Below are 59,730 nucleotides of genomic sequence, written 5' to 3' on the forward strand. Positions count from 1 at the left end.
CTTTAGGTAATTCTGCTTGTTTGAACGTGGAAAACCCAGGTCTGGGAATTACTTCCCTGTTAACCTGAGCTGGGGAGCAAAGTGCTGCAAGTAGTTTTCACTTCACCTCCTGTCATTTACCAGCTGAAGGTTTAACAGAGGGAGTGTTTCCCAGGTGTTTTAAATCCCCTAAAACTCAGACAACTCCTGAAGAAGTTGGAATTATTTCCATATAAAAGGCCACAAGAAATTTGATGTGAGTTGGGCGAACCAGTTTGGCTGGATGGGCATGTTGGCAGTGTGGGGTTATTTTACATTCATTTATCCAGGTTTATGTCTCCTTATTTTCTCCAGGACTGTCCAGCTGCAATACAATAAACTATGTGTTGGCATCAGGTGGCTGGAATTATATTTATATATTTTATATATCTATAATTTCAAAGTTGAAATCTCGTTTTTAAGAGCAGGGAGGTTCACCTGTGACTGGAAATAATCTGTGTCCTGCAGGCTGAGGCAAGGGAAAAAAAAAAGAAAGGAAAAGCTCTTTGCAGTGAGAAGAAACTTGATTTTTCTTAATTAATTCAGGGCAACACAGAAGGATTTTGGGCTGGGGGTTTTCCCACTCTTTCTGTTCCTGTGTGGGGAAGGATTTGCAGTGTGTGCCTGGTGTCCCCTGCACTGGAGCATCTGTTAATAGCAAAGATGGATGGCAGCTAAATATGTCCCCACAAGTGAGGGATTTGCTTAATGGATTTGGAAGGCACTGGGATCCTCTGGGGCTGCTCAGGGCTCTGGATGAAATCAGTGTTTGTCATCTGGTGGGGAATTAAAAGAGGGTTTGAAATCCTCGGGTCCTGCAAAATGTTGGCAGAAATCTTGGTTTTTTTTCACGTGGGTTTGGTGGTATTAATGTCTTCCCACTGTGGGATGAGAAAGGTGTTTGTCCATTTTTGGTGTTTTCCACTAAACTTAATAAGATTTTCTCTTTTTAACCTCTGGTTTGGACCAAATGTGTTCTGGCTTGTCACAGTTTGCGGGTAGAGAGTCATTTGCTACCATGGCTTAATTAAGGTACTTACTTTCATTTGTATTTTCACAGAGTAAATGGTTCTCTTTTATAAATTGGGCAGTTCCTCAATAATGCTCCTGCTGGATTTAACAGGAGAACACATTTGTATTTTGCTGTGTGATATAAAATCCTTCCACAGTCTGTGTGTGCCTCAGTCATGGCAAAAGTGACCCCAAACTTAATTATTTTTATATTTCTTTGCCATATCAGTAGGTTTGGGAACAAGCCACAATTCCCAGATTCTTAGAAAATACAGGATGGTCCTTTTGTTCCCTAAACCTGTTCGAAATCCCGGATTTTATAGAAATAATCCTGTAATTCACAGAAAACCTGTGGCCTAAGAAGGGAATGTTGGAAGTTGGTGGCAGGTTGAGATGATTTCTGAGGTTTTCTCATCCTCCTTTACAGGTTTTGATGCCCATCCAGGGGAGTGGGGAGGATCCTGGTGGGTTTTTTTGGTTGCAGATAAGAAGTTTATATGAAGTTTCCCATATTTGTTCTCAGCTCTGTGTTGGCAGAACAAGCAGCACTTGGCCCTGTCAAGGTTTGGGAGCTGCAGCTTCCAGAGGGACCTGGATAAAACTGAGCTGGAGGGGAGGGATTAAATGGTCTCATTTTACCTTGAGGGCTTTGCTTTAATTTAAATTTTAAATGGTCCCTCCTTCCAGCTGCAGTTTGGGGTTAAAAGGTGTGAAATGGGTGTGAACTGGGGGGGTTCCCCCACATCTCCCTGTACAGAGGAGGAGCTGAAGTTATTCCAGGTGCACCTGAGGACAGCTGTTCCAGCTGAATTCTGGGAATTCTGGGGCTCCTTATCCCGTTCCTTGGTGCTGTTTTTCCCTTCCTGGCTCTTCCTCTTGCTCAGGAGATGATTTTCCAGCTCCTGAGCCTGGAATGTGGGTCAGTGTGTCACACCCACCCCGGGCAGCACCCGAAGCACCTGGTGCAAAAATACACCTGAGGTGTTGATTTGATGTTGACAAAATGCTCCAAAAAACCCTAAAACAGTCCAATTTCTTGGAATTCTGTGTTATAAAAACCTGAAGGGACCTAAAGAGGTTGAGCAAGTTGCTGAGAACAGCCCTTCAGGCTTGTAGTTCTGGGAGGTTTGTTGAAGGAAAACTGGGAATTAGTCCTTATTAAGGCATTAATCTGATACAGGAATTAACTTTCTGGACAAAGCAGGGCAGTAATTGAGGTTTCTGATTGCTTTGCAAGGTCTCTGATCTTCTTTCTCATAAGAATAATGGACTCTGGTTACTTTATTTTAAGGTTTTTATGTGAAGGTTTGCAGTGCTGCTGCTTTGGATCGAGGTGTCTGGGGTTAAAACTTGGGAATCTTGTTCACATTCAACAGGAATATGTAAAAAAGAGGTAATTTTTTAACCTCATTTGCTCCAGCTCTGGGTTTCTCCTTTCACTGTGGTCTCACATTTGGGAATGCTGAGCTCATATTCCTGATATTCCAAGTGAACCCAAAGGAGTTTTGTGTACCAGGGCACAGCAGAGCTGCTGGGAAGGCTCAGGCCACATTAAATGCCTTTTTTTTAACTAAGTTTTTAATTTATTTTTGAAATACTCCTAAAACCCTGCAGTAAATCCAGCAAAGACAATAAAATACAGAACTTGTGTCGTGCAGCAAACTGGAGTCTGCAGATCCCTGGTTATAGGTTGGGCCTCAGTGGTGGTTTGTGAACTGATTTCTGTGGTTTTAGTCGGAGTTTATCTCCCCTGCTCAGTAAAACGTGAGCTTTTTGAGGTTCTGCTCTGGATTTAGTCAGAAATAACCATTCCATGTTAACTGCCTCCCCTCAGGCAATAATAAACTGGTTTAATGCCTTACAGATTTATTGCACTTAAATCTAACCACTTTTTTTTTTTGCCTTTAAATACTGTTTGTGACTAAATAATTTGCTGAGGTTAAAAGAAACGTGTGGGGGACTGTGCACTTGTACAGCAAAGAGGGGGTGGTGAGGGAAAAGTTCATTTTCCTTTAATGAGCTGCATGTGCTGCTTGATTTCAAGCACAGGAGGATCTGGAATTCTGGAGTGTAAAATTTATTAGAAAATAACTCCAATTTGTCAAATCCCAAGCACTGTAGATGTTTATCTGGGTGCCTGGATGGGAATGTTGTGTCTGTTCCTCTTTCCCAAGTATTTCCTCTGTGATGTTTGCTTGGCCTTTATGAGGGATATACAAACCTCAAAGCAATTTTGGAGGTTAAAAATAATAAATTGGACATAATTTTTTTTTTGGGAGGGGGAAAAGGTGTTACTTTAAAATCTTGCTGTGATTGTACAGTTGCTTAAAACAGGCCTGAGCAACAGTGAACTGCAAACTTATAAATTGACACTTTTTTTTTGGTCTAAATGCTGGAATCTGATTCTTGGGAATAAAAGGGAAGAAAGGAAAGTTGTCTCAGATATCCTTACACCACATAACCCTTCTCTAAAACTGTGATATATACAATTACCTGTTTTATTTATAGACTTGATGTCTTGCAAAAGTTTTTCTTTGGTTCTGCTGAGCAGCTTCTGATCCGTGAGAATGGATGGAAATTGGGGTGTAATTCCTTGGCTTAGTGAGAAAGGAAGTTGATGGAAATAGAAGAATCTGCCCTCTGTGTTCCAGCCTAATTCATCCAAAAATGCCACTTCAAATAAACACACGAGGTTTCCATTAATATTTGTAAATTTAAAGAATTTTTTCAATGAGCAGAGTTTTTGCTTTGCTGTGGGGGAAACGCCTCAAGCACTGAGTGAGTCAGAAGTCAATTCAGCCACACTTAAAATCTGTGTTTTGGTGGTTTAATTTTGTACCTTTACAGCATTTTCTATTAGGAAATTTCTGTGGAGGGCAAGATTTTAAGATTCTGTTTTTATGATTTAAAAACCTTGTTTAGGATATGACATTTCTCAATCTTTCTACACTACTAAAACTATAAATTCTTTTCCTAGCAGTAGCTTTCTGCACTGAGGAGTGGAATGCACTCAGAATTTCTTCCCCAAAGAATGAACTGCTCTGCTTTCAGCACTGAAATGAATAATTTGCTGTATATTAATGATTTTGGTGCTTCTTGCTGAAAACGACATCTTCTTTATGTCTTCAATTATCGGAGCTGTTTAGATGAGCCTCATTTAGATCTTCTCATTATCTCTCCTCTTTTTTTTTGCCTCTTCGATATCTGGGCCTTATTGCACTTTCTGCCTTGGTTTGGTGGTGTCCTTCAGTGGTTTCCTGGATAATTCACTGTCCTCTTGTAGCATAATGAGCTGTGCAACTCAATTTTCTTACCCTGTAAGAGCAGTTTCAGTGGTGTTACCCACCCAGGGGTGTTTGTTGTCTGCATTGATTAGATTAAGAGTTTGTGGGTTCAGTGTTCTGTGAGGAAAGGGCAATTCCACTGAGAGCACCAGGAACCCTCAGTCCAGTTTGACAAACTCCAATTAACTCAGGGAGTGACAAACTTCTGGAAAGAGAGATGATGTTGCAGCAGGAGAATTTGTTGGAAGTGCCTCCTAATAAAGTTTAACCCTCCAAGGCTTTTCCTCCAGCTGGGGCAGATGTTTGACATCTGAGGGCTGTGGTTTGAGCTGGTGGCTTTGCCCCATTGTCCTAAAAGTCCTACCCCCTGTCAGCCCAGCCTTGTTCCAAAGCACAGCCCTGGAACCAGAGTCACTCCTGGATAATTTTGCACAGTGGCCCCACAAATCATCCCCTTTGGCACAGGAGAGGAACAAATGGCCACGGGCAGGAGCTCGGGCACTGTCCAACTGGGTCCTGCTGGGACATTTCCTCCTGCTTCAGACAGTGGCCAGAGCTTTGTTTATTCTGTGCCATTTTGGTGGCTGGGGTTCTGTTTCCTTCAGCAGGGTGGGAGACCCGTGCCAGCCCCTGTGCCCACCTCCAGTGCCACCCTCTGTGCCCGCCCCCCCTGCAGCCTCACGTCTGTGTGTCCTGCTCGGAGCTGGCAGCAGGTTGCAGGGTGCACTTGGGAGGAGATTTCCGTGTGTCTTTTTAGCCCTTTCCAACACAACCCAAGGGAAATCTCGTGGAATCTTCTTGGAATGTTGACAAAAACTCCCCGTGAGCCGTCAGCGTGCACTCCCAGCCCAGAGAGCCAATGGAATCCTGGGCTGCATCCAGAAGAGAGTGGCCAGCAGATCAAAGGAGGGGATTCTCCCCCTCTTCTCCTCTCATGAGACCCCACCTGGGTCACTGCATCCAGTGGGGAAACGGAGGTTTGATGTGTGGAAGAACTTCTTCCCTGGGAGGGTGGGAGGCCCTGGCACAGGTTGGGCAGAGAAGCTGTGGCTGCCCCATCCCTGGAAGTGTCCAAGGCCAGGTTGGAGCAAACTGGGCTAGTGGAAGGTGTCCCTGCCCATGGCAGGGGTGGGACTGGGTGATCTGAGGTCTGTTCCAACCCAAACCATTCTGGGATTCTCTGACAATCTCTGTCCATCCTCTTCTCACCAAGTTATTTTTGCCACCTGCAGCTTCCACGCCAGGGTTTTGTTTACCAGATTTTGAGCCCCTGCTTTCTCCTTTTTTCCTAGGGGTGTACGTTCCAGAGGGCATTTTCCTTCACCATTTTATGTTTTGGCTTCAAGGCCTTTAGGAAAAAGCTGAGAGGAGTTTTTGTGGGGTTGGTGGTGGCAAACTGCAGCTTTGGAGAGGCAGGAGGAAGTTTGGAAGTGGGTTTGTCCCTCGTACACAGGGTGTTCATCACCTGGGGAGGACTTTACCTTTAGACCTGGTACCTTCCTCAAAGGGCTCTGCAGGTACCTGTGTTCTAGTTAATACACTGTGAGTGTATTAACTGTGTTTAGCAAGATTAAAGATGGTTTTCTGGTGTTCCTGAGTAAACAAAGTGACTCCTGTGAGATCAATCCTGCTGTGTTTCACTGTTCCAGTCGGGATCGATGGCTGAACGTTGCCCTGGGGGTGGGCACAGGATTTGACTCCAGTGCTGGTGCCTGAAGGTTTGTTTCCACCAATAATCACAACTTCAGTCAAAGTCACCCCTGACTCAAAAGGCTTGGCATTGTCTGCTCCTCCCAGATCAATAGTGGGGAAGCAGTGGGGAACTACTTGAAAGTCCCAAGCCTTTTCCTGGAGGAAGGATTCCCAGTCCTGCAAGTCCTTTAGCAAGCACAAGTCATTGATCTTGGCTGGGTGTCTTGGGTTTTTTCTCTGCCATACAAAGGTTTCAGGCAACAGGTGCAGGATTTCAGTCACAGTAGTGTCTCAGTTCAGTTTTGGAGGGAAAAGTCTCCTGGAAAAGTCATTGCAATTAAAAACTCAGCTCTTTGTGTGCACCGAGATCGTCCCTCTGGAGACGAGTTTAGTGTTTCCTCACAATGGTTGAAAATTAGAAGGTTTTCATAATATTTCAGGTTGTTACTCTCTTACAAAGACCCAGAATGAGCCCAGCTGAGACAAATACCTTCACCCTTCTTTTCAAGAACTAATGGGGGTTCAGACTCTGCAGAATCCTCCTTTTCAGCATTGACAGTGCCGAGAGAAGAGCTGGTTCCCATCCTCACCCTCAGCACGGCAGAGCTGGCACTGAAAGAGGCTTTCAGTGTGCTCAGAATAGGCAGATTCTGCCGTGAAACGTCCCTCAGTGATGCTGAGGGAGGGAGGCTCGTTAGGGCACTGCTTAATTGAGGCCCTCTCCTGAGAATTCCGTAAGGAAGCAGCAGCTCGGCCGGGCTGTGCCAGCCCTGGGCTTGTCCCGCTGCCTCACAGCCTGTGGGACACCAGGAGCTGGGAAGGGGGTGACAGGAAATATTGCCAGTGTTCATCCAAAACCCATCGGTGTGAAGTAGCTGGGAAAGAAATTCCCTTCTCCCAAAGCTTTCCCTGGGTGTTCCCAGCCCCTTGGAGCTGCAGGGGGACGGTGGGACAGGCAGTGGGTTTGGATGTGTCTCCCTGAAATACCTGGACTGATTCTCCCTTCCCATGAGCTCCTTGGCCATTTTGTATTAATACCTTAATGAGTTTAATTAGATGAACATTCATTATCTAGGGTAGGTGTTAAAATGTCCTTTAGGTGGGATTAAACATGGAAAAATCTCGTGTTTTGCTGCCTCTGCTCTGCAAAATTCCAGAGTTCTGGGCGATGTTACTTGTATGGAGGCAAAAGACCCTTTAATTAATTGATTAAGCTTTGCCTGAAGTAGTTTTACCTTTTAATTAATTCAATAAGCTTTGCATGAAGTAGTTTTTGATGCAGCATGTATTTTGACTCTTTGCTCCCAGTTTATTGACTAAAAATTGGAATCGCTGGAGACAACCTTTGAGGAAAAGATGGGATAAAACCTGGAGACAGTCTTGAGGAAAAGATAGGATAAAGCCTGGCTTTGGTTATTTCCCCCCCCCCCCGGGTGTGAGTAAAGCTGCAAATCCTGGGAAGGCCTCTCTGGAGCAGATGGTGCTGGCACGGATCCTCCTCAGGACGGAATTCAAGTTCCTTTCCTGAGGCAGCTCCTCCCGGCGTGTCCTGCTGCTGCTGCCGGGCCTGCCTGAACTTTGGGGGCATTTCTAGGCCCAGCTTAAAAATAGCAGAAGTATTCCCAGGGAGATTGTGTTGGGGTAGAAATTTGGGGATGATTTCTCACTCCTCCACCGGCCTTCAGCCCGATTTTCCTGGTGAACGATGTTTTTCCTGGGTGATCCAGAGGAAACCTCTGGCACACGTGGCTGCCCAGCTCCTGTGCTTCATCTCCGGGGTGGGAGACGCTCTTTTCCTTTTTGTATTCCTGCAAAACGTTTGTGGAGCAAATCATTCTCGTGGCTTTGGATCAATCTGCTGCTTCCCTTCAAATCCCAGCCCTGAAAGAGCAGTTTTTGTTCTGGGTGACAAGGCCGGGGATCTCCCCGAGGGTGGAGGGGTTGCTTAAAGGGCCTTTTTGTTTTAAAACTGCAACAATTTCCGTTGGAAACGCAGCTCTTGTGGTGAAAACGGTGCCTTTTTCCCCTCTGTTGGTTTTGCTCTGGGATATTGTGCAATATTGGGATTTACAGTTGGATTTTATCCTGGACTGGGCCTTGGGAAGAGCTTTTCTGGCCGTGGGAGGCTGCGATTTTACGCATCAAATTCCTTTGAAGGCTCCCTGGGGAAGAGCTTCAGACTTGCAGCTCATTGTTTTGCAACAAATTTCCATAGGAGTTCCTCTGAAGAATCCTAAAAGTTTGGAGTTTCTAAAATTTCAAGGCAAAACTGTTCATTTGCCTCTGAAATGAAAAGTGGTTTTCCCAGTTAAAAATGGTAAAGGAAACCTTGGTGCCCTGGGTATGAAATCTGTCCAAATGAGTGGGTTTAATTCCAGAAGGTGAGGGCACTTGCTGTCTCTGAAGTGAGTTCATTGCCACACTCAGCCATTAAAACACAGATTTAGCAGCGTTTTGACGGATAATTTTAATTTTAATTTTATTCTTCCTGTTTTATTTTGTTTTCCCTGACACAGTGAGTACTTCTGGTAGCATCTGGAATACTGCTTGGCTAGTTTGAAATCAATTTAAATCCAAACACGTATTTTCCTTGGATTTAAAAGTCACTTTTGACAGTGTTGCTGCACTTTTTATTCCTTCACAGCCCAGCACTGCCATCTCCTGAGAGTTTGTGATATTGGCTGTGCTGCTTCTCTGACATGGAGAATATTTCCAGAGTTATGTTTGCAACTGAAATGCCACAAAAACATTTTTTTCTTCTCTTACAAACTTCCAGCATAACCTTAAAAAAAATTCCATTTTAAAAATTGTGATTTCATCCTGAATTGTTTGAGATTTTTTTCCTCCTTGAAATTGTGAAGTAAATTGAGCAATTTGGCTTTTCACACTGAAAGATGTTTTGAAATTGTGCATCAGTATTTCTTTAAAGAATTATCTGATGCTTTGTTTTATCTCTATACATTGCAAATACAAAGGATGATGAAGCTACCTTTAAAAAAAACCCTAATTTTTGAATTTTTAATGTCGTCTAGCACATGAAAAAAACCAAACATGGGGGAAAGCTGTTGGTTTTGAACCTAAACAGAACAGGATGGAGCATTTTGGTGGAAAACTTCTACACATTGAATAGATGCTGAAGGTATTAAAAAGGTGTTGTTTGTGACCACCATCCTGATGAGACACAACTTTGTACCATGAATGGGGGCAGATGTTAAGCCCATGGTCTGTATTTAGCCCGTATCCAATCTCTGGGATGATCCTGGTATCAGGAGTTCCTGATTTTTGGTCAGAACCTCTTCATATCCCCACGTTAAAGGGTAGCACTTACAAATATCCTCTTGGGGGAATAGAGGGGAAAAAACGTAAAATCTCCCCATCTTTTCAGTGAAATTCATTAAACCCGACATTTTTTAACCAATATTTTGTTTCCTGCCCCTCTTCTTTCCCTCTCCCTCTGTGTTTTCCCCTCCTCAGCTGCCACACTGGAAATATGGGGTCGGAAAACCCGAGCCCGCAGAACCCTGGCTGTAAGATCATGACCTTCCGGCCCAGCCTGGAGGAATTCCGGGATTTTGGGAAGTACATCGCCTACATGGAATCCCAAGGAGCTCACCGGGCAGGGCTGGCCAAGGTGAGTTGGGAGCTGCCTGAAGGTGCCTTCCCAAAGCTCTGGTTGATGGAGGGGGGGTGGGAAGTTCTCTTGCTCAGCAGCAGTTTTGGTTTCTTGTCGTGCTTTGGGAATTTGTTCTTGGAATCTCTGTTTCAGTTATGGAGGGAGGAGAGGCAGAGGAGTTACAGTAGAGTCGTGGAACACTCTGAGCTGGAAGAGACCCCCAAGGATCATCAGCCCAACCCCTGGCCCTGCCCAGGACACCCCAACAATCCCCCCCTGTCCCTCAGAGCGTTGTCCAAGAGTTCTGGACATGTTCCCCAGGGTTTGCTTCTGTTCTTCTCCACCCCCTGCCCCTCTTTATTCCAGGAGTTGGGGTTAATTTGTCACCTACGAACACAGAAACATCCACAGCAACAATGCAGCAGGATTTCTGTAGAATCCTGGAATATCCTGAGTGGGAAGAGACCCACAAGGATCATCAGGACACCCCAACAATCCCTCAGAGCGTTGTCCAAACCCTCCTGGAGCTCTGGCAGCCTTGGGGCCGTGCCCACTGCCCTGGGGAGCCTGGGCAGTGCCCAACCACCCTCTGGGGAGGAAGAACCTTTCCCTCAGATCCATCCCAACCCCCCTGGCACAGCTCCAGCCCTTCCCTTCAGTCCTATAAAGAAGTGTCAACTTGCAGGATGTCTTTCCTGATCCCTAAATGGAAAGCAAGGATATTCCTACCCCTTTCAGACATGGGTTAAGGGTGTTTCTATGGCCTGATTCTTTTGCTGAGGACACACACTGTGGTGGCCATGGTCCTCAAGGGCTGGAGGTGGGAGGTTTTCAGCTCCCCCTGAGTGTAGGATAAAGAAGGATCTCAGGTTTGGATATCTCTGTAGTGCCAGGAATGGCTTCCCACTGCCAGAGGACAGGGTTGGATGGGATATTGGGGAGCAATTCTTGCATGTGAGGGTGATGAGGCCCTGGAACAAGTTCCTTCCCACCCTTATCTTTACACTTAAAGTCAAGAAACATTGTGAGAACTTTTCACGTGAAGCTTCTAAATTCCAGTACAACTGGTTGGAAAAACCCAGGACTAAGTGATTAGAAGGAGTATTTCTGTGGCCCTGTCACCACAGGGCTGATGGGATCATTTGTCCTGACAAGGAGCTGTTAGGTGTGGTATTTAGCAGGGCTTAATAAAGCACAGAGGAGAAATAAAGCTGTTAGGCATGAAATAATTCTTATTTCTTCTAAAACATAGGTCACTTACGGGTTTATTACGGTTCTAAAGAGAGCTGGCTGTTGATGAAGAGCTCCCAGGAAATGTTTCCTTGTCCACTCAAGTGTACAAGCAATTACCTGCCAGGAGTCTGCGAGGGAGATTATTGTAATAAGGGTTGTTGGTGAATTCCAGATGTTGTAAAGAAATCACTTGACTTTTAGGATTAATCTGAGCTTTTCATTCGTGTCTCTCTTGTAACTGCAGCTCAGAGCCTTGTAAGGGAAGCTGAGCTCATCCCACCCTGGAGGAACCATTGCCTGCAACTTGGCCTCCAGTTTTTGCAACTTTTTTTTGGTCAATCCTTAATTCCAATTAGATTGCAAATATTGTATTTTTTCATCCTGCTGATGGTTCTCTGCTCTTGAGCCTGGGATTGGTGGCAGCTCTTTGGTTTAAAATTACAGCTTTTTCTTCCACATTCAGCCCTGCTTTGCAGCAGTTTTTTTGTGCAGCCTCCAAGACTGAGGGAACAGTTCTGGGCATGTTCCCCATGGAACATTTCTTTTGTTCTTCTCTACCTCTTACCCCTCTTAAATTAAGGAGTTGGGGCTTGATTTGTCATATACAAATACAGAAATGTCAACAGCAATAATTCAACAGGATTTTTGTAGAATCCTGGAATGTCCTGAGTGGGAAGGGACCCACAAGGATGATCCAGTCCAACTCCTGGCTCTGCAGAGGCACCCCAACAATCCCACCCTGTCCCTCAGAGCGTTGTCCAAACCCTCCTGGAGCTCTGGCAGCCTTGGGGCTGTGCCCACTGCCCTGGGGGCCTGGGCAGTGCCCAACCACCCTCTGGGGGAAGAACCTTTCCCTGAGATCCATCCCAACCCCCCTGACACAGCTCCAGCAATTCCCTCAGGTTCTTTGAGCCTTTCTAGTTAAAAAAACCCCAAACAAATGAAACAAAAAACCTCCTCACAACCTCAAGAAACCCCAAATGTCAGTGATCTTCTGCTAATCGTTGTTCAGGCCACTATAAAAGGTTGTGGACGTGTAGAGATGCCCCATGGTGATAAAGCTGCTGCTCAGGAGTCTGTGCAGCTTTGTGGGATGGCAGGGGAGAGAGGGAAGGCTGTGCAATCCCTCTGGCATGCAGCACATTTCCTTGGAATGACTCTGTGCCTTCCATCAGCACTGACCATCCTGTGTGGGCCTGGACTCAGCGCTGGTGAGGCCACCCCTGGAGTGCTGTGTCCAGCTCTGGGCCCTCAGCTCAGGAAGGACATTGAGGTCCTGGAGCAGGTCCAGAGGAGAGCAACGAGGCTGGGGAAGGGACTGGAGCACAAGTGCTGTGAGGAGAGGCTGAGGGAGCTGGGGCTGTTCAGCCTGGAGAAGAGGAGGCTCAGGGGAGACCTCCTCACTCTCTGCAACTCCCTGACAGGAGGGGGGAGCCGGGGGGGGTTGGTCTCTTTTCCCAGGCAACTCTCAGCAAGACAAGAGGGCTCAGGGTCTTCAGCTGTGCCAGGGGAGGTTTAGGTTGGATATCAGGAAGAATTTCTTTCCAGAGAGGGTGCTCAGCCATTGGAATGGGCTGCCCAGGGAAGGGGTGGATTCTCCATCCCTGGAGGTTTTTAAGATGAGACTGGATGTGGCATCAGTGCCATGGGCTGGGAACCATGGCGGGGTTGGATCAAGGGTTGGATTGATGATCTCAGAGGTCCCTTCCAACCCAGCTGATTCTGTGATTCTGTGGCTGCTCTGGGTGGGCTGTGAGCCCCCCTGCAGCTCTGTCAGCCCAGCAGGTGTCCTGTTATCCAAGACCTGCAGCACTGGGATGAGATCCCTTCCCTTCACCAGCCCCTCCCTCAGCCTTTTGTCGTGAACATCAAGTGTCATTCTTCCCTTTTCTCCCCCCAATTCCAGGTGATTCCTCCCAAGGAATGGAAGCCCCGGAGAACCTACGACGACATCGATGACATGGTGATCCCAGCTCCCATCCAGCAGGTGGTCACTGGGCAGTCAGGGTTGTTCACCCAGTACAACATCCAGAAGAAGCCCATGACCGTGGGGGAATATCGGCGCCTGGCCAACAGCGAGAAGTACGGGGCTGTCCAGGGATGGGCTCAAAACTGGCCATGGGGGAGTTTTGGGGAGAGCTTTTCTCCTGCAAAGGAAATGCAGCCTTGTGAAATTTGAAGTGTTTTGGAGGAAAGTGCTTTTTCTTGAAAGCTTACACCCAGAGGCTCAAAAAAATTTGTGTGTTGGTGGGTGGGTTTTGGTGCATCTCAGAGCTTTTTCTGGGAGTTGGTGTAGAAGAATTCTTCAAGGATTTGCCTGAGAATCTTCCTGAAAATAGTGGCTTGGTACTCAAAAAGGAGCTCTTGGTGTATTAATGGTTGTTCTGGAAAATGTGTTCCATTGCTGAGGTAGAAATAAAAATATCTTGGAGTGTCTGAGCTGATAGTGGTGACATGAGTGTCTCCTGAGCTCACATGGGTGACACGAGTGTCTCCTGTGAGCCTGGGGACTCTGCAGAGCACTTCAGTCAGCTGGGATGAGCCAGCTGGTGCAAACTGCAGTTGCATCCTGTTTCCAGAGTCACTTTTCCAGAGGTCTGGAGTACCCTGGGTTTTAACCAATACTGACATTGTGCAGTTATGGCTTTAAGATGGAGGGGAGATTTAGATTAAAGATTAGGAAGAAATTCCTCCCTGGGAGGGTGGGAGGCCCTGGCACAGGTTGCCCAGAGCAGCTGTTGCTGCCCCATCCCTGGGAGTGTCCAAGGCCAGGTTGGAGCAACTTGGGATAGTGGGAGGTGTCCCTGCCCATGGCAGGGGGTGGCACTGGATGAGCTTTAAGGTTCTTCCAACCCAAACCATTCCATGATAATCAGCTTTGAAGTTTTTCTGATCCCTGAGTGCTTCCCCTGCCTTCAGCTCCCTGTGGAACAACTTCATCCTCCATTTCCTTGGGATGGGGATCTGGTGCTTCCCATCCCTGAGAGGTTTGGTGGAAAGGTTTGAAAGGCACTAAATGATACAAATCAAAACTGAAATGCACCTTGAGTAGCTCCTGCTCTGACACCCCTGCTGCTTCCCAGGGGTTTGTCTGTGGGAATATTCCTTAGGACTTCTCACATCCCTCTCTCCCCCGTGTCCCTCCCAGGTACTGCACTCCTCGACATCAGGATTTTGAGGACTTGGAGCGCAAGTACTGGAAGAATCTCACCTTTGTCTCTCCAATTTATGGGGCTGACATCAGTGGCTCCCTGTATGATGCAGTAAGTGAAATGCTCCTCTTTTATTCCTTCTTCCTTCTAGAACTTCTTTATTGCTCTTTTCTCAGTAATCCACCCTTAAAGAAATAATACCTTTATTATTATTTTTCCCTCATTACAAAACTGAGACTAAACTTTCCACCTTCTTCAGAAGTTCAGGATAATGGTGGCATACAGGAAGCTGTGAAAAGCTTAGTTTAAGTGGAAAAATATGATTTAAACAAATTCTTATGAAGTGGATGGCCAAAAATTATGTATAGCTTGGGCTTTGTTTCTTTTTTTAAGGGAATAAACCAGAGATTTCTGCTGAAGCTCCTTAAAGAGCCAGAAAAAAACCCCCAGCATTTCAAGGAGTTGGTGCTTCATCAAAAATAGTGTTTTTTTGATTCTTAACACAAATTATTTGTGTTTGGATTCGAAATTATTTGCATTTGGACTTCTTCTTTGTGAGCAGCTCCATTAGGATACAATGCACCTGCACACTGAATTATTTCACAGTTCAAATGGTTTAAGCTTTTCCTTGGTGAAATTTCATCCTCTGCTTAAAGTAATTCTGCCGTGGTCTCTCCTGCTGGAGATGATAAAGGTTTTTCTCTTCTTTCTCTGTTTAGGCAGATAATTTAAATCTCTTCTCTGTAGTTTTCTTTGGAGTGGAAAGTGGCTCTTTTTTGGAGTGTTTTCTGATTGTCTGAGTGTGGAAGTGTTAATGTAAAAGTGTCTTTTTATTATCAGTGGGGTTTAATATGGAATTAATTGGAATAAGCAGAGATATCTGAGGCCTTCAGAGCCATGGACATCACAGGTATCCATAGGATTTGGTGCTTGGATGAGAGTATCTCATTCTGTTATAAGATTATAATTACACTATAAAGTAGGTAGACTATATAATATAAAGAATGTATTATATAAATTACAATATAAAATTATAATGTTTTTTAATATCCACATTCTTTCCCTGGTGTGATCAGGGCAGGTGACATAATGAGACACTCCTTCTTTAGGAGAAGTAGCTCCTGCAGTGAACTCAATATACATTGGGTTTCCTTCAAGTTCCTGTGAGCAGAAATTAAACTGAATTACCAATAACACCTAAAGATCATTTCCTGTTCTCAGACTGCTGCCATTGCTGCAAGAATTGAGGTGGGAGAGTCCCTGAAAGTCATTCTCCCTCTGCATCAAATCACTTTTCAGCCACTTCCCTCCTTCAGCCCTTTCCTCCCTGCCCCGGTTTGGTTTTTTTTCGGGCTGGTTTGGAAAGTTTCAAGACTGAGCAGCCTGAGTTTCACTGTCCTGCTGCTCCAGAAGCAGCATCCTGGAGCAGGGAATGCTCCCATCCCTCTCAGCTTCTTGCTCACAAATCAAGTGCACTTGGAAAAAAGGGTGTGAAGGAGACTCTGAGGTTCCTTTTGGAGATTGTATCAGTCTTCAGGTTTGAGATTTGTACCAGTTAATGGTGCAAATTCAAATTCTCAAATTCATGTTGAAGCAGAGAAAAGCAAGTGTCAGATTTAGAACTACCTGCTGCTTTTTTGTGTTATTGATAAAAGCAGGACTGTCATCCCTGTTCTTTCCCTGAAACACTGAGCTGAGGGGGAAGATTTTGCCTCTTTGGCCACATTAAGGTCACATTATGATGTTCATCAGGTGGAGAAAAACTGCCTGGAGTGTCTTTGGGAGAAATGTGTTTTACCCTGAGTTTATCTTGTGTTTATTCACAGAATAGTTAATTAACTAGTGGGGTATTTTATAGTGCAAGTACCTCTTCAAAGAACACATTAGTGAGGGGCTGGTGATCCTTCCTGCTTGTGGTCAGTGCTGACCATGAAATAAAGCTTTCTGGAAGCAGGTGGAATTCAATGAATGCAGGTGATAACACCATTATATCCAGCATTTTAAGGCACTGAAAGGAAGCTGTGGGCTGTGATTCTTCCTGATAAATTCCAAACATTTCTCCTGAATTCCAGGACGTGGATGAATGGAACATTGGCAACCTGAACACCCTCCTGGACATGGTGGAGCACGAGTGTGGCATTATCATAGAGGGGGTGAACACTCCCTACCTCTACTTTGGGATGTGGAAGACAACTTTTGCTTGGCACACAGAGGACATGGATCTCTACAGCATCAACTACTTGCATTTTGGGGAGCCAAAATCCTGGTAAGTGAGGGCAGTTGCCCTCTGCTTGGAGACCCCTGAAAAATCCTTTTCTCCAGGTCTCCCAAATTCCATCAGACTTACTAATCTCCCCATTCCCTTTTTTTTCCCTCTCCTCTCCTCCTCTACATTTAAAAGCAGTTTGACTTTCTTTCTTTCATGCTGCCTTGCTCAGAGGGCCTGATTCCTGACTTTCAGCAGGTTAGGGAGACTTGTTGACATCATGATTAAAACCAGATTTCAACACTTGGGGGATTTTTGCAAGCTAATGCACAGCAGAGCAAGTGGTGATGGGAGTGTGTGGATGCTTCAGATGCACTGTCATAGTGAAAGTCTGTTGTTCTTGCACTGTGCTGTAGGCAGGAAACATCTGTTGCTTTAAAATTTCCATTATTTAAATCCATAAATATGTTTATGGCTCCAGGGACAAACTAGGGCGAAGGGTGACTTTTCCATAGTCAATTTTTGGCACAATTGCAAGCATTTTTCAACACTGTTGGTGCACAGGCTGGTTGAAAATAACTTTCCACAGAAGTGATCAATAGTTAAGGGTGAAATTAAGAACGTAGGAAGTCTGGAATAAGTTCCCCGGAGCCAATATTCTTCTTTTCCAAGCAGTTTAAAAGTATAACCACAGAGACTTTGCTGAAGATCTTGGTGTGACTAATAAATATTGACATTTGCCTGCAAATTAGAGCTTAAATGTCATAGTGGAGCTGCTGTCATTGTGCCCTGGCAGTGGCAGGTGAGATCCCATCCCTCAGCCCGATGAGTCCCTGGTGACACCGAGTATCTCCGGGAATGTTGGTGCCTGTGGGCTCATAAAATCCCTCAAGAACCAGGAGGCTTTAATGAATGGCTCTAATGCTCTTTTCCAGCCCTGGAAACGGGTGGAAGGAGGGGCTGAATCTGTGTAGCATTAATGTGAATTTTAAAAACCCTTCTGACACGTCGGGAGATGTTTCCTGACATTCCCGATCCTTCGTCTCCCTCGTTCAGGTGGATTTTTGCAGGATCTCTTGTGATGCCTCTGTTAAACAAGCCAGGGGCAGAATCACTTCCCTGGACCTGTTGGTCACACTGTTCCTGAGCCAGGCCAGGATCCATTGACCTTGTCCCCCTGGGCACACTCTGGCTCCTGTTCAGCTTACTGTCCATCCACACTCCCAGCTCCCTTCCTGCCTGGCTGCTCTCCAGCCCCTCTGTCCCAGCCCGTGGGGCTGCAGGGGGTTGTTGTGGCCACAGGGCAGGACCCGGCCCTTGGCCTTGTTGAACCTCATTCCCTTGGAATCAGCCCAACTCTCCAACCCATCCAGGTCCCTCTGCATCATCCCGTTCCAGCCCCTTTTCCCGGTTTCCATCTCCACCAGGTGGTGCCACAGCACAGGGGAAGCTCCTCATCCCCTCCCACCACATCCCACAGTGTCCCCTCCAGCCCGGGGCTCCCTCCCCTGCGGGTCCCCCCCCAGCCCTGCTTGTTCCAGGAGCTGTGGGAGCAGCTCCGAGCTCTGGGTTGGGTTGTTCCCTCCTGGCTCTCCCTGCTCCTCCCATCCCTGTGTTAACGGGCTCTGACTCACCCTGTGTGCTGCCTGCAATGGAGGGTTAACACCTTCCAAAAGTAGAAATAAGAGCAAATTCACCCTTAAAAGAGAAGCTGGAAAAGCAGCAGGAAATCACTGGCTGTTCCACAAACCCACAGTGTGAGTAAAACTTAGAGAACAGCTGCTAAATGGAGTATACACGAAGTATTTGTAGCCTCATTTAAACTGCTTTTCTTCTTGCACTTCATGCTGTTTGATTTTTTTTTTGGTGGTTTTTGTTGTTTTCCTTTTTTTCCCTGGGTTTGATGGCAATTTTTTGGTGTTTAGTGGTTTTTTTGTGTTTTTTTTTGAATATTGTAGCTCTGATATGTGGATATCATAAGGATATGATATGATATCATATCATATCATTTCATAAGGATGAGAAACTCTTTGCATGAAGCTGTTGCCTCATCTTTACTGAACAGTGTTTTTTCATAGAATCCCAGAATGGTTTGGGTTGGAAAGGCCCTTAAGGACCATCAAGGTCCAACCTCCTGCCATATCTTTATATTTGCTCTTGTTTCTGTGGGAAACAGGGATTGTACAGAGAAACAAAACAAACCTCCAAGGAGCAAAATTCACAGCACCTTTGTGTGGCACGTTTGTGTGAACAGGTTAAAAATCAGAAAGAATTGGAAGTTATAGATGGAAAATTGCATCTGGCAAATACCAGATTTCAGAAGTTCTTGGGAGCTCTTATTTTTATCTGATCTACTGAGAATTTTGGGGAGGAGCTGGGGAACAGCTAAAATCCCCCTGAGAGGAGATGAAGAGTTCAGTCACTGCTGCTTATAGTGGGAGTAGAGAAGAGAAATCATAAAATTTGTTCAAAATTTTTACCAAGGAGCTCAGGTGTCACTGCTTAAAAACCCAAGCAGGAACTTGCTCTGCACCTGCTTCGTTTGTTGGTTTTTAAATGCACTTTTTCCCCTATTTAAAAAGGAGAGGAGGGTTTTTATGCAGTGATTCTGTGTTTGTGCAGTTCTCTGACAGTCCCTGGTTCTCTGAGCCTCCCCCAGCTGGGGGAAAAGGAGGATTTTGAGGACAGCCCATGTTCTGAGCAAAATGTTTTCCCGTTCAATGGAGTTTTTCTTATATAAATGCCAGTGTGTGACACAGAACTAGATGGGCTGTGACAAGATGCCACTGCTGGTTTGGCAGGGCCTCCCTGCTGTTCCCTTAAGCATAAGGCAAGAGTTTGCCACTTGCCCAAGTCATTCCTTCCTTGTTCTTCACTGTGACAGCTCCTGTTAATGAGTTCTCAAGCTCTTCCCTGAACAAGCTTCCAGAAGTAAATCTGAATATCCCTTTGAGCAGATCTGGAACTTTCCAGGTACCCGAGCAGCTCACCGTGTTCTGGAAGTGGTTGCAGCCATGGCAGAGCTCAGCTGGGGGAGCTCTTGGACTGCACTGCTGGAATTCCAGTGGTGCAGCCTGGCTTTACTCAAGGATGGCTCTGTTTTGCTGGCACCACCTCTGTGGAAATTTCCCAGCTTCCTTCATCCTTTTTATAGACTCTGTGACTCTGACAGTGATCATCTTGGAAGCACCTCAGGGAACAGCAGGAGTGTGGAGAGTTAGGAAGTCTACCAGTTTGGGTTCTGAGCTCTAAAATAAGAGGCAGAGTTATTGTTTGGCTGTCAGAGATATTTATATAGTGAAACCAAGGGCTCTGTATATTGGTAGTATTCTGCTTCAGAATTGCCCGTTAAAAACCATAACTCTCCCTTGGTGTCTCTCATAAATTATCTTTATCTCTAATCCAGGCTGTCTCTCACAGCCCAGCTCTGCAGGGCTGGGTGTGGGAAGGCTGAGGAGCCACCAGCCCTGTCTCCATCCAAGGGGAAGGGGAGAAAGGAGTTGGTTGAGGTTCCCTCCCAGACCTCATTCAAGTGGGTTCTACAAAAAAATCTCTATTATTTCAGAGAATCCAAGAATTTTTAGGGTTAGAAGGGACCTCTGGAGATGATTCAGTCCAATCCCACCTACCCAGAGCAGGTGGCACAGGAATGTGTCGGGTGGGTTTGGAATGTCACCAGAGAAGGAGACTCCACACCCTCCCTTGGCAGCTGTTCCAGTGCTCTTCCCCCTCCATGGAAAGAGTTTCTTCCTCATGTTGAGGTGGAACTTCTTGTGTTTTAGTTTCTGCCCATTCATTGCTCCTTGTCCTGTCAGTGGGCACCACTGGAAAGGGTTTGGCACAACCCTATGGACACCCCTTGGAGATATTTATACAGGTTGATAAGATCCCCTCTCAGTCTTCTCTTCTCCAGACTAACCAGGCTCAGCTCCCTCAGTCCCCCCTGACAGGAGAGATGTTGTGCAGGAGCTGAAGGACCTTCTCATGGGGCTCTGGGTGGTATTTGGGACAACTTTGACACCTTAGTGACAAAGAATCTGTCTCCTGGGTCAGGCAGGATTGTTACTGAGTGTTTTGTGCCTTTCATTCCTGTCTTTGCAATGTTCCCTCTTACAAAACAGGTGCTTTGGGGCCTGTTGGGATTGCAGGTAAAATAAATGTCTGTGGCTCAACAACTCAGAGTGGCTTCTTTCTACGACCTAATGAGCATCTGCTGGGTCGTGCAGCTCCTTGATTAATGTGTGTCTCTGTCACTGCAGAGAAGTGCTGCTGCCAACACTCCTGGTGCTGTTCCTTTCCATCAGCAGAGCCAGGACAGGCTGCAGCAGTCAGAGGTGTCTGCACAGGGTTGTGTCCCTGGGATGCAGCTTCAAAAATTATTCAGCAAAAGTGAAGCAGTCGAGCAGCAAAGGGTCACCCAGCGAGGAGGGAGAGGAAAGGGGTGATGGAAAACAAGCTCTTTTCCTGCTTCTCATTAAATAATTTAGATTGCAATGCCTTTAGTTCTTAAATTCTGTTGTGCTGGACCAAGGAGGAGCAGCACTGGTGTGTCTCCAGCCCTGGTTGTGCTGCAGGGACCCACCCTGCCCCTGGGGTTGGACTCACCTCCTCCTGAGATGATGATCCCTCCTGATGTGCTGTTCCCAGGCACATGCTCTGCTCCACATTGTGCTCACACTGCTGTTGTTTTTAACTGGAAAATCGCTCTGACAGGCTGAAGAGATATTATGGAAGGTGTGGGCACTTCCCATCAGACACCCCAGGAACTGGGAGCTGTTGTGTAACCTCATGTGAAGCCCCTCAGGCAGCTGCCAGAGCAAGCCTTTGACTTGCTTTTTTTCCTCAAATTACAATAAAATGTCCCTCTCCCATTAGGAATTTAATTACAACTCTTTCATGGTCTCCAACTTTTGAAAAAAACTGAAATATATTTCATTTTGCAGCCCTGTATTAAACCTCTGGTGGTGGGAATTTTTGCTGTATCAATTATACATATTATGTGTAATCACCTCATGCGTTCCTATGCTGAGAGCTAAAATTGAGCATATTGTCAAGTGGAAGCTGATTTTTATAATGACAGAAGCAACAAAACTGAATGCCAGGCCTCATTCTTCATGGTTATTATGGCATTTTATTTGAGGAACGTGTGTGGCTCAGCCCTTGCAATTCCAAAAGCATATTTTTAAACACTGAGATGTTCCACATCGCTTCGTTTCCTCTTGATAAAGATGTACAATCCCTACCTGGAGGCTTCCCGGGTGGGGAAGAACTGGAGGAAACTTTAAATCTCAATATTATGAATTTGATGTTACACTTTAGAAGCCCAAGGTCTTGTTTTGTCAACAGTGTAACACCTGACTGGGTAATAAAGTTGTTTTTCTTGGCTATTTTGTGACTGATCTTGCTGTACAGCAACAGTATTTAATTTATCTCCAAGTACTGGTGGGTTGTTACACTTTCCTTTCTCTCAGAAACTGCAGGTGTTAAACCAGACTGACACTGAGGAAGGTAATTGATTTTTATAAAATGTCCCTTTTTCCTTATCATGATGGATGTTTAATCCCCTTTAATTAAAACAGGGAGCCAGCTTTAGCTCTTAAGTTAGATCGTCTCCTCTCCAAAACACTCCCTCTCTGGAAGTGGATCATGCCTAATCTGTTTGACTTTGATATCACAAAGTACACTTTATGCCAGAGCAGCACTTTATGTGGAATTAAGGACAAATTACCAAAGGAACTTTAAAATAATATGATTAGTTGGAAGCACTGGTAACAGATACAATTACAGTGGAATTCTGCCTTGTAAAAGCCTGCAAACCTGAAGGTTTGCAGAGAGTTACCCCAGAACTTTGTTGGTTAAAGTATTTTAGGATTTCTCCTTCCTTCCCTCCAGGTGAGCAGTGTAGGGTAAGTCTGTCTTTAGCAGTGAAGGAGGACAAAGCCATGGGAAGACTTGTCCAAAGATACTGTGGCTGCTCCATCCCTGGAAGTGTCCAAGGCCAGGTTGGAGCACCCTGGGCTGGTGGAAGGTGTCCCTGCCCATGGCAGGGGGTGGAACTGGGTGGGCTTTAAGGTCCTTCCAACCCAAACCATTCCGGGATTCCATGACTTCCTTGTAACATTTACAGTTTAATAACATTTGTTGTGTCTGTTACTGGTGCCACCAGCACCAGGGAATCCTCCCATCTCCTGACAGAGATGGGATGGGGAGATTTAAAGCAGGATGTGGTGGTTTCCTTGGGAGGGGATTGTCCAAGGAGCCCTCTCTGTCCTTGGCTAAAAGCAGCTGCAGGTCTGAGGTTCTGAGGATCTCACTCTGATTTTATTTCTCACTGTTGTCCTAAACAGCTGCAGTGCTCCCTGAGCAGAACTCTTGTCCTCCCCTCCTCCCAGGATAGAACACGTTAATCCCTGGAAAACTCTCTTGGAGAAGGAAAATGACCTAATGCAGTCATGGAGCTTAACTCTTCCAGCTTCTCCCTCTCCATTTTCCATGTAGGATGCTGGGCCCTCATCCCTGTTTCCTCTGGGTGATGTTCTGGGCTTTAACACACCCTCCCATGTGTTGCAGCTCCTCAGGAGCTCGGTGTAATCTCATTTAAAGCAGCTGCTTTAATGTTTGATACCCAATTGTGTGGCAGCAGGGGGGAAGGGCACTTGTCCCTTGCATCATTTGTTGCCTCCTAACTCTCCCAGTTCCTTAGGAGGGCATTGCCCAGGGGGTGGAATCACTGAACGGATCAGATGGGACTGGAAGTGCTGGTTATTGGGATCCCACTAACCCTGGCACCCTGGAGATCCTGAGTTTCTTCAGGCTGGATTAGCTGGAATCCCAGCTGAGTTTTGCCCTGAGGGAGCTGATGCTTCATACTGAGAACTTTTATTTTTCAGAGTTTCGCTTTTCTGATGTCTTGGGATTCGGGAGAAGGTTCTGCAGCCTTTCCTCCCTCAATCCCTAAGGTCAGCACAGCCTTCCACATGAGGTGTGTGGGGTTGCCTCGCTCTCAGACATTGCCCACCCTGGCTGTTTGTGTGTTCTGGTCCTGCCAGCAAAGATTTATGGGCTTGTTGGGTGGAGTGGGGGGAAAGGAGGGGCAGGGAAGGGCATTTGGCCGTGATGGGCTCCTCACAGCTCACAAATTCCCTTCCTGCCTCTGCTATCCCATGTAATCTGTTTTACAGCTCTGCAGTTTTGGATGGAGAAAGAGCAGAATTTATGGTGATGGTTGATTTATGGATTAACTGCAACACCATTTGCTCTCAGGCAGATTTGGCAAAGCAAGACCCTTTTCTGTTGATAAAAGGCAGAGAGGAAGGAACGGTGATATTCATTAAAAGGAATAAAAGGAAAGTGAGATAAAGGATGGCCAGGCAGAAGAGCTTTTCACTCTCCCATCTCTTCCAAAACAGAGGTGAAAGCTGCTTTGGAAGGGGCTTTCTGCACTGAGAATCCGTGTGCATGTTGATTTGCTGGGAGATCCATGGAAGGAGGGATATATTGAGATGCAGAATTGCATCCCCCTGTAATTCCCTGATAACTGAGAGCAGGAGTTATTAATAAAGCCTTGCAAGCTTCGTGCACTGCAGTCATTAGTCAATCAATACAAACCACTGAGATCCAGCCCAGCCCCTTCATCCTGGGGGTGGGAATGTGGGGGAAGGAAGAGGTAAATCCCACCAGGAAGGGGACAGTGCTGCTGGTGGTTTGCTTTAAAAATCCTGGGATCAGCTTGTTGTCCACAACTCTGACTCGTGGATGTGGATTGTCTTCCCAGTCAGGTGCTGCAATTGGAATAAATGGAGATTTTTTTTTATAGACTTGGGGTTTTTATTAGGCTCTTGTAGATTATTAAAAGGCCATTTTTCTGCTGCAGAGGGGGCACAGCATTTTGGGGAGGCAGGACTTTTGTCATCCACCTTCATCTAACTGTGAGAGAAAATGCCAGGAAGAGCCAACCAGGCTCTGGGTTTGATGGAATCAACCTTGGAAGAGCCCAGATGAAATGACCTCAGCTGCTCAGACCCCCTTCCACTCAGCTCTGTGCTGTTTGTGCTTCCCCTCCAGAGTCCTCTTGGATTTTTATTCCCATCTAAATCCACTGCAAAAGGCATGGAATCAGTGTGTGCTTCTCTGCCATTTTAGTGTTCAGTCTGTGCATTTTCTGTCCATCTTTACTGAGCCTGTTTGGTTTGTTGAAATCATAAATTTTGGAGGTTGGGGTTCAGCTGTGAGACTTGCAAAGTCAGCAAAGTGGAGCCCCTTCCCATCTGTGGTTCCTCTTTGTACCTTCCATAATGATCTGGGAAGATGAGATGGTGCCCTGGGATCACATCCTTGTTTTTGAAGGTGGAGATGGGGATCTGGGATCACATCCTTGTTTTCACAGCAGTGTTTTTGGGTGGGCTCCTGCCCCCTGCCCTGGTGGTCTCTGCATGTGCTGCCGTGTGTGGAGCTCTAATGATTCACCTCAGCTCAGTCCTCCCAGTCTGGACTGAGGTCTTTGATCCAATGCCACTCTTGCTGCATGTCATCCTTGCATTTTGCAGTGTCTGCTCAGAGCTGGGGCCTGGTTTGAGATGAAGATCTGTGGAAGCCTGACAGGATCCCAGATTGCTTTTAATAGCTGAGGCTTTTGAGGAGCTCACTCTGCCACCGAGACAGGAGGGGAGGGAGAGGTTCTTCCCTGCTCCATCCCACCCTTTGAGCCTGATCTGACTCGGGCCCTGGGGGACAATCAGCTTGCAGATTCCGGCTTGGGAAGGCCAGGAGGCACCAGGAGTGGTGCTGCAGAGCTTTGTCTTTATTCACATTTTGTTAAACTGGCAAAAATCAGCGGGGATTTTTTTTTTCTCCCCTCTGCTCAGCAGAGAAAATTGTGGTCGGGTGATGCCAAGTGCAGCACAAGTGTGGTTTAAAATAAGAGAAGCCTGTGGTAATGACAGCACTTAAATAGCACTCGGTGTTGTCTGAGAGCCGTGCAGTTGTTAACTCTTTAATGTCTGAGTGATAAATAGGCTGGGTTTGCACCCACTTCGTTTCTAACTGCCCAATCAACCAGACCGAGGGGATCAAACTGAAGAAATAAAGGAAACTTTGCAAACTTTCTCAGTGATCTTTATCAAATCTCAGCTACAACACCCCTGCCTTTGATGTTGACAAGAACACAGGCCCTCACTTCAAAGCAGTTGGAGTTTGAAAAGGTGCAGTTGATGGATGGGGAGAATTAAACCTTTGGAATGTTGGGTTTTTTTCTCCTTAAAAAAACCAAAAGAGTGTGTGTAGAGTCATTGCACCTCTAGCACCCGGGGTTTCCTAATCTAAAAATATCTTTCATTACAGGTGAGCAGATTTCTTTTGTTCTGCTGTAGGCAATTATCCCTATTTTTTTTCAGGAATACGTGTTGCTGTGCCTGGTGAAAGGAGGCAGCTCACACAGGTCACTTGGTACAAGACACAAATATCTGTGATCTCCCTTGGTTCCCTTTTTTCCTCCTTGTTTCTGCAGGTGAAACGAGCTATTATTTTAGAATACAAGGTCTTTGAAGTCTAATCTTTGCTTTTCTTTCCCTTTCTACAGTATCCACTACAAAAAGCAACCAGTAATTAATAACCTGATTGCCAGTTGAGGGAAATAAATCTGATGTGAACAGGTTCTTCAAAACAAATAACAGGGAATGGCAAGGGGATGAATATTGTAGCCATTCATCTCTGTTGAATTGTATACTAATTATCTTCTTGGCTAAACTGAATGAATAAATGACTTCATAATGTTTTTCCCAAAACACCTTTTCTTAGTAAAATGCCTCCTTCATGCTGCTCATTCACTGCAGGCAGGGGCTGACTGTGGGTTTATTTTTGCATGTGGAAGGAGAGTCACTCCAATGTGAGCTGCAATTTTGTGCTTTGTGCCTGGCATTTGGAGCTGACTGGACTGGGACAGCGAGAGCCTTTCCAAGAGCAGATGGTTGTTCATATGAAATGCTCTGCTTTAAAATAGTATTTAAAAATTGCATTTGGAGTTCTGGGGAAAAAAAAATCTCTTTTGTATTCGCCGAGTTTGAGGTTGGTGAATCTCTGTGAAAATTGCTCAGTTTTGTGCAAATCTTGGACTTCAGTTGTACCTCTTATAAATTAATGTTGCTTTAAAATCAGAATTTTAAAAAGCTCCTGTCTACTGTCACTTCTTGAAACTAATGGCTCTTTAATCCTATTTCTAGCTCATGGCAACTTGGAGGGTTTGAAGAGTCTTTTAGAAGTAGATGATTGGCACGAGTTGGGCTTGACTTAATCTTGCAACAGTCAATCCCTAAGGATTTGATCCCAACTCCAGAGTTCTGCTCCAGATATTGTAACTGGAAAACAAAGGGAGAGTTTGCAGTTGCAACTTGAGTTTCTTCAGGGAAGGAGAAAAGTTTCTCCCCTTGCTGTTCTGGCAGCAGCAAAATTGCTGCCGATCCTTCATATTGGGGATAATTGGGAAGTTCTGTGCATGGAAAAGGGATTGTCTGGAGTGAGATGGGCCCTGTGGGGTGAGTGCTGAGCGTGTTTGGTGCTGCCCAGGCTTTGCTGGGCAGGGTTTGCCCTGATTTTCTCCCTGTGCTGGTTCCCAAAGGGTTGGATGTGCCCAGTTGTGTGCAGGGCTCGTGTTCCTCGCAGCTGTCAAAGGCTGAGCTGGTGTGTTCTGGGGCTGTAATCTTGTCCTGTCATTACCTATTAACTCCTTATTATGGCTTTTGGAGCTGATACTCCCCAACCTCTGTGTTTATCTTTCTCCCTGTGTGTATTTCAATAAAAATGTCATTATTTGAAATCGTTGACACCGGTGGTTAAAGAGCCTGAATTCCATGGGCTGTTGTCCTGTGAAATGATCCATTAAAGATAAAGCTGCAGGCACTTGATAAAGGTTCTTTCCTAAGAACAAGGAGCTCTCTGATCCATGTGTGATCTTATCTCCAGAGCATGTGTTTGCATTACTGATGGAAAGGAGCCACAATAGAAGGGGGTAGGAGAGGGAAGCCAGAGATTTTCCTTCCCTAACCACAACCTTGAGAAGGGAAATGGGATATTTGCAGCCAATTCAGTGTGGTCCAAGCTCAGATTGATGAGGAGAGAGGGAGTTGATTTCTGTATTTGAGCAAATTGTTGGGAGAGAGGGATGAAGGAAGGTTAAATGTGGAGGAATGTAAAGGTGAGGAAAAGAGAGGTGACCATGAAAGGCAGGTGACAGTGCTATCAACAAAGGAACAATCTGTTCTTCTTCTTGAATTATTATATATTTTTTATTCATATAGGCTGCAAACCAGCTTAAAAATAGTGTTGGACAGAAGTTGGACTCTGATCCTTGGGGGTCCCTTCCAACTCAGGATATTCTATGTGGAAAACCCCCCTTTTACCCTGAGCTTTGCTTTGACACAGTGAGGAGATGGAATGTAGTAAAGATTTTACCTTCTAGAAAAATCAGGATCTGAACTGCAGTGAGGGACCAACCCTGTGTTAATGGTGGTTCTTAATGGCTTTTGCTGGCTGATAAATATCCCTGATGGACTAAAGAGTTTTCTTTGGAGGCTTTGCTGTCACAGGGGCTAAAGATGTTGAAGGTCAGGGTTCAGATTCTGCATTTCTGGACACACTTTGCCTTGCAGAGATTGAAATAGCAGCTCTTCAACATCCCTGTCGTGGCTGAGAGCGGGTTGGCATTTGAATCTTCAGAGGGTCAGTGTTCTTGGCACAATTAAATCTGCTTTGAGGACAGAAAACTAACCCCAGCTCGACACGTGGGCTTGGGCATTTTCAATGTGGTGTTCCTGTTCTGCTTCTGGTCCTTATTTCAGTAATTATGGTTTGTTAAACTGTGTGGGGCCTGTTTGGGCAACCCTTGTGCACACACTGTGGATTTAACTTTCTTACCTTCTCACTTGGACATTTCCAAAGTCCTGGGGTTGATCCTCCTGCTCGTGGAGCCCCAACTCCAGCAGAGAGTGGGTTGTTGGATTTGGTGAATTAATCACTGCTTAATTGCTCTGTGTTGGGGCTGATGTGTGGGGAGACAAGGTGTAACTATCAAAAAGCCTTTGAGTGACAACTGTGGCAAGGAAAGGTCTTGGAAGCTTTGGGGGAGGTTGGATGAAGGGACAGGATGGTCTGGTCCTATGCCAAAGGCAGGGATGGCTCCAGGTGAGAAGAATTCCTCTTAAACAGGGAGAGAAAAGAGGTGTGAGCTTGTTATGGAGCAGGTTTTTAATGTCTTCTTGGCCACTGAAAGCTAAGAGTTGAATTTCCTGCATTTTGAAGCAGCAGCAATGAGGAGAATCTGAGACTGGAAGGTCCCTGAGGAGCACCTGGTGCTGGAAGCTGTCCCTGCCACAGTGAATTCCCTGTGACATCATTCCTTAAAGGCCTCCAGACTGGTCCCTGGATCCCAGCATGGCCTGTCAGCTCGTCTTTACTGAAACACTTGTTTAATTCTTAACTCACAAGACATTTGCTTATTTATTTTCATTGTTCCTGATAATAATTCTAAGCCATTAGAGGGGAAAATTGTATTCAGAAATGCTGTTTCACACTTTATTTGTTTGATGATTTAGAGCGATAGAAAATAGCACATTTGCTGGCTTTTATAGTCTGATAATTATCCACATCCATCAAGCCCCATTCCAGGGGAATAAACAAAACACCAAGAAAATTACACTATTAATGACATCCTATGATGGCAAAGAGGAAGGATCTTTCTTTTGTGTTAAGGATAAAGAGGGGACTGTCCAGTTAAACTTATGTTGGGAGGGTGGGGAGGAGCTGGGATGGAATTCCCAGAGAAGCTGTGGCTGCCCCATCCCTGGAAGTGTCCGAGGCCAGGTTGGAGCACCCTGGGCTAGTGGGAGGTGTCCCTGCTCATGGCAGGGGGTAGAACTGGATGAGATTTAAGGTCCCTTCCAACCCAAACCATTTCATAATTAATTCCATATTAACAAGAGCAAACTACCATTACAAGGAGATAATTTTCTCACACATTTGTAGCTTTGGGGCAAAACCTTCTGAACTTGTGACCCCGACTCAGGAACTCAGAGAATCAGATGGAGGCAGAGAACCAGAAATGCTGGAATTAATGTTTCAGGACACAAGTTGGGAAGCTGAAGAGTGTTTCATGTAGAACAGTAAGTTCTGTTTGAGTACAAGTGATACTTGATCCCCTTCAGGGACTTTGTGTTGTTTTGGTGGGAAGTAGGAAAAGGTAATTGGAAAGGCTCAGGATATCACGTTGAGATTGTTGACTTCGGGCTGAGGTGACATTGGAGTCGTGTAACTATAACTTTTTTTTAATCCTGAGCTATTTTTTTCTTTCCCCACCCTGTAAATCTCCTGTTCCCTGGCAGAGCAGCAGCACATCACTCACGCTGCAATCCCACAAATTGCTGAGTGGCAGGTTTTTGGGGGAAGCTTGGCCTTTTGTCTTGGTCAACCAGTGCAAGGCTGACCCTTGGAATCAGTCCCTTGGTTTGTTTGCCAGCCCAGTTCCTTGGAAGTTTGATCTACCCTCAAACAGCTGCTGCTTTAGCACTATCAACATAAACTTGGCTTTTCTGGGGGACCAGGTTGAACCAGGAGGGGACAAATCCTGCCCTGGCTCAAGGTCAGTGTTTCCAGCACTGTTGGGTTCTCTGGTGACTCTTGCAGAGTTTTTTCTCTGCAGCAGAAATAGTCTATAAAAAGATGGTTCTTAAGACAGGCTGTTCAAATATTTATGCTGCCACCATCACTTCTTTTTACTTGAGGTTGTTTGGGGGAGTGGAAAATCCTTTTTCCATCCAGGTGAGTCCTGCTCCACACCTGATCCAACCCTAACCCAAAACTGCCCCTGCCAAGGGGTTGAAGCCTCAGGCAGTTCTCAGTCCAACATTCCTGACACATCCCAATCCATGGAGACTGAGTCTGTTTTACCCAGTTGATATAAAAGTGGTATTTTGCTTGTTTTGAAGTTTTTTTTTCCCTTCTCTGTCCTTGTCTTTGTGGAAAGCATTTGTCTGTGAACTGAATGGGACAGAAGAGGGGAGGAGTTTTACACGTGTTTTAATTTTTTAGTTTTCTCTTTCAAGGTTTTTTATAGGGCGGAGGAGTTTTTTTGTATTTTTCTAGAGGAAATACATTTAGTATTTTAGCCGGGAGATTGAAAGGAAAATAACCACCAAAAAAATGGTTAAAGCATTCAAAGTCATGCATCTAGAAAAGGAAAATTCTTGGATGTGCTTTTGCCTGGGGGTTGTCCCTGGAATTAAAGTTTTGCAGTTGAGCTGAGCCCCAGCTGTGGGGGCTGAGCCACACAAGGACTTTTGTCCCCGCCACGTGTTGGATGTTTTTCACACTGCAAGCAGGAGGACACCCAAAAAAATCTGTTTATTGCTCAAAAACTGCACTTCTTTGACTGCAGCAATTCTGAATGTTTGCATTGTTGTTCTGCCTCACGATCAATCAGCTGATGTGTAGATTGAGCTCAATCTGTGCCATACTCGGAGCCTTCTGTTTCTCTTGCTGGCTCTAAGCAGCAGCCCCAAATTCTGCCTTTATTGCCTGTCTTTATGTAAATCACTCAGATCTGTGAGCAGAACTCAAAGCACACAATTTGACCTACTTTGAATCCTCTCCTGCTGTTAATTTTGTGAATCCCTAAAAGAAGTGCAAAGGGGGGATGTGTGGTAGGTTCAGCTTCCCAAAGCCCGGCCCAAACAACAAAAGTGAATTTCTAAAACGGGAGTCAGCTCTTACCACTCTGTGCTGGGCTATTTTCATTTCTCTGTTATTACATATAGTTCTTTTTTATAAGCTGGAAATTCCTCCTCTCTGGCTGGTTTCTATCCAAGCAAGTCCTTTTTCTTTGTCTCTCCACGGGCTGTTCTCTAAAGCCTCGCTTGGCTTTTTGCAGGCTGCAGTTTCAGATAACACAATAACCATGTTCCAATGTATTAAACTTTTAACATCCTCAAGATTCAATTAATCTTATCTTTACAACTCCCAATTACAGGCACTAATTAAGTGAAGGTTGCATTGTAGACTGGGGATATTACATTAATCATCAGCAGCCTTGTAGCCATAAATTAGTTCTTTCCCAATCCTTCAGCATTTTTCCCAGAAGGAATGGAATGTCTCATTTCCCTGTTTTAAGGGACATTAATCCCACAAAGGAGCTTTGGATCGGGATTAGTTTTATCACATTTATGTAAGTGATGAATGGTCTTTGTAAAATAAAAGCCACCAGCTTTGTCCCACACAAATGGAATTGAATTGTTTGATAATTATGCAATTTAAGGCACTGTCAAACTTTGGTCCGGGGATGTTGGGAGTCCATTGCTGGATTTATTATTTTACAAGATTAGGGGCTACACAGTGTTTTGCCTGAAATTTTTTGTTTTAAGCCATCAGTTGAAATCAGCTTAATGTCTAAATGTTGAAGCCCCAGTGTTTGATTTCTGTCCTGTGTTATCCTCCCAACCTGCCAGGCCACAACAGGTGCATTTTGATTTTGTGATACAGGAGAGATGGTTTTATCTGCTCCTCCTTACATTGTAGACTCGAGTTTTAGGCTTGAAAATCGAGGAGTTGGCTGAAATTCCTCTCAACTCAGGTGGATTTTGAGCTCTGTCCTGAGCAGAGCAATATGTGCACCTGCTGTTGAGATGGTGCAAGTTCCCCCCTGCAATATCCTGTTTGTAGCTTGTTGTAATGAGGCCTGATGGCTTTGACATCTTTATTGGAAATAGCAAAAATAATGCATTTTTTATTGTTCTCTTTGAAGAGAACTTATTGCTGGCAATAAATGCCATTCTCACAAATGTAAATTCTCAGAATTCTTCAGTGAGAGCCACGTTTCACTCTCTGCAGTTTGTAACCAGTGATTTACAAATTTCCATTGGCAAGATTATGTGTGGCATCATGTTAAACACACCAAAGTATTTATCATTTGTCAGGGTATTTAATTCCCTCCTTATAACCTGAACACATAAATCTCGGTCACCTGATTTTTTGCTCCTGTGTATATTCAAAGCACTGAGGGAACTAAAAGCTTTTGGAAGAGGAAGGAAAGTGGTTTTTGGACAGGATGGTCACACACAGCTCTTTGTCTGTGACCTCTGGGACTTCAGGCACTTAATTGTTTTTCCAGTTTTATGTTCAATAATTTGCACTCCAAAAAAAATTTCAGCCAAATCCTTTTGCACTCTTTTTACCCCTAATTTTACAGAACTGCCTTTAAGAAGTGTAGAAGTTGTTCTTTGTACCCTTTGAAGTTGTTTTTCCTCAGCAGGCCCTTCGTTTTCATTCACCTCAGCGAGAAAATTATGGAATGGTTTAATTCCATTATTCCCATCAGCCAATAAAATGCAGCACAGACATAAGGATGGAGCCATAACTGCTTCAGCCATGAGGAAGAATATTTACTTTTTGGAACCAAATGAAAACTGTTTGCACAGAAAATGGTTGTATTCCAGAGCACACAGACCCTCCTTCACACCTTTTTCAGCCCATCCAACATTTCTTGCTTGTTAATCTTTAGCACAATTTTATTTTTGCAGATCTGTTTCCAATGGAAAACACACCTGCTGTTCCTTGCACTGATTTATTTCTGGTTTTCCAGTGCTGGATCATCACTTTATCTCCTTGATTTCCCCTCTACCTTGTGAAATCTTGTGATGCTGTTTTAGAAAATAACACACCTCATATAACATGTCTGAGGAGTTTTGTTAAAATCCTGGGTTTCTCCCATGTATTGTGTGTTCCTGATGCCTTTCAGGGGTATAAAATTTGGGTTTATTTCCAGGCAAGGTGTGCTGTGCTGAAGGTTTTTCCCCCACTCGTTCCTGGCCTTTTTCTTTAGCTGGTTTTTACATCCCAGCCTGCTGATTTTGGTGTTTAATTCCCTGTTAATCTCTCCCAGGTATGCCATCCCTCCGGAACACGGCAAGAGGCTGGAACGCCTGGCAAAAGGTGAGCTTGGAGTTCTCAAGGGATTGACAAAGAACTGGCTTTGAACTGACTGTCAGAATTTAATCTTGCCAAGAGCTGCTTGAGGAACCTGCTGCCTTGGTGGAGCCAAAAAACTTGGCAGGGCCTTTTCCTTTCCTCAAAGCCTCTGTTTGTGGCACACCATGACCCCGACTAAAATTGCTTGGAAAAACCTTGAATTTTGAGGCATTGAGACCAAAGCCTTCCATGGCTGGGCAGGGGGTTTAATCATAGAATTCCAGAGTGGTTTGGGTTGGGAGGAACCTTAAAACTCATCCAGTTCCATCCCAGGAACACCTTCAGCTATCCCAGGTTGCTCCAAGCCTCATCTAACCCTTGGACACTTCCAGGGATGGGGCAGCCACAGCTGCTCTGGGCAACCTGTGCCATGGCCCCAGCACCCTCCCATCAGGAATTCCTTCCCAATATCCCACCTAAACCTTCCCCTTCATGGACAATGGGGATTTGTCCACACTTGTGCTGTTCCAGAGGTGTGAAGTGCAGCCTGAGGCTCTCCTGGTTCTGCAGGGACAGAGGGGAGCAGGAGCTGTTTCTTCTGACACTCCAAATGTTACATCTGCAGTCTTAGCAACTTTATTATTATTAATTATTTTCAGCCTTAATTAGGGAAGTGCTCAGAAATTCAGCAGCAGCTTTATCATCACACCATAGAGTGTTAAGGGGTTGGAAGGGACCTTAAAGCTCATCCTATTCCAACCCCTGCCATGGGCAGGGACACCTCCCTCTATTCCAGACCTCCCTCTATTCCAGGTTTCTCCAAGGCCTTGGACACTTCCAGGGATGGAGCATCCACAGTTTCCCTGGGCAACCTGTGCCAGGGCCCCACCACCCTCACAATAAAAACTTTCCTAATATCCCACCTAATTTTCCCCTCTTTCAGTCTGTACCCGTTACTCCTTCACCCTCTAATGACACATGGTGGATTTGCTCATTTTCCTTCTAGTTTAGGCTCATCCTCCTTTATTTTTGGTGCAATAAAAACCAAATTAAAAACAAACAAACAAACAATGAAAGATAAAACAAAAGAAAGGGAAATGCAGGGGTGGGGGAAGGTCAGAGTTGGTTTGGGCTGTGCTGAACTCCCACCTCTCAGTCTCCAGGGAAGGTGTCTGCCTGCACAGGTCTATATTTTTTAATTTATTGGTGATGTTGCTATTTTTGTTCACTTGCAAATGTTCCTGGAGCTGCCCAGCTAAAAAAAAGCTCCTGACCCAGAATAATTAACTCCAAACCTCCGTGGTTCATCTCCAGAGAGGCGAAGGGAGATGGTTTGAATCTGGTGGGGAAGTGAAAAGCAGGCAGGAAAATCTGGAGGGCTCTGGTTGGATTCAAAAGAAGAGAAGTTCTGAGACTGATTTTCCAGCAAATAAGCAAATTCAGTGTAATGCCATTTCCTGCTGGCAGTCCGACATTTGATTGAATAAAATAGAATTTATTAATAAATTAAAAATAATAAATAATTAATAAATTAAATAATTTTTAAATTAAATTAAAAAATTTAAAAGTAATAAAATTATTAATAAATAAATAAAATTTAAATAAATTTATAATTTTATTTAATAAAATAATAAATAAAAATAAATAAATAAAATAAATAAAATAGTTTTAATAATAATAAATAAAAATTAAAATATAAGAATAAAAATAACTAATCTAATAATAAAATAGCATAAAAGAATAAAATAATAGGATAAAAATAGAATAAAAATAATAAATAGAGTAAAATAGAATACAAAGAATAAAAATCATCGATAAAAAGAATAAATATAATAATAAAATTAGAATAAAAAGAATAAAATAATAGAATAAAAATTATAACTATAATAATAAAATAATAAAATAATAGAATAAAAAGAATAAATATAAAAATATAATTAAAAGAGTAAAATAATAGAATAAAAGTAATAAATATAATAATAAAATAAAATAAAAATAATAAATAAAAATGAAAAAATATAATAATAAAATAAGAGAATAAAAATAAGATAATAAAATAATAGAATTTCAAAAATAATTTTAAAAGGAGAGAGTGCCAAGGGGTTCAACTGATTGTGTGGGATAAATGTAGAACAACTGGGCATGAATTTCCTAGGGCAGAGTAGTGTTGTTTTCCTGTGCACTGAGCTCTTTGATCCCTAAATACAAATATTATTAGAACTGTCTGCTGAGAAATGGTGCATTTCAAAGCTACAGTTCAGTCATTTGCCAGGTTTTAACAGATAAAAAAGTGATTTTTCTGAGAAGTCAGTCAATCCAGAGGACTTGTGTTCTGCAGGCTCTGAAATCCCCCCCAGCTCTGACAGAAGTAATAAGAAGTTTCTTGCTGTTTGTAACTAATTTTTATGGATGATCGATTTCTGGACGGTTTGTGACGTAAAACCAGAAGGAAATTATCAGTGATCTGGTCTTTAGTTTAGTTTTCTGGCCTTTTGGAAGGTGGGATGGGGGATGTTTTACAGCTCCAAGGAGGCACTTTTGCTCCCTGGCCATTCCCTCTGTCCTCCCCATCAATGTACCAGGGAGAATTTACTGTGGAGAAATGAGGGTGCAATTAATATGGAAAATGAATAGCTGAGCTGGAAATGGGCTCACTGGGAGAGCTGTGGAGCCCAGGGAGAGCATGTTAATGTGTTGCCATGTTATTGGTGCTAATCACTTAAAATGGGCTTCTTTATTAGTGGCTTTAATGAGAGCCACTTAAACTGTGCATTAAAAAGAGGGACTGCAGAGAGGAACGACAGGCTGGGTAGCAGACAGTCATAATTTTAATTGAAATGCTTTTAGTACAAAAATGTTAAGAAAACCTGGAATCCAGTAATCCTTTTCTCTTCCTGAAACCCCTTTCCATTTTGTCCCATCAATTACTTTTGTTTCCAGAGCTTGGCTTATTTATTTTCCTAAATGGTGATGGGTTTGAAGCCCTGTAAACACACAACTTGTCACTGAGTCACCCACTCGGAGGGGAAAAAATGTGATCCTGAAGAAAACAAGGTTCCATTTGTTGGCACTGAGGAGCTTGTTCAGTTTTTACCACCATTTTTAGTGTTCTTAATTATTTGGGATTGTGGATCCTGTAACTGAGGTGGGCTTGGATGGTGCTGAGGTTCTGAGTCAGGTCCTGCTGTCTCTGCCACTTCTTGGTGACCACTGAACGTGTCCCTCCTGCCACTGCCTGGGAGGGACATGTTTTATTTCCTTTCTTTTCCCTGAATATTCACATTTACAGGCTGATTTTTCCCTTTAGAGAGTGGTCTGTAGGGCAGGTTGCTCTGGAATCTAACAAATTGTATTACTTGCCCAAGAATATTCCAGCAGCCCATCAGAGCAGGTGTAAAAAGGCTGTGGGAGTGCTTGGAGTAGCTGGTGCAGCCTGGGACTTTTTCCTTGTCTGTATTCAGAAAAAAAGGGGTCAGGGTTTGGGGTACCAGCCAAAATCTAAGAGAGACAGGTTATGTTTCTTAATTTTCAGGGTTTTACTGATATTTTGGCCAACATACTTACCCAGACAGAGAAGACTTAGATGCAAACTCTCATTTTGAAGGGAATTCAGGCTTAAGTCAACACTCTCAGGACAGGGGGGATTGTTGAGGTGTCCTGTGCAGGGCCAGGAGTTGGACTCAATCCTCGTGGGTCCCTTCTAACTCAGGATATTCCATGTTTCTATGATTTTGGTGTCTCCACGTGCAAGTTTTTGTCACAAAATTGATGCAATATTTTAAAAAACGTGCTAATTCCTGACATCTTGGTCATCTGCTTTTGTTTTATCTGTATAAATAAGGCAGATTTTCATTTATCAGCTCGTCTCTGCTTAACAAATCCATCAGATATGACACCCCTGTAGTGATATTCCTCCTTTGAATGTCTCCACAGGATTTTTCCCAGGAAGCTCTCAGGGATGTGATGCTTTCCTCCGTCACAAGATGACCCTCATTTCTCCCTCCATCCTGAAGAAATACGGGATTCCCTTCGACCGGGTACGTCCAGGGGTGCAGGGAACACACTGGCAGCTTCTTGGGGTGCACAGGGCACAGCACCTCTCTTTTGAGGGAAAAAATCCCTGGGGAGAGATTGGTTTAATTTCTAAGTGCATTATTATTCTGAATGTATCCCGTTGGTTCAAACCAGGAAAGGAGCATTTGGGGTTTGGCTGAGACACCGTGAAGTGAAAAAAAAGCTTCCACTGAACAAACTCTGGCAATTCAGGAGCCTCTCAGGAAGGGAGGGACAGGCTAATCCAGATGTTCTGGCTTATCAATCATAGAATCACAGAATCACAGAATCAGCTGGGTTGGAAGGGACCTCTGAGATCATCAAGTCCAACCCTTGATCCAACCCCGCCGTGGTTCCCAGCCCATGGCACTGATGCCACATCCAGTCTCATCCTAAAAACCTCCAGGGATGGAGAATCCACCACTTCCCTGGGCAGCCCATTCCAATGGCTGATCACCCTCTCTGAAAGAAATTCTTCCTGATATCCAACCTAAACCTCCCCTGGCACAGCTGAAGACCCTGAGCCCTCTTGTCTTGCTGAGAGTTGCCTGGGAAAAGAGACCAACCCCCCCCTGGCTCCCCCCTCCTGTCAGGGAGTTGGAGAGAGTGAGGAGGTCTCCCCTGAGCCTCCTCTTCTCCAGGCTGAACAGCCCCAGCTCCCTCAGCCTCTCCTCACAGCACTTGTGCTCGAGGCAGCAAAGCTCTTTGGTGAGTCAGGAACACTTATTTTTCTCCTTGTGGATGCAGCAGGAGCCCAAACTGGACGTGCTGGTTCCCTGTTGTGTAAGTGCTCTAAGCCTGGAAGGATCCCTGAGTCTCTTAAACCCTCTTTTTTTGAGCTGAGGGGTCATGTTTGTTTGGTATGATCGTTTTAATGTGCTTATTCTTAAAGTCTTCTGAAGTAAATCTCCTCAGCCAGGCTTACAGGGATTTGTATCTGGGCAGGATCAGTCAAACCTCTGCTGTGCTGCGTGTTCCCGGCACACGGAGCCCGGCCTGCCTTTGGATGTGGGAAGTGTCAAAGAATTCCTGGTCCAAACTGATCTCACAGAATCCCACAGTGCTTTGGGTTGGAAGGGTCTTAAAGCCCATCCAGTTCCACCCCCTGCCATGGGCAGGGACACCTTCCACTAGCCCAGGGTGCTCCAACCTGGCCTTGGACACTTCCAGGGATGGGGCAGCCACAGCTGCTCTGAGAATTCCATCCCAGTCCCTCTCCACCCTCCCAGCCAGGAATTCCTTCCCAATATCCCATCTAAATTTCCCTTCTTTCACTTTGAAGCCATTCCCTGTGTCCTGTGCCTCCATCCCTTGTCCAAAGTCCCTCTCTACCCTTCCCCATCCCTTTTCCATCATCACCTCTATATGGCCAGATTTTTCCAAGAACTCTCACATTCTGTTAATTATGTTTTTTAGGCATAGTTTAGTCAGAGTTAATCCACCTGAGACCTCTTTGCTGAGCCTGCTGATTCTTTGAGATGGAAGTAAAAGATCTTGGCTCTTCTATAGCATAAAAAACTATGAATTCATTCTATTTACTGCTCCAGGGACTGTTTGATTTTTCCTGGTGGGGGGTTATGATGAATGAAATTTGAAGTGGGATCATCAGATGAGCTTCCATGGACCAATGTGGTGCTTGTGGTTCAACATCAGTGCCTGGACTTGGCCTAGTTAGTTGGAACTAAATTGTTCATGGAGAACAACAAACCATTTTTCCTGTAATTCCATCAGTGGAACCTGATTCCCAGGTGGGAAAATACAGGTACCTGCTCCACAGAGTTGAAAATAATAATGAAAATATCTAATTTTAGAATCTTGGCTGTGCCAGAGGTTGGAAAGGGAAGGAAGTTCTTGCAGGACTTAAAATGTTTGTGTGCTGTAGGTGGGCAGATATTTCTCCAGAATAAACATTATTATGTGGTTTTTTTTACATCTGTCTGAGGAAAGTAGCATTGACTAGTAATTTTATATTTATATATAAATATAATCACTAAGTGATTTCTGATCAATAACCAAGCAGGGGCAGCAAAGGAGTTTGTAAAAAAAGGCAATAGAAGGAAAACTTTCCTTCCAAACTTATTCCAAGTCATCTTTGCTGAGCTGTATTTGATAGGGATGGGGCTACAAAGTGGTTTAGATAAGGGAGTTGCTAATTTATTGCTTGGTAAAAAGTCTTCACCTGCTGACTGAGGTGTCCCTCTCTGAATGTTGTGATTTTTGACATGAAGGATGTTTGCAGATTGATGGCTGGTGTCTTCTTCATGCTGAGTATAAGTAGTTGTCTTAATGCTAAAAATCTGCTTTTTATCTTCCTATTTTTTACCTGTGTACACAGAGGACAATATTAATGTCAACACCAAATTTCCTTTTTTAAAGCAAGTGACTTAAATATAATTATTATACCAGGTTCCTTAAATATACTTACATAAAATTATTATAGCATGTTACTTAAATTATTTAAATATAATTATTATAGCATGTTACTTAAATATCACTCCTAATCCTGATTTATAGTGTGTTTTTGTGACAATTACTCCCCTGGAAAGCTGTTTTTAGGTGTAAAAAGGAGGAGATCTCTTCAGTCTGAGCAACCTGTGTCTGAAGCCTCCTGTCCTGAAATAGGAGCTTTTGGAGGAGGATCACTGTTATTCACAAACAGGGAACAAGTGCCATTTTTTCCTCTGGGAATAGAGATAGCATCCCTCCATCTGAATTCTTGGCAGATTTCAATGAAGTGAATAGGCAGCATTTATAAATCTCTATAATGGTGTTCTGGAAAAAAAAAAGAACCAGATCAATGCGAGGGCTTTTTAATAATTAAAAATGTGTATTTCTGTAATCTCCTATTGATTTCTCCATTTATTCCTCAAGAGCTTGCAGGAGTCAGTAAATTTGGGGCTTTCTCCATGAGTGGCAGTTTGTGCTGGCTTTCCTTCACTAGTTATTACTTTTCTGCATGGCCTATCCATCATCTTGAGGGCTTTCTAATTTATTGTGGGCTAATGTTGACAGCGGTGCCAGGGCTGACACACACTGTGGGCTCGAAATGAAGACACCAGGATGGAGATTTACTGACAGAAACATAATCTTTGTGTCTTCTGGAGTTACAGTTGCAGCTCTGCTGGGATTTATGGAGGGGATGGATGGGGGGATGCTCTGAGTGAAGGTTGGACTCGAGCAACTCATCCAGAAATCCTGCAGGAGCCTCTTGTGTTATCACAGCAGATTTTAGTACCTATTTTGTAATTGTTCTACGAACATTAACAACATCAGCAAGTTTAGATGTTGGCCCAGCCAAGTGAAAAGTGTTTGAGCTTCTCTCTGTTTCCATTTCCCATTTGGGCCCATCCTGGTGTTTGGAAGTGCAAGTCCTTTGGAATCTCCGAGCTCCCGGGCTGTGAGTTATGGCTGGTGGGAAGGGATCCAAATGGAATTGCCTGGCATGGGACTGCTGTGAAAGCTCTGTCAGCACTTCTGGGTTGGAAAGGCAGGGAAGGTCAAGCTTTGCCTCTTTGCTAGTCCATGGAAGGGAGGTGCTGTCACACACGTGCTGAGCTGGGGAGCTGCTCCCAGCCCACTCTGCTACATCCAGTTTGCCCTCAGGAGTCATTCCAAACTCTTTAACAATTAAGTTCCTTGTTTCCCCAATGGCTTCTCTGCATAAGATGTAAAAAGAGGATTTTTTTAGAAGCATCACAAATTTATTTGGCCTCTGGTTCCAACTGTAGAGTTTAACCCTTTTTAGTGATGGCCATAATGCTTATTGTTGTTTATTTTTAATAAAGTAGAATCACAGAATGGTTTGGGTTGGAAGAGACCTTAAAGTTCATCCAGTTCCACCCCTGCATGGGCAGGGACACCTCCCACTAGCACAGGTTGCTCCAACCTGGCCTTGGAGACTTCCAGGGATGGAGCAGCCACAGCTTCTCTGGACAACTACCAAAGCAGACAAAGGATGGGCTGCAATTTTTAAGGTGTTTGACTTTTGGGTGAACAAATGGGAGTGATAAATGTGAGGGGGAGAATAAATCCAGTGAAAGGCAGGAGGTGCTTCAGTAGGACCCTGGTGTTTAGAGGAGGGAAATCCAGAGTTCTTGGCTCCTCTGGCCTGGTGGTGGGAATGTAGCTTTGGACCTGCCATGAGCCAAATCCTCACAGTCTGAGGATTTATTGATCTCTTGGAATGCTGCAGCCTGAGAGCCTTTGAACTAGAACCTGTGGGTGTAAATAGTTCAGAGCTTGTGCCCTTTCCATCCACTGTTCTGGGTTTTTTCCTTAGGAGAAATACTTCAGTATTTTTGCAGTTGTCCAGGAATTATTCCAGGTTTAACCAGGAGCTGGCAAGGACTGTCCCGCTGACCTCCGGATTGAAAGAAAGACATTTAACTGGTGGATTTTTTAATAGGTCTCTGTTCTGCACATTAACTGACCTGTGGGGTGTCTCCTCCCTTTGCCTTTGTTTTCCAGATCACCCAGGAAGCTGGAGAGTTCATGATCACATTCCCTTATGGATACCACGCCGGCTTCAACCACGGCTTCAACTGTGCCGAGTCCACCAACTTTGCCACTTTGAGATGGATTGACTATGGAAAAATGGCAACCCAAGTAGGTGTCAGTTGGGATGAAGTGTTATTTAAAACCACCAGCTCAGGAAATACAGAGGAATGAGAGAGGGAGACTTAAGGACAAAATGGGAAGTGCCACTGTGATGTGCTCTTTCACCACCCCGTGTGGCTGTTTTATTCCTGTTGGTGGTTCCTCTCATTCTGAGGGTGTAGTGAGGACTTTCTCAGGTGCTGGGTGTTACAAACGCCTTGTGAGCTTTGGAGATTGGTAATTCAGAATTAGTTTTCTGATGCAGCCAAACTGCATTTCACAGTGAGTGAGGTGACTGATGTAACCGAGTACAACTCATTAGGTGCACACTGGAGGGGAAGGAATAAGCTGGAAATACTTTCAAGCTTTAATAAGACTATGGTAATAACATTCTGAAAATACCTGAATTCCTCTAATCTGTGCACTCCAGTTACATTTGGAGAGGAGAGTCAGGCTGAAATATGTGGTTATTTCTCATTAGGGCAAATTTCTGCTATGTTTTGTTACTTTGGTTTTGCATTCTCCTGTTTTGGAGTCTGGAGAGTAACTGATCAGCAAAGCTCATTCAATGAATCTGTGAATTTTTGAATTAGGGATCAGTTCCACACAGGGCAAAAGAGAAATGAATGAAGAAGGGGTGGCACTTGAAAATTGCCTTAGATGTTCCTTTGCAGAAAGAAAGACTCAGTTTTCCCTCTAGAATGGCACTTGTAATATCTCTCCTTCACTTCTTTTTCTTCTATCAGCTCAGCTTGAATCTGTAACTTTTGTAATGCACTCTAATGCTTTCTTGTTCTTCTAAAACAAGCAGATTTTATTGTTTTATTGTGTCCTTAAAGCCTATCCAGTCCCAGCCCCTGCCATGGGCAGGGACACCTTCCACCAGACCAGGTTGTTCCAAGCCCTGTCCAGCCTGGCCTTGGACACTTCCAGGGATGGGTCTTCCATTTGAATTTGTTCTGGAGTTAAGGGAAGGGTAAGAAAAACCTTAAACCATAAGAAAAGCCTTAAACTCCAGAAAAAATAGCCAAGCAAACTTGGTTTAGAAATGTCAAGAATGGTTTTTGTGTGCTGTGACCTTGTCTGGCAGGTTTGTCTGCAGCAAACGGTCCTGGTATTACACCCCAGAAAATGGGGGTTTATCAGGGAAATTCGGGCAGCCCCTTCACCACAGCAGCTCCAGCTCGAATATTAAAAGCAGTTTTGGGCTCAGCCATGTGTTCCCAAACAAGTGACATTTGGGAAGTGCAGTTTTCGATGGAGCCTCTGTGCTCACATTGTGGAGCAGCAGAGCGTGAAATTACTGAACAAGCAGCAGCGAGAGCTCGGAGCAAAGCTGGGCAGGGGAAGGGCAAGTGGGGAAGGAGATGCCCAATTCATTCCCACTGCACTCAGGGCCACTTGTCTGTTCTGAGCTTCCTGGTTAATATTGCTGAAATCACGTGTTAATTAACCCCTGGGTAGCTGGGGGTTGTGCTCCTGGTGAGGTGTGAGTGTTGTCACACTCTGAGGGCAAAAGGTTTGTTTAAACCTCTTTTGGAGTTAAACAGGGGCTTAATGAAATACCAGCTGAGGGTGGAAACTGGAGCTGCCTGGGGTTTGTGGGGAGAGAATTCGGGGAGAGAAGTCCTTCCCTGTGAGGGTGGTGAGGCCCTGGAACAGATTATTCAGAGGTGGCCTCTAAATATCCTGCTGTACAAAAAGCTGCTTTCTTTTTATACAATTTTGGTACAATTTGAGTAGAAATTCAAGTTCCCAGGTCAACTTTTCAATTTCTTTTGCAAACTGGACTGGAAATAAGTGAATAGGAGGGGAAAAATTCCTGCACAGACATTCCTGGAGAACATCTGGGTTCCTGTCAACACTTCCATACCTTCATTTACCTCCTGTTTGCTCCAGGGATACTGCTGGAATTATCTATCTCAATATAAAATAAGGTCAAGTTGCCCTTCCTTCCCAAATCTTACATTTTAGGTTCTGGAATAAGTAGCCTTTCTCTCATCCCAGGCAGTGTTCCCATAAAACCCTTCCTGCTCTGCTGCTCAGTCATTTAGGGAAGGGGAAAACAAGACTTTTCCATTTGGATTTTCCTGATCTACAAAGGCATCTTCAAAACAGGGACCTTTTGGATCTCAGCCTGTGCTCTTTTACGTGGCTTATTGCTTCTAAACCTCCTCCTCACTTGTTTTAATATATATATATATATATATACACTATTGAAATAACCTCAAATTTATATGTGGAATATCTGTGATTTGAAGTTGTTTGACATAGAATTTCCCATGGAAAGTTGAAGCTTTCTTTTTTCTATTCACAGCTTAGTAAAACATCAATATTTCCCAAGAAAATAAAATTTGTGAGGTGTTTTTTTGCAGAAACTGTTTGGTAATACTGTAAAAATTGCTCTCCAAAATAAGGGAAATCAGAATTGTGTTTTTGCATCACTTTGTGTCTGTGCCTTAACTGACTCTAATTAGACCTTTTTGAGCTTAGAACACATTAAAAAAATCTATTATGAAATAGCATTTCCATAGTTTATTTTTGTCAGTCATTCAGAATTGCTCTTTTACTCTAATTAGACCTTTTAAGCTTAGAATACATTTAAAAAAATCTATTATGGAATAACATTTCCATGGTTTATTTTTGTCAGACAAAGTTGCTCTTGTACAAAATCTTCCACCTTTTTTCCCCTACTTATTTTCTTGTATTATTTGTAAACACCCCTAATACCTCAATCTGGGCAAAGCTCTGATTCTGTGCAATAAAACGGAATTTTTACAGGCTTTTTCCTGCTGAGGTGGAAAGGAGATGGTTATTTTTTTAAGGAACTGCCTTGAAGCTTTGTGTTATGAGTTCTTTTCTGAGCTCCTCTTCTGAAGGACTGACTGGGACGTTCTGGTCATGATTTTTGTTAATGAAGGGAGAACACTGAGAGTTCTGTCAGCAGAATAAATACCTGGAGGTTTCCAGGATTCCAGTCCTTGGGATGCTGCTGGAGCAGATGGATGGGTGTCAGCAGGTACCTGGCCCTTCTGGATGTCCTGCCCTTGAGAAGAGGCATCTGAGAGGCTGGGTTTAAATCCAGACTTATATGCTGTTGTTATATATATTATATATTATATTTTATATATTATATATTATAAACTGTTCAGGATGTTGTTCACAGGGAATGGGACAGGGATGGGGACACTGGTGGCTTGAGGCACCTCAACTCCCTCCTGCTCAGAGCTTGGCCTAACCCTGAGCACTGAACTGGGGGGTTTCAAACAGATTATTTTAACCAGACTAGGTCAGGTTTAAATGCTCCTCAGCCTAATTTACCTGAGCTTAATTACTGCAAGGTGTAAAGGATGCTCTTTTTTAATGCTGCTTAGTCATGGCTTTTCCAGCCCGGGGTGACTGCTGTTCTCTGGGATGGGAACTGCTGTTCTCCAGGATGGAAAACTGCCCTGAACCCCTGGAATCTGATGTTGCAGGGCTGGCACAGTGTCCCAGTCCCTCCCTGGGATTTTTGGGCAGTGTGGGTTGTGTGTCCTGTGCCTGCAGTAAATCCCTGCTCCCTGCAGCTGATTCCCTCTGGTTCTCCCTCATAAGGAGTCCCAGCCCCAATCATTCCCGTGCCAAGGGGCATCTGGCTTTGGAGATGAACTACAGACTGTGTCATAAGCACTGGATAAAAGTCCTAATTTGTTTATCCCTGGTGCTGGGATGAGTCTGTCAAAGCAGGAAGGAGCTGGTGCTTCACTGACTTCTGCTCTTGCAGGGCTGCTGTGAGCTCTGAACCTCCTCCTGTGCTCTTCCAGCCTCTTCAGAGACACAGAACTCAGGTCCCCATGGAGGTGATCCTCCCCTCTGCCCCCCTGTTTGTCCTGTGTGTCCTGGAGATGGATTCAGGAGCATCCTTACAGGTGTAATGGAATAGTAAAACATAAAGAATTCTGGCAGAGGTTGCAAACAGGAAAAAGCAGAAATCTCCACGTCCTCTCTCAGCAGAAGCCTGATTCCCATTGGGATGGGTTGTTATTTTATTTGCCTGCAATGAAACAAGTCACACAGCATTTATATCATGTCTTGAACCAGAATCCTCTTATTATGAGTGGGATGAGTCTCACTCTCCACTTGCCACTTCCCCGACTCCTCTGCCCACAGAAATCCACCTGGAAGCACGTTAAGGAAGCAGGCAAGGAGAAAGTGTGCCCTGCAGCCAGGGACCAGGGGGAGTCCATGGAAATCTTTGCCTAATTGTTTTGTTTATGAAGCTCTGGGAAGGGTTTCCAGTGGCTTTCCTAATGAACTGGTTTGTTGTTGAGACTTAGGGCGATGCCGGTAATTGCGCTGCAAACGGGGGGTCAAGACTCATCTTCCTCCCCACAAGCTTTCAACTACCAACCATTAAACACACAAACTCTGCAGCTGAGCTTTTTCCTTCTTCTCCTCGGAGTTTAACTCCTTATTTCCTTGCAGAATCCCTGCCATTCATCACTCAGGCTGAGTGGGAGGAAAAGGAAAGCGGAGCCCAAACTGGTTTGTTCTGTCCTATTGGATGAGTCTGAACTAGATCTCAACAACACACCTGGAATATGGTGACAAACTGGATTCCTGCTTAAGAATATATTCTGGGAGGACTCTGTGTTTCTCCCCAAAGCTGAAACTCTCTGTTTTTTCCTGGAAATGTATGGAGAAAAGCTTAGGAGTGTTGTCTGCCTTAGCAATGTGTGTTCCTGTAACACACAGCCAGAGTTTCTCAGCTGCCTTTTGAACAGAACCATCTCTCCTTCCCAGGAACTTGCTTTTAGGCTTCATTGTTAGGAAAAGCTGATAGAAAAGCTTTAAGCAAAGATTTTTCTCTGGCATTTAATAGCTGTAAGAACTTCAACTCTGGGCCTGCTGGGGTTCTTTCTGTTTAAATTTCCATTAAGGCAAAAAAGACTCAGCTGTGTCTTATCAACTGATTTCATCTAAATAAGAAGGTTTTTTTCCAGGAGAGCCAGAGGTGCCACTTCAAATATATAATTTTGGGGACTATGGAAAAGGCTTATTTTACATTAACTTTTTATATGTTATGAAAGTGCTGAGGTTCAGTTTAGTGTTAATGGCTGGGAATTGAGAGAAATATCCTTAAATAAATAATGCTGGTGGTTGAAGTTGAATTAGTGCATTTTTCCATATATCATTTGATTTTATTACTTCAAGGAGACGGTAGTTTTATGTGACTGTTATTTTATATAGTTTTTTATATTTGATTTGTGTTTTTTATGTTAGAAACTGCTGCAAATAAGATAATGGTTGTGCATTCAACAGCCACAAATTTCCCACTATCAGTCTTGGAGTTAGAATTGATGGGACAGGTCTCCTGGTGTGGTCACACATTTTACCACAGGCTCCAAATTCGAGTAGCAGATAATAAAATAATAAGGAAAAGAAGAATGTTGGGTTTCTGGGTTGGAAAAAGGGCTTAATGGTGCATTTCCTTACAGTATTTTTCCATGTGTTTGGATTGCAAGTTGCCTTTGCATGTGCTTATGGTTAGCAAAGACATTAACTCATGGAAAAGGAGAGGGGAGGTTGGGAAAAGCCTTCAGAAGATGAACCAAGTTAAGTTCCTGCAGATTTGGTGACTGTGGAAAGCTTTGGGGTTTGCTTTTGGCTCACGTAAAGAAAACGAGGTTTTGCATCTCTCCTTAACGATGGTGTTTAAGTGTAGACATGTTCAATTTTATTCTTTTTTTGTCTATAAAGTTTAGTTATAGTGGGATATAAAAGTGTTGGGAGTTTGAGGGAATATGGAGGGATTTGTGCTGCAGAAATTAGGATAGGGATAGACAGAGATGGGGGTGGAGACATAATATCTGTTAGGAAATACATGTTTATGACCACAGTTAAATACTTGGAAAGAAATGTAACTCTGTGTATATGGAAGGGGAAAGGCAATATGTGGAATTGGATGTCATTGCCAGGAAACACAACCTTGCCCTTTTTGTCCTGCTCTAATGGATTGGGGCAGGGAATTCATGGCAAAGGCAATTTCTTGCCCTTCTCTACCCAGAGTCTCCTCCTGATCCCCCCATTGTCCCTCTGCCACCCCTCACACCCACGTGCACATTCCCCTTTCCAGCTGCATTGGAAGCATCTGCTGTACCAAGCAGCATTTCACTGCTGTCTGAGGGGAGGGGATGGAAAAATCTCCTGCCCATGATGGGAACATGGATATGACACAACGGCAGCAGCTGAGGAAATAAAACCGTTCGGGCCGGAAGAAGCCCCAGAGGAAAGAGGCTTTGTAAATTATTCATGCCTGCTGGTGTGAAAGCAATAGAATTAAATTAAAATTGAAGTATAAACATACATCATGGTAGATTTGTGTAAAGAAAGGAATTCAGCTACTGCAGAGGCTGCTGGGGGGGTGGGACGTGGCAGATGCAGCCCACGGAGTCAGCGCTCCGAGAGCTCGGCGTGTGGGCTCTCCATAATCCTTGTGTACACTTTTTGGGAGACTCTTAAGCTGCTGGTGGTTGGAAACTGCTCTGGAGACCTTTAGACCCCTGTGCCTCAGGATTTGCTGGGCTGGATTTGAAGGCATGACATGTGTGTGGACCTGTTGGTTCCGGGTCAGCGTCACAAAATGGACCTGTTCCCCTTTTAAGCCGTTTCTCATCCTCTGTGGAGGCTGAGGAGGTCAATCCCCAGAGCTCATTGCTGCTGTGTGCTGGGGTTGCTCCTCTGTGTTCCTCTTTGTAGCCCTGCACAGGTGCTTTTAAAATTTCTTAAGGAAAAATGAACCGAAAATCTGCTCAATCCAAATCCCTTAAGCCAGGATTGATGGAGGTGCCGCTGGGAAGCTCCTGCCTGGGCTGGAATTTGAAGCACAGGTGCCATCTCTGTTTTCCTGCCATGCTTTGGCCAAATTGCATTTCCAACCTTTCTGTCCTGTACTGTTTTTCATGAAATGAATGGAATTTTCCTGAAAATTCCTGTCCATGAATACTCCTTCCCACTCGGGTCACCGGAGCAGCAGAAGCAGCCAGAGGTCCTTGCAAAATGGAAAACAGGAGTTGGGAGGAAGTGGGATAGTGGAGAACTGTCCAGAAAGGCTCTTTTCTCCCTCTCTCAGTGGCTTCTTAACTACAGCCATAAATCTTTTAATAAAGGTGGTGAAAAGTGAAGGAAGAAAGGGAGAAACAGGTTTAATTTCAGGCATTTCTGTGAAGAGAATGGGTAGAATTGTTTTGAAAAGGTGTGAAGGAAGGGGGAAAAACCCCCAAACCAGTCCTGCAAAGTGGCTCTAATTACCTCAACCTCAAAGTTGAAACTCAATTTGGTGAAAGTTCACACCCTGCAAAGCTTTGCACCTTAGAGCAGGACTAAAAAGGGGCTCAACTGCTCACAAAAGCAGAGCTGTGGTTGCAGCCCCCGGAGCCACGAGGGCATTGAGGGCTTCCTGTGTCCTTTTCCATCTTCTACCTTCCTTTGATTAAGTTTATAAAGACTAAATGCCCATTCAGGCTGAGATTGGTGTCCAGGGTGAGAACCCCCTGGGCTTCATCACAGCAAATGGATATATCCAAGGAAAACCACTTGGGAGTACCTTTATGTAGGCTGGTGCAATGGCAAGGGTGCAATTCCAGGTTAGTTTTAATGAGCATAGGCCAGCTGAGATGAATAATGCCCATTTTCTCCCACTGCCCACGTGCTTTAGGTGCAGGTTGGACTCATAGTTGTAGCTTTATTTCTCAGCTCTTGCACAGGATTGATGTGCCCTGTCATCATGTGTCATTATGAAGTTTAACTGCCCTGTTCTCCAGGTTAGTCTTTTGTTCCTCTAAGGCTTTTTTTTCCCCAGTTATGAAGTGATATCAATAATATCTTTTCAGCCTGCAAAACTCTGCCAGAGACAGGCTAATGGAGGGAACGTGGGTGCCAGGTCAGACTCTGGCCTGGTCTGCATCAGACAAAGTAATTGCTGTCTAATGACTGCAGGACAGTGGATGAGCAGAGTGTCAGCCACCAGAAAGGCTTGGCCTGTTGGTGGCCTTAGAGGGAGAACAAAATTCTTGGGAAAAGAGTCTTCAACTACCCCTGGAGAGTGTGGCAGCTTTGCTGCCAAGAGCAGCTGCCAAGAGCTGCTGCCAAGAGCAGGTGGAGTTGATGCTTTCCCTGGAGCTGGAACACCCAAATACCCATCAAAGTGATTCTCAACATTCACCCTTCCCAATAACCCTCTGCAGGCCTTACAGCCAACACTGGGGAGGGTTAATTCACCTCTGGAAAAAGGAAAATTTGGCTGATGAGGTGAGAAAAGTCCCTGAGAGTGACGTGTCCTGTGTTGGGGGGTCTCTTGCAGTGCACGTGCCGCAAGGACATGGTGAAGATCTCCATGGATGTGTTTGTGAGGGTCCTGCAGCCAGAACGATATGATTTATGGAAACAAGGCAAAGACATTGCTGTCCTGGACCACATGAAACCCACAGCTCTGACCAGCCCAGAACTGGATGCCTGGAATGAGACAAAGGCAGAGCTGAAGGCAAAATTGCTCCGCAGGTAAAGAGAAAACAGTCGTCGTGTCTGAGCGCTTTGATTCTAATTGCTGAGATTTTAAATGCTGTAATTCTTAGTTTGAGAATGTTCAAATTCTTTTTTTTCCCTCCCTTTGTTCTCTTTATACAATTCCTCTTGTAATTTGTCTTGGGTAATGTGTCCCTCATTGTTCTCTTCCCTTTAAATGTTATAAAAGCACACGTTCTGCAAAGTAGGACACCGGGTGCCCCCTCACATCTCATCTTAGCCTGGAAGACAAAAAATCTATGGTAAACATTTAGAGCTTCACTTATCAGAAGGCAGGAAGGGGAAAAAAAAAGAAGCCCCATCAGTTGCAAAAGGGATTTTCTGCATGCCTTTCTGGGCTTCCTTTGATCTGTCTTAATTTTCTCCAAGTCTGTGGTTTTTGTGTGTTAACAGCATGCTGGAGTTGAGAATTTGGCATGCTAACCTTTTCCTGTTGGAATCTTGCTTTTTTATAGGATAGGAGATGAGGAAGAGGACAACAAACACCGGTAGGTGACTTCCCTCATCACCTTCAATCACTTCATTCTTTCTCCTGTCAAGTTTTTCTTAAAATAGTAACTCTTGGAGGTGTTTGCCTTTTTTCAACTGAGTTTTTTTCCTGTCACCTTCTTTGAAAGCCCACAGGAAATCTTTGGGCATCGAGGTTTTCCCAAGGCTTTCTCTTGCTTTGGTGTAGTTTTCTGTGACCTCTTGTGCCACTGGAGACCCTCAACTGTCTCGTGCCTGCTCTGGTTTTCATTCTGGAGTTGATCTGCTGAAGTAGGAGGGGGGTGTGATGATAACTGGTTGTGGACGGGGGTAACTGATAAAAATGCTGCTGCTGACTCAGAGTAGAATTGAACTGGAGGGGTTTGGACATTGGCTGGTGGTGGGAGAACTTCCCTTCCTCCTCAAGCTTACTTGAAGAATGAGATTCTGTATTTTAAGGAATTGAGGTAAAGTGTGTGCCCTTCCATATGCTCCCATATCCTACTTTTTTACATCTTTCTCATTCCTGTTCCCCAAAGCACTTGCAGTGCAGCACATGGTTTCTTTCTGCTCTCATCCAGCATTTGCTGAATTCCTGGTTGAGAGCATTGGCAGGCTCTGGAAATTGTGTTGCTTCATCCACTTGTAATATTCTGCTGGTGATTTCAGTTCCAGTGTCACTGCTTGGAAATCCAGGAAAAAAAAAAGTGTTAAATAAGTTCCTGGGGCCATCTTTGATATGGACTCTGAGTAACAATTTAAAAACCTAATAACTGGACGATAGCTGATGTATTTAGGCATTTTATCAAAGCAAGAGACACTTTTAGTAGGATGTTATCTTTCTTTCTCCATCACTGCTGTTTGTCTTCCAGAAGTTTCAGTCACCCAGTGAGCCCTGGACTGGGGCTCCTGTGACTTGTGTTCCCTACATGAAGTATTTTGTCCAGTATTATTTTACAAAGGCTGAAGTGGAAAGGTGTGTTCCCCACTAAATCCATGCTCCCAAAGACACAATAAATATGGCATTTGGCAGATGACTGACCTCTGCAATATTGCTCTGCCCCAGAGGTTATAGTCCTAAGATGTTTCCAGCTATTCCTCCTATAATGAGCTTCAGGAAAAGCAGTGCAACCTCAGAGGCAGAAAGTTGCCATTTGTGCCCTCTGGGCAATGACTGAACTCCAGTGGGTCCCTGGAGCTTTTTCTTCCTCATCTGGAAATTGGGAATCTCTTTACTGCCTCGTCACTGTTAAGGGTTACTTATATATATAAATATTTGCACAGTGTAAGGTACTGTATGAACACCAAGGATTATTTTCCCTCAGCAGAGAAGCCTCTCTCTCAACCTGAGCCTATTGCAAAAGATCCAGGTACATTTTTTCCTTATCTCTTCAGTGTTGCCTGGATTATTTCAGTATTATCCTGAAGCAGTTTTGAAGCTGTTCAATACTCCTTAGCAGTACTTTCTCTCCTGTGCTTATGTCTTTCCAAGACATCATTTTACTTGAAGCCTGATTTTTCTCAGCAGGATGGAGGGAAGGGATTCACCTCTGCCCAAACCTCTTCACAGTTGTAGCTACTTAATTTAAGTCACTTTGTGGTCTGTTCTTCAAAGAGTACAAACGCTGCTTTTTTGTCAGCTCTCCTGGAAAAATGGAGCTTTTAAACTCTGCAGAGATGTGTTATTTCTTCTCTAAGGTCAGTCAGACTTAGTTACCTTGAAAAACTCAACTTTGTTTACTTTGTGGCTTCAGCAAGAGACTGTTTTTAGTCCAGTCCAGTCCCCAACAGCCCATTTCTGGTGTGTGAATTCTGGCAGACCCAGAACAGCTTCACCTGGGAAGCTGCTCAGCCTTCAGCCTGCACTTCTGGAAGCACTTGCTTTAAATGTAGAGTTTCCTGCCTCTCTTCCCCACAACTCCAGAGTGAGAAGAGCACTGCCAAAAGACCTTTTTTTTTTTTAGGTCCTGTGAGTATTTTATCTCCTGTGAGTATAAAGCTTTGTGCTGCAATTTTTGCCTGGCATTTCCACCCCACAGGAATAAAACACCCTTTCCTAAAACCAGCCTGTGACACCACTCTGCTGCTTTCTGCAGCTACAAAGAAGTTCCAGCTGCAATGACAGAGTCTCACAGCTTTATTTTCTCCTCCCACCTGACTTTCCCTCCCCTCCAGGGAAGGTGGTGTGGACTTGGAATATGGGTGAAGAGCAAAGCTGATCCTTTTGGGTTCAGCTCTGTGTTCCTGCTAATGACTGTCTTGCAGGTGTGAAGGCAACATCTCTGCTTGGAGAGCCACCATATGCTCCAAGTCTGGCAATTAGAAATCTCTGTGCATATGGAGCAACCTGCTTTTCTATTCATCTTCCAGCTCAGGTGGAATTTTTTTTTCTCCCTTCTTTGGCAGTTACCTGATTAAGGGCCCTTAATTCTGTTGTGCTGCAAATCTAATTAGCAGCTGAATTTCTGGGCTCCGAGGATGGGAAGCTGAATTTCAGCTTTTCTACATTTTTAGGCAGTGGTTGTGTTTTACTGTTTGTCACACGGTGCTGGATGTGAGGCCACATGGAAAATGCTGCTTTCACCCCCCCAAAAAAGTGTCTACATGCTAAAAATGGGGTAAAAATGACAAGTTTCTGAATCAGTCTCTTTTGAAAAGAAAGCATTAAACCCAAAATTCAAGGAGCTGTTGGATAGGTTCTGTAAAAACATTGGACTGGGACTGGCTGGGATGGAGTTGCTGGGAATTGTGGCTACTCCAGTGCTCATAAAGCTCTGATGGTTTTGTTTTTGCTGGCCCAGTGTCAAGGCTTTATTTCCCCCCCCCTCTGTGGGGTGGGTGAGAGATGAGGAGGGGACCCAGCTGGGACAGCTGGCCCAGAGTGGCCAAAGGGAGCTTCTGTGCCATCAAATGTGATGGGGAGCAATAAAAACTGGGGGAGAGAGGAAGAAGGAGGGGTTTGGCTTCCGAGGTGGGGGTTGTTTGGAGCCTGGCTGGGCACTGCTCTGCCTGGGGGACACGGTGAGTGCATTTCCTGGCCTTATTTCTTCCTCTTTTCATTCTTTCCTCTTTCTTTCACCTGCATTTGTCTTCACTTACAAGTTTTCTGGCTCTTGTTCTTCCTGTTTTCCCTCCCTGACCCTCTTGAGCAATGGGGAGGGAGTGTCTGGGTGGGTGCTTGGCTTCCTACTGTTCCCAACCAAAAAAAATATCATCCTGACTTCTGAATTTGCATTTTTCTTTGCATTGTGACCACTGTAATCTCTTTTTCTTAGTGGCATTGACATTAAAAAGAATGAACAGCACTGCTATTGGCTCATTAGTATTAGTCTGATCATATTAATACACCTATTTTTTAGTTAGATTTCTTCAAGGCCTTGGACCTTGTGAATTATACCACTGAATAATCATAGTCTGCCTATTGATTTTGCTCTGAACATTCATTATAGTGTGTTTTTTAGGAACTGGCAGTGCTGGGTAATGTCTCAGAGCTGGATGATGATGCTTTGCAGACTTCCAGCAGTTTGCCAAAGGGAAGCACGGCCAGAATGAACCGAAATAATGGAATGGAGGCAGAGGATGAAAGAGAGATTTAAACAAGTTTTCATCTGTGTTTTGAAATACAGAAAGCAAAATAGATTTAAAACCACAATTAAAATCACTTTAACTGCAGCTTGTGAGCTTACATTAGTAATGGTGGGAAAAAGCTCTTCGGGAAACCCAGACAATTAATGGCTGCAAGAATGGATCTTAAATGTTGTGTTATGCAAGGTTCATCTGCTCCCTTTCAGATATCTCCTTTGCCCTGTAGCTATTTTAACTACCTTGTGTTTTCACTCCAAAGAAGATCCTTTTGTTTTGTGTCCAGCTTTTTAAGTCAGTGATGGTTTTCTGTATTGAAGGCTGGGCTTTCATGTCAAATCCCACTTTTGTACTTCCAGGTCTCACAGAAAAAGGAGTCAGCACAGGAGACACAAAACAGAGGATCAGAAGTCTCTGGGGGATGTCATGGCTATTGAAACTGCCTTGGAAGACGTGAAAGTAAAAGAGGAGCTGAAAAGAGGGACAGACCTGGAGGAAGAGGAGAGAAGCAAAGGGATTGAGGGAGAAGGTGAGGGCCCTGCTCACTGGTGGTAGTGAAGAGTTGGGGCAAGTTGTCTCTCTAAAAACACCTCTGTAAATAACTTTTGTGCTGCTGTTTATTTCTGTTGAAATATCAGCAGAGTTTTTCCCAGTATTAAATCCGTGCTCCCTGCAATACACCATCATTCACAGCAGCAGTTGATTTTCCCCTCTCCTTAAGGATTCAGTCCCAACAGCTTTCCTGGTAGGGTTTGAAAATATGAGAGGTTTGTAAAAATATATGTTATGGGAGGAATATTTTAAAAATATTTCATAGGGAAACAAATAAAATAAATTTTTGCGTCCTTCTCGTGGAGAGGATTGATTTGTGCACTGCCTTGTGCAATTCATCTTTTCTCTTTCCCTGCCTTTGTTCCCATTTCTCACAGGCTGAATCCAGGGAGCTTTAGGTTGGGAGGGATCCTCAGCTGCTACACGAGTCCCACTTGGGTTTCTTCAAGTCCAGCTGGAGCAGGGAAGCTTTTCAGCTTTTCAGCTTTCTTTGCATGGCTGAAATTAAACCCAGTCCATGACAGTCCCAATCCTTTGGGATTTCTCCTGCTCATGGTTATTCCCAAGGCCTGAACTCCCCCATGGAGCAGGAGGCTCTTTCTGTGGCACCTTTGTCTTGGCTGTGTAGCAAAGGTTACAATTTTTGCTGGGAAAAAGCTGTTTTTTCCCCCCTAACATGTGTGGTTAAGTGGTTGCTGTGCCTGATCCACTCCTTCTTTGAGGCTTCTCCGAGAAGTGAATTAATTTTAATCTATTGGATACATTCCATTATTTGTTTAGCACTTGGAGAAACTGATGCTGCAAAGTGTTTAGAGAACCTTGATAATGATCTTAAAGGAAATCTATGGAAGCTCTGGGAAGAGAATCAAGGGCTTTGTTCAGTTCCAGAGCCTCTTAACTAGACAGTGTATTTTCTCTTTTCAGGGGAAATCAGGGGTTGGAGAATCATTGTTGCACAGAGCAGCAGCACAGTGCAGACACTTAATTTCTATTGCCCTGAGCCTGGAAGCAGCAGCAGTGTGTTAAATTGTCTGCTCGGAGCTCTTGTACAAGTTTAACACTTGATGCTTGGAATAAATGGCCCGAAAATGCTGATTTTTCTTCGGAGACAAGAGATAAGTGACAGGGACAGATCTGAGATCATTAGAATGGCCAAGGAACAATAAAAACTCTGTTCTAGCTGAATAGGTTCCAAATCATACACTTCCACTACATCTTAAGAGCTCTTTAACTCTTAGCTCAGGAGGGAAAAGCTGATTTTCAGCACCATTGCAGCAAGTGCCACTGGCACAGGCTCTTGCTTGGTGTGGCTGTTAGCAAATATACAGCTTTCTCACTGCAATATAGCAATTAAATCCCAATGGCTTCTCTAGTTTTCCACATCCTGCTGCCTCTCACAAGTGTCTTAGGGTTTCATCCTGAAAAAAGAAAAGAGCATCTGCTTGGATGGTCCTGCTCGTGGCAATTCAGCTCCCCCCCACCTCCTTCCCTTCCTTCCTTTATTCCTCTGGTTTTAATTTGGCTTGATTTTCTGTTTACACCAGTAGAGATGACCTTGAGAAGGAGGAAGAAGGAGATTTCAGAGTAATCATGGCTTCAAAGTACATCTTGTGCTTCGTGCTGGTTATTTGGACAAGCTGAGTATTTATAACTCGAGGTTTTCAGGATTTCTGACCCAGATCCCTTAACGGTGCTTTGTTTTGGGTTTTGTGACTCAGCTTTACATTCATAATTTATTATGTTGCTATTAATATATTTAGAACTCTTAGCAGGTTGTCTTGGGACACGAGAAAGGAGAGTCTTTAGTCTTTGCTGTTCTCTGGGGGTGCTGAGCAGCAGAAATCTCTCCTGTGAGTCAGCAGGTGTTGCCTGTGGTGCTGTGCCTGGTGAGAGTCCTGCAGACTGGGCTCCAAACCTTCCCTCTGGTGCTGGAATCCATTTCCACCTGTCTTTGCCCCATCCCAGGAGATGTTACTGCAATGGAGGAAGTCCAGGCTCCTGTAGCCTCTTTTTATAATCCCATTGCCCAAAGCTGTGGTGTGGGGTTTGATTTCCTCACCAAACCCCTTCCCCTCAAAGGTATCACAGAATCCCTGGATCGTTGAGGTTGGAAAAGACCTCCAAGGTCATCGAGTCCAACCTTTGATCCCACCTTGTCCCCCAGCCCAGAGCACTGAGTGCCACATCCAGGCCTTCCTTGGACACCTCCAGGGGTGGGGACTCCAAACCTCCCTGGGCAGCCCCTTCCAGTGCCTGAGCACCCTTTCCATGGAGAAATTCCTCCTGCTGTCCAACCTGAGCCTCCCCTGGCACAGCTTGGGGCCGTTCCCTCTCCTCCTGTCCCCTGTTCCCTGGGAGCAGAGCCCGACCCCTCCAGCTCCAACCTCTTTCCAGGGAGTAGCAGAGCAGGAAGGTCCCCCCTGATCCCCCTTTTCTCCAGGCTGAGCCCCCCCAGCTCCCTCAGCTGCTCCTCAGCTTTCCTGAACTCTGTCCAGTATTTCCCATTATCCCTGAGCTCTTCTCTCCATGACACCACATTGTCACACGTGTTTTCCACATGTCCCAGCTCTGCTGCACGAGGAAGGGCAGGAAAGACCTTCTGTTAACCTACAATGGATTTGTGCCTGCAGAGCCCTTTCCTTCCTAGAAATGTTCAGGACAGCCAGACAGGCACTTGGAATTTTACCTCCCTTTTCCCTGGCTTCTGATTCTATAGATTCACTTGCAAACTCGTTTGTTCCTCTTAATGCAAAGACTTTTAAGCCCAGTTCTACGTGCCAGCTGCTGTCAAATTACCCTTTAGAAGTCAATAAAGCTGGTGAATGGCATTTGTGGTGTTGTTGGGGAGAGAATTCTCAGAGTGTATAGAGAGTAAATATGATCTGGTTTTGTGCAACTGGGGAGAAATCCAATTTGCCTTTCATTCACTGTGTTTGTTTCTCTAAGGAAATTCAATATTCCTTTCTCTGTGATAGAACAAACCAGTTTATCTGAGGGGCTGCCTACACGAGTGCAGCTATAATTATTTGGGCTGGCCTTGTTCCCATGTTTAGAAGTTAGTGTAAATAAAGTCATCAGAGCAGAGTTCTGGGAAATGCTGAGGTTGAGGTATTCCCTGGAAGATTTCAACAGGGATATTGGCACTTTATCTCATGGTGGGGTTGTTCACCCTCCTCCTGCAGACACCTGGTTTTTGTGTGATGGTTTATCTGGTTTTCCATTTGCTGGGTTTGACTGGTCAGGTTTGGGGTAGTAATGGAAGGGTCTGGGCAGGTTGGGGTTGGTGAAACATCATTATCGGGGTGAACAACCTGTCTCTGGTTGTCACCAGCTCTTCCTCCCATCCTGTTATGGGACATGACCCTTTGTCACAGCATCTGGAGGTGAAAACCAATCTCCTCTGGAATCAGTGGAGCCCTGTGAGCATCTCTGGTGTACCTGCCTTTGGGGGAACTGGTGACTCCATCCCTGGAGTGAGGGAGGAGCTGGGCAGTGGGAACACACCTCATGGCAGAGGGAAGAGGAGAAGGCAGCTCCTGTCCTGACCTGAGACACTCCCTCAGTGGCCAGCAGGAGTTTTTTAACCACTGCTGGAAAATCAGTGTGTGCTTCCCATAACAGAATTCCATTGGGAAGAGAGGTGGGGAAGATTTTATGGGCCTTTTATGATGATATTGACATGTTTATCTGTTCAAGAAGTGTTGTCAGAGCCATGTGAGAGACCTGTACAGATCAAATGAGTGACAGTGAGCTGGGAGAAACAAGGACCCTGTAAAGGATATCTCAGTATCCAGTGCTGGTGTGGTGTCTGTAACAGGCTTAGCTCAGTGCTCTGCCTGATTTATGCTTTAAAGGCATCTTTTAAAAAGACTTTACAGCAGAAATCTTCTGGTAATAATGATTCAGGTGTCTTTGTTCAATTCTTCATTTCCTGGGGCTGTTGAGCACGTTGACACACAGTAATACCCAGATAAGAGCTGGGCTTGCAAATAAAGGGAGGACCAGAGGTTTAGCACAGTATGATACAGAATGGAGGCCTCCAAACTTTTTGAATTAGACCTCCTCATCAGCAAAAAAAATTTGAGCACACTTCCTGATGTATGTCTTTATTTATATACTTACTTATTTATGTATAGCACAGAAATACACAGGTACATTTGTATTTCTGTGCTGATATGTCCATTATAGACATACAGAAAAACAGAGATTTAAAAAAGGAAGACCTAAAGGTAAAAGAAACACTACTCTAAAGATATATTTTATTTTATTTCCTTCCTGCACCCCAGTGGATAGTTTTGTGCCCCCAACTTTGGAGACTGCTGATACAAAATACTTGAAATACAGAGTCAGGGCTAATGTAATGAATGACATGGGTTTTGGCACACTGTCCAGTTTCCTAGGGATTTAGATATTTTTCCCTCCAGGAAACATTCATTTTGGCAGCCTTTCTGCTCCAGTCAAGAATTTAATAGTCCATAGAAATGACACAAGTCTTCTCTTTGTAACGTGGGCTCCTCTAGGGCAGTGCTGAGGCACAGCTGGATGTCTGCAGCTCTCAGGGGGCCTGTTGGAGAGGAATAATCTGTGATGGAGCACGTTAGAGGAATAATGCCAGGATGGGACATGTTAGAGCAATAATATCGTAGTGGATAATAGAGCAATATTGTCATGGTGGGACATGTCAGAGCAATTATTGCAGGATGGGATATGTTAGAGGAATAAAGCCATGGTGGAACATGTTAGAGGATAATGCCATGATGG

General features: G+C 44.5%; 1 protein-coding gene across 2 annotated transcripts; it reads left to right on the forward strand.

Annotated features, from left to right (window-relative positions):
• Nucleotides 1-9,482: 9,482 nt before the first annotated feature.
• On the forward strand, nucleotides 9,483-54,987 carry LOC113978865 (lysine-specific demethylase 4B-like). 2 transcript variants are annotated; one of them, XM_027706131.1, is made up of 10 exons: nucleotides 9,483-9,636; nucleotides 12,758-12,933; nucleotides 14,000-14,114; nucleotides 16,076-16,269; nucleotides 33,131-33,180; nucleotides 37,090-37,193; nucleotides 41,677-41,814; nucleotides 50,147-50,343; nucleotides 50,823-50,855; nucleotides 54,777-54,987. In XM_027706131.1, exons 1-10 carry the CDS (start codon nucleotides 9,496-9,498, stop codon nucleotides 54,970-54,972), a joined length of 1,344 nt encoding a protein of 447 aa, XP_027561932.1. In that variant the 5' UTR covers nucleotides 9,483-9,495; the 3' UTR covers nucleotides 54,973-54,987. The 2 variants fall into 2 exon arrangements, with proteins under 2 accessions (XP_027561932.1, XP_027561933.1); XM_027706132.1 differs by lacking the exon at nucleotides 50,823-50,855.
• The last annotated feature ends 4,743 nt before the right edge of the window (nucleotides 54,988-59,730 follow it).

Source organism: Neopelma chrysocephalum, unplaced genomic scaffold (genome assembly GCF_003984885.1).
Source record: "Neopelma chrysocephalum unplaced genomic scaffold, ASM398488v2 Primary Assembly neopelma1_365, whole genome shotgun sequence".
In the NCBI taxonomy this organism is placed as follows: Eukaryota; Metazoa; Chordata; class Aves; order Passeriformes; family Pipridae; genus Neopelma; species Neopelma chrysocephalum.

What these genes read in the sequence shown, in the direction of transcription:
- LOC113978865 (XM_027706131.1), top strand. Translation starts at nt 9,496, where the DNA reads ATGGGGTCGGAAAACCCGAGCCCGCAGAACCCTGGCTGTAAGATCATG. An exon ending in ACGGGATTCCCTTCGACCGG is followed by an intron (nt 37,194 to 41,676) that starts GTACGTCCAGGG and finishes TTTGTTTTCCAG; the next exon opens with ATCACCCAGGAAGCTGGAGA. An exon ending in AAGGCAAAATTGCTCCGCAG is followed by an intron (nt 50,344 to 50,822) that starts GTAAAGAGAAAA and finishes GCTTTTTTATAG; the next exon opens with GATAGGAGATGAGGAAGAGG.